This window comes from Silurus aristotelis (genome assembly GCF_946808225.1).
Source record: "Silurus aristotelis genome assembly, chromosome: 1".
NCBI lineage: Eukaryota > Metazoa > Chordata > Actinopteri > Siluriformes > Siluridae > Silurus > Silurus aristotelis.
Window position 1 is genome coordinate 24,426,117 of NC_139574.1, and position 72,089 is coordinate 24,498,205.

Sequence of the window (72,089 nt, forward strand, 5' to 3'; positions counted from 1 at the left end):
TTACTTGCCAATACTGGGGCTTGAACCCACAACCTTGTGGGGACCTGTTAGGCAGTTAACCACCAGCTTAACCTACTGAGCTACCATTTCTGACTTGTTTAATCAGTCAATAAGCCTAATAAACCAACATTGCTTTTTTTCTATACTTTAACATCATGTAACTCATATTAAAAGTAGGCCAAACACGTTTTTTACAAAAGACAAATAAATAAAGCAATCTTTTGAACAGGTCTCTTAAATTAACAAATAGATTTACAGTTTAATGTCACAAAAGCAAACAAACTATTACATTTAAAAAGAGAATTAAAATTTTTTACTTGCCAATACTGGGGCTTGAACCCACAACCTTGTGCGGACCTGTTAGTCAGTTAACCACCAGCTTAACCTACTGAGCTAACATTTCTGACTTGTTCAAGCAGTCAATAAGCCTAATAAACCAACATGGCTTTTTTTCTTTACTTCAACACCATGTAACTCATATTAAAAGTAGGCCAAACAAGTCTTTCAACAAAGACAAAGAAATAAAGCAATCTTTTGAACAGGTCTCTTTAATTAACAAATTGATTTACAGTTTAATGTCACAAAAGCAAACAAACTATTAGATTTCAAAAGAGAAATAATATGTTTAATTGCCAATACTGGGGCTTGAACCCACAACCTTGTGCGGACCTGTTAGTCAGTTAACCACCAGCTTAACCTACTGAGCTAAGATTTCTGACTTGTTCAAGCAGTCAATAAGCCTAATAAACCAACATGGCTTTTTTTCTTTACTTCAACACCATGTAACTCATATTAAAAGTAAGCCAAACAAGTTTTTCACAAAAGACAAATAAATAAAGCAATCTTTTGAACAGGTCTCTTTAATTAACAAATAGATTTACAGTTTAATGTCACAAAGCAAACAAACTATTACATTTAAAAAGAGAATTGAAATTTTTTACTTGCCAATACTGGGGCTTGAACCCACAACCTTGTGCAGACCTGTTAGTCAGTTAACCACCAGCTTAACCTACTGAGCTACCATTTCTGACTTGTTCAAGCAGTCAATAAGCCTAATAAACCAACATGGCTTTTTTTCTTTACTTCAACACCATGTAACTCATATTAAAAGTAGTCCAAACAAGTCTTTCAACAAAGACAAAGAAATAAAGCAATCTTTTGAACAGGTCTCTTTAATTAACAAATAGATTTACAGTTTAATGTAACAAAAGCAAACAAACTATTACATTTAAAAAGAGAATTTTTTTTTTTATCTTGGCTATACTGCGGCTTGAACCCACAACCTTGTGTGGACCTGTTAGTCAGTTAACCACCAGCTTAACCCACTGAGCTACCATTTCTGACGTTTGTAAGCAGTCAATAAGCCTAATGAACCAACATGGCTTCTTTTTCATACTTCAACACCATGGAACACATATTAAAAGTAGGCCAAACAAGTCTTTCAACAAAGACAAAGAAAAAAATCAATCTTTTTAACAGGTCTCTTTATTGAACAAATTGATTTACAGTTTAATGTCACAAAAGCAAACAAACTATTCCATTTCAAAAGAGAATTAAATTTTTTTACTTGCCAATACTGGGGCTTGAACCCACAACCTTGTGGGGACCTGTTAGGCAGTTAACCACCAGCTTAACCTACTGAGCTACCATTTCTGACTTGTTTAATCAGTCAATAAGCCTAATAAACCAACATTGCTTTTTTTCTATACTTTAACATCATGTAACTCATATTAAAAGTAGGCCAAACACGTTTTTCACAAAAGACAAATAAATAAAGCAATCTTTTGAACAGGTCTCTTTAATTAACAAATAGATTTACAGTTTAATGTCACAAAAGCAAACAAACTATTACTTTTAAAAAGAGAATTAAATTTTTTTACTTGCCAATACTGGGGCTTGAACCCACAACCTTGTGGGGACCTGTTAGTCAGTTAACCACCAGCTTAACCCACTGAGCTACCACTTCTGACTTTTGCAAGCATTCAATAAGCCTAATGAACCAACATAGCTTCTTTTCCATACTTCAACACCATGAAACTCTTTAAAAGTAGGCCAAACAAGTCTTTCAACAAAGACGAAAGAAAAAAAGCAATCTTTTGAACAGGTCTCTTTAATAAACAAATTGATTTACAGTTTAATGTCACAAAAGCAAACAAACTATTAGATTTCAAAAGAGAAATAAAATGTTTAATTGCCAATACTGGGGCTTGAACCCACAACCTTGTGCGGACCTGTTAGTCAGTTAACCACCAGCTTAACCTACTGAGCTACCATTTCTGACTTGTTCAAGCAGTCAATAAGCCTAATAAACCAACATGGCTTTTTTTCTTTACTTCAACACCATGTAACTCATATTAAAAGTAGGCCAAACAAGTTTTTCACAAAAGACAAATAAATAAAGCAATTTTTTGAACAGGTCTCTTTAATTAACAAATAGATTTACAGTTTAATGTCACAAAGCAAACAAACTATTACATTTAAAAAGAGAATTGAAATTTTTTACTTGCCAATACTGGGGCTTGAACCCACAACCTTGTGCAGACCTGTTAGTCAGTTAACCACCAGCTTAACCTACTGAGCTACCATTTCTGACTTGTTCAAGCAGTCAATAAGCCTAATAAACCAACATGGCTTTTTTTCTTTACTTCAACACCATGTAACTCATATTAAAAGTAGGCCAAACAAGTCTTTCAACAAAGACAAAGAAATAAAGAAATCTTTTGAACAGGTCTCTTTAATTAACAAATAGATTTACAGTTTAATGTAACAAAAGCAAACAAACTATTACATTTAAAAAGAGAATTTTTTTTTTTATCTTGGCTATACTGTGGCTTGAACCCACAACCTTGTGTTGACCTGTTAGTCAGTTAACCACCAGCTTAACCCACTGAGCTGCCATTTCTGACGTTTGTAAGCAGTCAATAAGCCTAATGAACCAACATGGCTTCTTTTTCATACTTCAACACCATGGAACACATATTAAAAGTAGGCCAAACAAGTCTTTCAACAAAGACAAAGAAAAAAATCAATCTTTTTAACAGGTCTCTTTATTGAACAAATTGATTTACAGTTTAATGTCACAAAAGCAAACAAACTATTCCATTTCAAAAGAGAATTAAAATTTTTTACTTGCCAATACTGGGGCTTGAACCCACAACCTTGTGGGGACCTGTTAGGCAGTTAACCACCAGCTTAACCTACTGAGCTACCATTTCTGACTTGTTTAATCAGTCAATAAGCCTAATAAACCAACATTGCTTTTTTTCTATACTTTAACATCATGTAACTCATATTAAAAGTAGGCCAAACACGTTTTTTACAAAAGACAAATAAATAAAGCAATCTTTTGAACAGGTCTCTTTAATTAACAAATAGATTTACAGTTTAATGTCACAAAAGAAAACAAACTATTACATTTAAAAAGAGAATTAAAATTTTTTACTTGCCAATCCTGGGGCTTGAACCCACAACCTTGTGGGGACCTGTTAGTCAGTTAACCACCAGCTTAACCCACTGAGCTACCACTTCTGACTTTTGCAAGCATTCAATAAGCCTAATGAACCAACATAGCTTCTTTTCCATACTTCAACACCATGAAACTCTTTAAAAGTAGGCCAAACAAGTCTTTCAACAAAGACGAAAGAAAAAAAGCAATCTTTTGAACAGGTCTCTTTAATAAACAAATTGATTTACAGTTTAATGTCACAAAAGCAAACAAACTATTAGATTTCAAAAGAGAAATAAAATGTTTAATTGCCAATACTGGGGCTTGAACCCACAACCTTGTGCGGACCTGTTAGTCAGTTAACCACCAGCTTAACCTACTGAGCTACCATTTCTGACTTGTTCAAGCAGTCAATAAGCCTAATAAACCAACATGGCTTTTTTTCTTTACTTCAACACCATGTAACTCATATTAAAAGTAGGCCAAACAAGTTTTTCACAAAAGACAAAAAAATAAAGCAATTTTTTGAACAGGTCTCTTTAATTAACAAATAGATTTACAGTTTAATGTCACAAAGCAAACAAACTATTACATTTAAAAAGAGAATTGAAATTTTTTACTTGCCAATACTGGGGCTTGAACCCAAAACCTTCTGGATACCTGTTAGTCAGTTAACCACCAGCTTAACCCACTGAGCTACCACTTCTGACTTTTGCAAGCAGTCAATAAGCCTAATGAACCAACATAGCTTCTTTTCCATACTTCAACACCATGAAACTCATATTAAAAGTAGGCCAAACAAGTCTTTCAACAAAGACGAAAGAAAAAAAGCAATCTTTTGAACAGGTCTCTTTAATAAACAAATTGATTTACAGTTTAATGTCACAAAAGCAAACAAACTATTAGATTTCAAAAGAGAAATAAAATGTTTAATTGCCAATACTGGGGCTTGAACCCACAACCTTGTGCGGACCTGTTAGTCAGTTAACCACCAGCTTAACCTACTGAGCTAAGATTTCTGACTTGTTCAAGCAGTCAATAAGCCTAATAAACCAACATTGCTTTTTTTCTATACTTTAACATCATGTAACTCATATTAAAAGTAGGCCAAACACGTTTTTCACAAAAGACAAATAAATAAAGCAATCTTTTGAACAGGTCTCTTTAATTAACAAATAGATTTACAGTTTAATGTCACAAAAGCAAACAAACTATTACTTTTAAAAAGAGAATTAAATTTTTTTACTTGCCAATACTGGGGCTTGAACCCACAACCTTGTGGGGACCTGTTAGTCAGTTAACCACCAGCTTAACCCACTGAGCTACCACTTCTGACTTTTGCAAGCATTCAATAAGCCTAATGAACCAACATAGCTTCTTTTCCATACTTCAACACCATGAAACTCTTTAAAAGTAGGCCAAACAAGTCTTTCAACAAAGACGAAAGAAAAAAAGCAATCTTTTGAACAGGTCTCTTTAATAAACAAATTGATTTACAGTTTAATGTCACAAAAGCAAACAAACTATTAGATTTCAAAAGAGAAATAAAATGTTTAATTGCCAATACTGGGGCTTGAACCCACAACCTTGTGCGGACCTGTTAGTCAGTTAACCACCAGCTTAACCTACTGAGCTACCATTTCTGACTTGTTCAAGCAGTCAATAAGCCTAATAAACCAACATGGCATTTTTTCTTTACTTCAACACCATGTAACTCATATTAAAAGTAGGCCAAACAAGTTTTTCACAAAAGACAAATAAATAAAGCAATTTTTTGAACAGGTCTCTTTAATTAACAAATAGATTTACAGTTTAATGTCACAAAGCAAACAAACTATTACATTTAAAAAGAGAATTGAAATTTTTTACTTGCCAATACTGGGGCTTGAACCCACAACCTTGTGCAGACCTGTTAGTCAGTTAACCACCAGCTTAACCTACTGAGCTACCATTTCTGACTTGTTCAAGCAGTCAATAAGCCTAATAAACCAACATGGCTTTTTTTCTTTACTTCAACACCATGTAACTCATTAAAAGTAGGCCAAACAAGTCTTTCAACAAAGACAAAGAAATAAAGCAATCTTTTGAACAGGTCTCTTTAATTAACAAATAGATTTACAGTTTAATGTAACAAAAGCAAACAAACTATTACATTTAAAAAGAGAATTTTTTTTTTTATCTTGGCTATACTGTGGCTTGAACCCACAACCTTGTGTTGACCTGTTAGTCAGTTAACCACCAGCTTAACCCACTGAGCTACCATTTCTGACGTTTGTAAGCAGTCAATAAGCCTAATGAACCAACATGGCTTCTTTTTCATACTTCAACACCATGGAACACATATTAAAAGTAGGCCAAACAAGTCTTTCAACAAAGACAAAGAAAAAAATCAATCTTTTTAACAGGTCTCTTTATTGAACAAATTGATTTACAGTTTAATGTCACAAAAGCAAACAAACTATTCCATTTCAAAAGAGAATTAAAATTTTTTACTTGCCAATACTGGGGCTTGAACCCACAACCTTGTGGGGACCTGTTAGGCAGTTAACCACCAGCTTAACCTACTGAGCTACCATTTCTGACTTGTTTAATCAGTCAATAAGCCTAATAAACCAACATTGCTTTTTTTCTATACTTTAACATCATGTAACTCATATTAAAAGTAGGCCAAACACGTTTTTTACAAAAGACAAATAAATAAAGCAATCTTTTGAACAGGTCTCTTTAATTAACAAATAGATTTACAGTTTAATGTCACAAAAGAAAACAAACTATTACATTTAAAAAGAGAATTAAAATGTTTTACTTGCCAATACTGGGGCTTGAACCCACAACCTTGTGGGGACCTGTTAGTCAGTTAACCACCAGCTTAACCCACTGAGCTACCACTTCTGACTTTTGCAAGCATTCAATAAGCCTAATGAACCAACATAGCTTCTTTTCCATACTTCAACACCATGAAACTCTTTAAAAGTAGGCCAAACAAGTCTTTCAACAAAGACGAAAGAAAAAAAGCAATCTTTTGAACAGGTCTCTTTAATAAACAAATTGATTTACAGTTTAATGTCACAAAAGCAAACAAACTATTAGATTTCAAAAGAGAAATAAAATGTTTAATTGCCAATACTGGGGCTTGAACCCACAACCTTGTGCGGACCTGTTAGTCAGTTAACCACCAGCTTAACCTACTGAGCTACCATTTCTGACTTGTTCAAGCAGTCAATAAGCCTAATAAACCAACATGGCTTTTTTTCTTTACTTCAACACCATGTAACTCATATTAAAAGTAGGCCAAACAAGTTTTTCACAAAAGACAAATAAATAAAGCAATTTTTTGAACAGGTCTCTTTAATTAACAAATAGATTTACAGTTTAATGTCACAAAGCAAACAAACTATTACATTTTAAAAGAGAATTGAAATTTTTTACTTGCCAATACTGGGGCTTGAACCCAAAACCTTCTGGATACCTGTTAGTCAGTTAACCACCAGCTTAACCCACTGAGCTACCACTTCTGACTTTTGCAAGCAGTCAATAAGCCTAATGAACCAACATAGCTTCTTTTCCATACTTCAACACCATGAAACTCATATTAAAAGTAGGCCAAACAAGTCTTTCAACAAAGACGAAAGAAAAAAAGCAATCTTTTGAACAGGTCTCTTTAATAAACAAATTGATTTACAGTTTAATGTCACAAAAGCAAACAAACTATTAGATTTCAAAAGAGAAATAAAATGTTTAATTGCCAATACTGGGGCTTGAACCCACAACCTTGTGCGGACCTGTTAGTCAGTTAACCACCAGCTTAACCTACTGAGCTAAGATTTCTGACTTGTTCAAGCAGTCAATAAGCCTAATAAACCAACATGGCTTTTTTTCTTTACTTCAACACCATGTAACTCATATTAAAAGTAGGCCAAACAAGTTTTTCACAAAAGACAAATAAATAAAGCAGTCTTTTGAACAGGTCTCTTTAATTAACAAATAGATTTACAGTTTAATGTCACAAAGCAAACAAACTATTACATTTAAAAAGAGAATTGAAATTTTTTACTTGCCAATACTGGGGCTTGAACCCACAACCTTGTGCAGACCTGTTAGTCAGTTAACCACCAGCTTAACCTACTGAACTACCATTTCTGACTTGTTCAAGCAGTCAATAAGCCTAATAATCCAACATGGCTTTTTTTCTTTACTTCAACACCATGTAACTCATATTAAAAGTAGGCCAAACAAGTCTTTCAACAAAGACAAAGAAATAAAGCAATCTTTTGAACAGGTCTCTTTAATTAACAAATAGATTTACAGTTTAATGTAACAAAAGCAAACAAACTATTACATTTAAAAAGAGAATTTTTTTTTTATCTTGGCTATACTGCAGATTGAACCCACAACCTTGTGTGGACCTGTTAGTCAGTTAACCACCAGCTTAACCCACTGAGCTACCATTTCTGACGTTTGTAAGCAGTCAATAAGCCTAATGAACCAACATGGCTTCTTTTTCATACTTCAACACCATGGAACACATATTAAAAGTAGGCCAAACAAGTCTTTCAACAAAGACAAAGAAAAAAATCTATCTTTTTAACAGGTCTCTTTATTGAACAAATTGATTTACAGTTTAATGTCACAAAAGCAAACAAACTATTCCATTTCAAAAGAGAATTAAAATTTTTTACTTGCCAATACTGGGGCTTGAACCCACAACCTTGTGGGGACCTGTTAGGCAGTTAACCACCAGCTTAACCTACTGAGCTACCATTTCTGACTTGTTTAATCAGTCAATAAGCCTAATAAACCAACATTGCTTTTTTTCTATACTTTAACATCATGTAACTCATATTAAAAGTAGGCCAAACACGTTTTTTACAAAAGACAAATAAATAAAGCAATCTTTTGAACAGGTCTCTTAAATTAACAAATAGATTTACAGTTTAATGTCACAAAAGCAAACAAACTATTACATTTAAAAAGAGAATTAAAATTTTTTACTTGCCAATACTGGGGCTTGAACCCACAACCTTGTGGGGACCTGTTAGTCAGTTAACCACCAGCTTAACCCACTGAGCTACCACTTCTGACTTTTGCAAGCATTCAATAAGCCTAATGAACCAACATAGCTTCTTTTCCATACTTCAACACCATGAAACTCTTTAAAAGTAGGCCAAACAAGTCTTTCAACAAAGACGAAAGAAAAAAAGCAATCTTTTGAACAGGTCTCTTTAATAAACAAATTGATTTACAGTTTAATGTCACAAAAGCAAACAAACTATTAGATTTCAAAAGAGAAATAAAATGTTTAATTGCCAATACTGGGGCTTGAACCCACAACCTTGTGCGGACCTGTTAGTCAGTTAACCACCAGCTTAACCTACTGAGCTAAGATTTCTGACTTGTTCAAGCAGTCAATAAGCCTAATAAACCAACATGGCTTTTTTTCTTTACTTCAACACCATGTAACTCATATTAAAAGTAGGCCAAACAAGTTTTTTACAAAAGACAAATAAATAAAGCAATCTTTTGAACAGGTCTCTTTAATTAACAAATAGATTTACAGTTTAATGTCACAAAGCAAACAAACTATTACATTTAAAAAGAGAATTGAAATTTTTTACTTGCCAATACTGGGGCTTGAACCCACAACCTTGTGCAGACCTGTTAGTCAGTTAACCACCAGCTTAACCTACTGAGCTACCATTTCTGACTTGTTCAAGCAGTCAATAAGCCTAATAAACCAACATGGCTTTTTTTCTTTACTTCAACACCATGTAACTCATATTAAAAGTAGGCCAAACAAGTCTTTCAACAAAGACAAAGAAATAAAGCAATCTTTTGAACAGGTCTCTTTAATTAACAAATAGATTTACAGTTTAATGTAACAAAAGCAAACAAACTATTACATTTAAAAAGAGAATTTTTTATTTTATCTTGGCTATACTGTGGCTTGAACCCACAACCTTGTGTTGACCTGTTAGTCAGTTAACCACCAGCTTAACCCACTGAGCTACCATTTCTGACGTTTGTAAGCAGTCAATAAGCCTAATGAACCAACATGGCTTCTTTTTCATACTTCAACACCATGGAACACATATTAAAAGTAGGCCAAACAAGTCTTTCAACAAAGACAAAGAAAAAAATCAATCTTTTTAACAGGTCTCTTTATTGAACAAATTGATTTACAGTTTAATGTCACAAAAGCAAACAAACTATTCCATTTCAAAAGAGAATTAAAATTTTTTACTTGCCAATACTGGGGCTTGAACCCACAACCTTGTGGGGACCTGTTAGGCAGTTAACCACCAGCTTAACCTACTGAGCTACCATTTCTGACTTGTTTAATCAGTCAATAAGCCTAATAAACCAACATTGCTTTTTTTCTATACTTTAACATCATGTAACTCATATTAAAAGTAGGCCAAACACGTTTTTTACAAAAGACAAATAAATAAAGCAATCTTTTGAACAGGTCTCTTTAATTAACAAATAGATTTACAGTTTAATGTCACAAAAGCAAACAAACTATTACATTTAAAAAGAGAATTAAAATGTTTTACTTGCCAATACTGGGGCTTGAACCCACAACCTTGTGGGGACCTGTTAGTCAGTTAACCACCAGCTTAACCCACTGAGCTACCACTTCTGACTTTTGCAAGCATTCAATAAGCCTAATGAACCAACATAGCTTCTTTTCCATACTTCAACACCATGAAACTCTTTAAAAGTAGGCCAAACAAGTCTTTCAACAAAGACAAAGAAAAAAATCAATCTTTTTAACAGGTCTCTTTATTGAACAAATTGATTTACAGTTTAATGTCACAAAAGCAAACAAACTATTCCATTTCAAAAGAGAATTAAAATTTTTTACTTGCCAATACTGGGGCTTGAACCCACAACCTTGTGGGGACCTGTTAGGCAGTTAACCACCAGCTTAACCTACTGAGCTACCATTTCTGACTTGTTTAATCAGTCAATAAGCCTAATAAACCAACATTGCTTTTTTTCTATACTTTAACATCATGTAACTCATATTAAAAGTAGGCCAAACACGTTTTTTACAAAAGACAAATAAATAAAGCAATCTTTTGAACAGGTCTCTTTAATTAACAAATAGATTTACAGTTTAATGTCACAAAAGCAAACAAACTATTACATTTAAAAAGAGAATTAAAATGTTTTACTTGCCAATACTGGGGCTTGAACCCACAACCTTGTGGGGACCTGTTAGTCAGTTAACCACCAGCTTAACCCACTGAGCTACCACTTCTGACTTTTGCAAGCATTCAATAAGCCTAATGAACCAACATAGCTTCTTTTCCATACTTCAACACCATGAAACTCTTTAAAAGTAGGCCAAACAAGTCTTTCAACAAAGACGAAAGAAAAAAAGCAATCTTTTGAACAGGTCTCTTTAATAAACAAATTGATTTACAGTTTAATGTCACAAAAGCAAACAAACTATTAGATTTCAAAAGAGAAATAAAATGTTTAATTGCCAATACTGGGGCTTGAACCCACAACCTTGTGCGGACCTGTTAGTCAGTTAACCACCAGCTTAACCTACTGAGCTACCATTTCTGACTTGTTCAAGCAGTCAATAAGCCTAATAAACCAACATGGCTTTTTTTCTTTACTTCAACACCATGTAACTCATATTAAAAGTAGGCCAAACAAGTTTTTCACAAAAGACAAATAAATAAAGCAATTTTTTGAACAGGTCTCTTTAATTAACAAATAGATTTACAGTTTAATGTCACAAAGCAAACAAACTATTACATTTAAAAAGAGAATTGAAATTTTTTACTTGCCAATACTGGGGCTTGAACCCAAAACCTTCTGGATACCTGTTAGTCAGTTAACCACCAGCTTAACCCACTGAGCTACCACTTCTGACTTTTGCAAGCAGTCAATAAGCCTAATGAACCAACATAGCTTCTTTTCCATACTTCAACACCATGAAACTCATATTAAAAGTAGGCCAAACAAGTCTTTCAACAAAGACGAAAGAAAAAAAGCAATCTTTTGAACAGGTCTCTTTAATAAACAAATTGATTTACAGTTTAATGTCACAAAAGCAAACAAACTATTAGATTTCAAAAGAGAAATAAAATGTTTAATTGCCAATACTGGGGCTTGAACCCACAACCTTGTGCGGACCTGTTAGTCAGTTAACCACCAGCTTAACCTACTGAGCTAAGATTTCTGACTTGTTCAAGCAGTCAATAAGCCTAATAAACCAACATGGCTTTTTTTCTTTACTTCAACACCATGTAACTCATATTAAAAGTAGGCCAAACAAGTTTTTCACAAAAGACAAATAAATAAAGCAGTCTTTTGAACAGGTCTCTTTAATTAACAAATAGATTTACAGTTTAATGTCACAAAGCAAACAAACTATTACATTTAAAAAGAGAATTGAAATTTTTTACTTGCCAATACTGGGGCTTGAACCCACAACCTTGTGCAGACCTGTTAGTCAGTTAACCACCAGCTTAACCTACTGAACTACCATTTCTGACTTGTTCAAGCAGTCAATAAGCCTAATAATCCAACATGGCTTTTTTTCTTTACTTCAACACCATGTAACTCATATTAAAAGTAGGCCAAACAAGTCTTTCAACAAAGACAAAGAAATAAAGCAATCTTTTGAACAGGTCTCTTTAATTAACAAATAGATTTACAGTTTAATGTAACAAAAGCAAACAAACTATTACATTTAAAAAGAGAATTTTTTTTTTATCTTGGCTATACTGCAGATTGAACCCACAACCTTGTGTGGACCTGTTAGTCAGTTAACCACCAGCTTAACCCACTGAGCTACCATTTCTGACGTTTGTAAGCAGTCAATAAGCCTAATGAACCAACATGGCTTCTTTTTCATACTTCAACACCATGGAACACATATTAAAAGTAGGCCAAACAAGTCTTTCAACAAAGACAAAGAAAAAAATCAATCTTTTTAACAGGTCTCTTTATTGAACAAATTGATTTACAGTTTAATGTCACAAAAGCAAACAAACTATTCCATTTCAAAAGAGAATTAAAATTTTTTACTTGCCAATACTGGGGCTTGAACCCACAACCTTGTGGGGACCTGTTAGGCAGTTAACCACCAGCTTAACCTACTGAGCTACCATTTCTGACTTGTTTAATCAGTCAATAAGCCTAATAAACCAACATTGCTTTTTTTCTATACTTTAACATCATGTAACTCATATTAAAAGTAGGCCAAACACGTTTTTTACAAAAGACAAATAAATAAAGCAATCTTTTGAACAGGTCTCTTTAATTAACAAATAGATTTACAGTTTAATGTCACAAAAGCAAACAAACTATTACATTTAAAAAGAGAATTAAAATGTTTTACTTGCCAATACTGGGGCTTGAACCCACAACCTTGTGGGGACCTGTTAGTCAGTTAACCACCAGCTTAACCCACTGAGCTACCACTTCTGACTTTTGCAAGCATTCAATAAGCCTAATGAACCAACATAGCTTCTTTTCCATACTTCAACACCATGAAACTCTTTAAAAGTAGGCCAAACAAGTCTTTCAACAAAGACGAAAGAAAAAAAGCAATCTTTTGAACAGGTCTCTTTAATAAACAAATTGATTTACAGTTTAATGTCACAAAAGCAAACAAACTATTAGATTTCAAAAGAGAAATAAAATGTTTAATTGCCAATACTGGGGCTTGAACCCACAACCTTGTGCGGACCTGTTAGTCAGTTAACCACCAGCTTAACCTACTGAGCTACCATTTCTGACTTGTTCAAGCAGTCAATAAGCCTAATAAACCAACATGGCTTTTTTTCTTTACTTCAACACCATGTAACTCATATTAAAAGTAGGCCAAACAAGTTTTTCACAAAAGACAAATAAATAAAGCAATTTTTTGAACAGGTCTCTTTAATTAACAAATAGATTTACAGTTTAATGTCACAAAGCAAACAAACTATTACATTTAAAAAGAGAATTGAAATTTTTTACTTGCCAATACTGGGGCTTGAACCCAAAACCTTCTGGATACCTGTTAGTCAGTTAACCACCAGCTTAACCCACTGAGCTACCACTTCTGACTTTTGCAAGCAGTCAATAAGCCTAATGAACCAACATAGCTTCTTTTCCATACTTCAACACCATGAAACTCATATTAAAAGTAGGCCAAACAAGTCTTTCAACAAAGACGAAAGAAAAAAAGCAATCTTTTGAACAGGTCTCTTTAATAAACAAATTGATTTACAGTTTAATGTCACAAAAGCAAACAAACTATTAGATTTCAAAAGAGAAATAAAATGTTTAATTGCCAATACTGGGGCTTGAACCCACAACCTTGTGCGGACCTGTTAGTCAGTTAACCACCAGCTTAACCTACTGAGCTAAGATTTCTGACTTGTTCAAGCAGTCAATAAGCCTAATAAACCAACATGGCTTTTTTTCTTTACTTCAACACCATGTAACTCATATTAAAAGTAGGCCAAACAAGTTTTTCACAAAAGACAAATAAATAAAGCAGTCTTTTGAACAGGTCTCTTTAATTAACAAATAGATTTACAGTTTAATGTCACAAAGCAAACAAACTATTACATTTAAAAAGAGAATTGAAATTTTTTACTTGCCAATACTGGGGCTTGAACCCACAACCTTGTGCAGACCTGTTAGTCAGTTAACCACCAGCTTAACCTACTGAACTACCATTTCTGACTTGTTCAAGCAGTCAATAAGCCTAATAATCCAACATGGCTTTTTTTCTTTACTTCAACACCATGTAACTCATATTAAAAGTAGGCCAAACAAGTCTTTCAACAAAGACAAAGAAATAAAGCAATCTTTTGAACAGGTCTCTTTAATTAACAAATAGATTTACAGTTTAATGTAACAAAAGCAAACAAACTATTACATTTAAAAAGAGAATTTTTTTTTTATCTTGGCTATACTGCAGATTGAACCCACAACCTTGTGTGGACCTGTTAGTCAGTTAACCACCAGCTTAACCCACTGAGCTACCATTTCTGACGTTTGTAAGCAGTCAATAAGCCTAATGAACCAACATGGCTTCTTTTTCATACTTCAACACCATGGAACACATATTAAAAGTAGGCCAAACAAGTCTTTCAACAAAGACAAAGAAAAAAATCAATCTTTTTAACAGGTCTCTTTATTGAACAAATTGATTTACAGTTTAATGTCACAAAAGCAAACAAACTATTCCATTTCAAAAGAGAATTAAAATTTTTTACTTGCCAATACTGGGGCTTGAACCCACAACCTTGTGGGGACCTGTTAGGCAGTTAACCACCAGCTTAACCTACTGAGCTACCATTTCTGACTTGTTTAATCAGTCAATAAGCCTAATAAACCAACATTGCTTTTTTTCTATACTTTAACATCATGTAACTCATATTAAAAGTAGGCCAAACACGTTTTTTACAAAAGACAAATAAATAAAGCAATCTTTTGAACAGGTCTCTTAAATTAACAAATAGATTTACAGTTTAATGTCACAAAAGCAAACAAACTATTACATTTAAAAAGAGAATTAAAATTTTTTACTTGCCAATACTGGGGCTTGAACCCACAACCTTGTGGGGACCTGTTAGTCAGTTAACCACCAGCTTAACCCACTGAGCTACCACTTCTGACTTTTGCAAGCATTCAATAAGCCTAATGAACCAACATAGCTTCTTTTCCATACTTCAACACCATGAAACTCTTTAAAAGTAGGCCAAACAAGTCTTTCAACAAAGACGAAAGAAAAAAAGCAATCTTTTGAACAGGTCTCTTTAATAAACAAATTGATTTACAGTTTAATGTCACAAAAGCAAACAAACTATTAGATTTCAAAAGAGAAATAAAATGTTTAATTGCCAATACTGGGGCTTGAACCCACAACCTTGTGCGGACCTGTTAGTCAGTTAACCACCAGCTTAACCTACTGAGCTAAGATTTCTGACTTGTTCAAGCAGTCAATAAGCCTAATAAACCAACATGGCTTTTTTTCTTTACTTCAACACCATGTAACTCATATTAAAAGTAGGCCAAACAAGTTTTTTACAAAAGACAAATAAATAAAGCAATCTTTTGAACAGGTCTCTTTAATTAACAAATAGATTTACAGTTTAATGTCACAAAGCAAACAAACTATTACATTTAAAAAGAGAATTGAAATTTTTTACTTGCCAATACTGGGGCTTGAACCCACAACCTTGTGCAGACCTGTTAGTCAGTTAACCACCAGCTTAACCTACTGAGCTACCATTTCTGACTTGTTCAAGCAGTCAATAAGCCTAATAAACCAACATGGCTTTTTTTCTTTACTTCAACACCATGTAACTCATATTAAAAGTAGGCCAAACAAGTCTTTCAACAAAGACAAAGAAATAAAGCAATCTTTTGAACAGGTCTCTTTAATTAACAAATAGATTTACAGTTTAATGTAACAAAAGCAAACAAACTATTACATTTAAAAAGAGAATTTTTTATTTTATCTTGGCTATACTGTGGCTTGAACCCACAACCTTGTGTTGACCTGTTAGTCAGTTAACCACCAGCTTAACCCACTGAGCTACCATTTCTGACGTTTGTAAGCAGTCAATAAGCCTAATGAACCAACATGGCTTCTTTTTCATACTTCAACACCATGGAACACATATTAAAAGTAGGCCAAACAAGTCTTTCAACAAAGACAAAGAAAAAAATCAATCTTTTTAACAGGTCTCTTTATTGAACAAATTGATTTACAGTTTAATGTCACAAAAGCAAACAAACTATTCCATTTCAAAAGAGAATTAAAATTTTTTACTTGCCAATACTGGGGCTTGAACCCACAACCTTGTGGGGACCTGTTAGGCAGTTAACCACCAGCTTAACCTACTGAGCTACCATTTCTGACTTGTTTAATCAGTCAATAAGCCTAATAAACCAACATTGCTTTTTTTCTATACTTTAACATCATGTAACTCATATTAAAAGTAGGCCAAACACGTTTTTTACAAAAGACAAATAAATAAAGCAATCTTTTGAACAGGTCTCTTTAATTAACAAATAGATTTACAGTTTAATGTCACAAAAGCAAACAAACTATTACATTTAAAAAGAGAATTAAAATGTTTTACTTGCCAATACTGGGGCTTGAACCCACAACCTTGTGGGGACCTGTTAGTCAGTTAACCACCAGCTTAACCCACTGAGCTACCACTTCTGACTTTTGCAAGCATTCAATAAGCCTAATGAACCAACATAGCTTCTTTTCCATACTTCAACACCATGAAACTCTTTAAAAGTAGGCCAAACAAGTCTTTCAACAAAGACAAAGAAAAAAATCAATCTTTTTAACAGGTCTCTTTATTGAACAAATTGATTTACAGTTTAATGTCACAAAAGCAAACAAACTATTCCATTTCAAAAGAGAATTAAAATTTTTTACTTGCCAATACTGGGGCTTGAACCCACAACCTTGTGGGGACCTGTTAGGCAGTTAACCACCAGCTTAACCTACTGAGCTACCATTTCTGACTTGTTTAATCAGTCAATAAGCCTAATAAACCAACATTGCTTTTTTTCTATACTTTAACATCATGTAACTCATATTAAAAGTAGGCCAAACACGTTTTTTACAAAAGACAAATAAATAAAGCAATCTTTTGAACAGGTCTCTTTAATTAACAAATAGATTTACAGTTTAATGTCACAAAAGCAAACAAACTATTACATTTAAAAAGAGAATTAAAATGTTTTACTTGCCAATACTGGGGCTTGAACCCACAACCTTGTGGGGACCTGTTAGTCAGTTAACCACCAGCTTAACCCACTGAGCTACCACTTCTGACTTTTGCAAGCATTCAATAAGCCTAATGAACCAACATAGCTTCTTTTCCATACTTCAACACCATGAAACTCTTTAAAAGTAGGCCAAACAAGTCTTTCAACAAAGACGAAAGAAAAAAAGCAATCTTTTGAACAGGTCTCTTTAATAAACAAATTGATTTACAGTTTAATGTCACAAAAGCAAACAAACTATTAGATTTCAAAAGAGAAATAAAATGTTTAATTGCCAATACTGGGGCTTGAACCCACAACCTTGTGCGGACCTGTTAGTCAGTTAACCACCAGCTTAACCTACTGAGCTACCATTTCTGACTTGTTCAAGCAGTCAATAAGCCTAATAAACCAACATGGCTTTTTTTCTTTACTTCAACACCATGTAACTCATATTAAAAGTAGGCCAAACAAGTTTTTCACAAAAGACAAATAAATAAAGCAATTTTTTGAACAGGTCTCTTTAATTAACAAATAGATTTACAGTTTAATGTCACAAAGCAAACAAACTATTACATTTAAAAAGAGAATTGAAATTTTTTACTTGCCAATACTGGGGCTTGAACCCAAAACCTTCTGGATACCTGTTAGTCAGTTAACCACCAGCTTAACCCACTGAGCTACCACTTCTGACTTTTGCAAGCAGTCAATAAGCCTAATGAACCAACATAGCTTCTTTTCCATACTTCAACACCATGAAACTCATATTAAAAGTAGGCCAAACAAGTCTTTCAACAAAGACGAAAGAAAAAAAGCAATCTTTTGAACAGGTCTCTTTAATAAACAAATTGATTTACAGTTTAATGTCACAAAAGCAAACAAACTATTAGATTTCAAAAGAGAAATAAAATGTTTAATTGCCAATACTGGGGCTTGAACCCACAACCTTGTGCGGACCTGTTAGTCAGTTAACCACCAGCTTAACCTACTGAGCTAAGATTTCTGACTTGTTCAAGCAGTCAATAAGCCTAATAAACCAACATGGCTTTTTTTCTTTACTTCAACACCATGTAACTCATATTAAAAGTAGGCCAAACAAGTTTTTCACAAAAGACAAATAAATAAAGCAGTCTTTTGAACAGGTCTCTTTAATTAACAAATAGATTTACAGTTTAATGTCACAAAGCAAACAAACTATTACATTTAAAAAGAGAATTGAAATTTTTTACTTGCCAATACTGGGGCTTGAACCCACAACCTTGTGCAGACCTGTTAGTCAGTTAACCACCAGCTTAACCTACTGAACTACCATTTCTGACTTGTTCAAGCAGTCAATAAGCCTAATAATCCAACATGGCTTTTTTTCTTTACTTCAACACCATGTAACTCATATTAAAAGTAGGCCAAACAAGTCTTTCAACAAAGACAAAGAAATAAAGCAATCTTTTGAACAGGTCTCTTTAATTAACAAATAGATTTACAGTTTAATGTAACAAAAGCAAACAAACTATTACATTTAAAAAGAGAATTTTTTTTTTATCTTGGCTATACTGCAGATTGAACCCACAACCTTGTGTGGACCTGTTAGTCAGTTAACCACCAGCTTAACCCACTGAGCTACCATTTCTGACGTTTGTAAGCAGTCAATAAGCCTAATGAACCAACATGGCTTCTTTTTCATACTTCAACACCATGGAACACATATTAAAAGTAGGCCAAACAAGTCTTTCAACAAAGACAAAGAAAAAAATCAATCTTTTTAACAGGTCTCTTTATTGAACAAATTGATTTACAGTTTAATGTCACAAAAGCAAACAAACTATTCCATTTCAAAAGAGAATTAAAATTTTTTACTTGCCAATACTGGGGCTTGAACCCACAACCTTGTGGGGACCTGTTAGGCAGTTAACCACCAGCTTAACCTACTGAGCTACCATTTCTGACTTGTTTAATCAGTCAATAAGCCTAATAAACCAACATTGCTTTTTTTCTATACTTTAACATCATGTAACTCATATTAAAAGTAGGCCAAACACGTTTTTTACAAAAGACAAATAAATAAAGCAATCTTTTGAACAGGTCTCTTTAATTAACAAATAGATTTACAGTTTAATGTCACAAAAGCAAACAAACTATTACATTTAAAAAGAGAATTAAAATGTTTTACTTGCCAATACTGGGGCTTGAACCCACAACCTTGTGGGGACCTGTTAGTCAGTTAACCACCAGCTTAACCCACTGAGCTACCACTTCTGACTTTTGCAAGCATTCAATAAGCCTAATGAACCAACATAGCTTCTTTTCCATACTTCAACACCATGAAACTCTTTAAAAGTAGGCCAAACAAGTCTTTCAACAAAGACGAAAGAAAAAAAGCAATCTTTTGAACAGGTCTCTTTAATAAACAAATTGATTTACAGTTTAATGTCACAAAAGCAAACAAACTATTAGATTTCAAAAGAGAAATAAAATGTTTAATTGCCAATACTGGGGCTTGAACCCACAACCTTGTGCGGACCTGTTAGTCAGTTAACCACCAGCTTAACCTACTGAGCTACCATTTCTGACTTGTTCAAGCAGTCAATAAGCCTAATAAACCAACATGGCTTTTTTTCTTTACTTCAACACCATGTAACTCATATTAAAAGTAGGCCAAACAAGTTTTTCACAAAAGACAAATAAATAAAGCAATTTTTTGAACAGGTCTCTTTAATTAACAAATAGATTTACAGTTTAATGTCACAAAGCAAACAAACTATTACATTTAAAAAGAGAATTGAAATTTTTTACTTGCCAATACTGGGGCTTGAACCCAAAACCTTCTGGATACCTGTTAGTCAGTTAACCACCAGCTTAACCCACTGAGCTACCACTTCTGACTTTTGCAAGCAGTCAATAAGCCTAATGAACCAACATAGCTTCTTTTCCATACTTCAACACCATGAAACTCATATTAAAAGTAGGCCAAACAAGTCTTTCAACAAAGACGAAAGAAAAAAAGCAATCTTTTGAACAGGTCTCTTTAATAAACAAATTGATTTACAGTTTAATGTCACAAAAGCAAACAAACTATTAGATTTCAAAAGAGAAATAAAATGTTTAATTGCCAATACTGGGGCTTGAACCCACAACCTTGTGCGGACCTGTTAGTCAGTTAACCACCAGCTTAACCTACTGAGCTAAGATTTCTGACTTGTTCAAGCAGTCAATAAGCCTAATAAACCAACATGGCTTTTTTTCTTTACTTCAACACCATGTAACTCATATTAAAAGTAGGCCAAACAAGTTTTTCACAAAAGACAAATAAATAAAGCAGTCTTTTGAACAGGTCTCTTTAATTAACAAATAGATTTACAGTTTAATGTCACAAAGCAAACAAACTATTACATTTAAAAAGAGAATTGAAATTTTTTACTTGCCAATACTGGGGCTTGAACCCACAACCTTGTGCAGACCTGTTAGTCAGTTAACCACCAGCTTAACCTACTGAACTACCATTTCTGACTTGTTCAAGCAGTCAATAAGCCTAATAATCCAACATGGCTTTTTTTCTTTACTTCAACACCATGTAACTCATATTAAAAGTAGGCCAAACAAGTCTTTCAACAAAGACAAAGAAATAAAGCAATCTTTTGAACAGGTCTCTTTAATTAACAAATAGATTTACAGTTTAATGTAACAAAAGCAAACAAACTATTACATTTAAAAAGAGAATTTTTTTTTTATCTTGGCTATACTGCAGATTGAACCCACAACCTTGTGTGGACCTGTTAGTCAGTTAACCACCAGCTTAACCCACTGAGCTACCATTTCTGACGTTTGTAAGCAGTCAATAAGCCTAATGAACCAACATGGCTTCTTTTTCATACTTCAACACCATGGAACACATATTAAAAGTAGGCCAAACAAGTCTTTCAACAAAGACAAAGAAAAAAATCAATCTTTTTAACAGGTCTCTTTATTGAACAAATTGATTTACAGTTTAATGTCACAAAAGCAAACAAACTATTCCATTTCAAAAGAGAATTAAAATTTTTTACTTGCCAATACTGGGGCTTGAACCCACAACCTTGTGGGGACCTGTTAGGCAGTTAACCACCAGCTTAACCTACTGAGCTACCATTTCTGACTTGTTTAATCAGTCAATAAGCCTAATAAACCAACATTGCTTTTTTTCTATACTTTAACATCATGTAACTCATATTAAAAGTAGGCCAAACACGTTTTTTACAAAAGACAAATAAATAAAGCAATCTTTTGAACAGGTCTCTTAAATTAACAAATAGATTTACAGTTTAATGTCACAAAAGCAAACAAACTATTACATTTAAAAAGAGAATTAAAATTTTTTACTTGCCAATACTGGGGCTTGAACCCACAACCTTGTGGGGACCTGTTAGTCAGTTAACCACCAGCTTAACCCACTGAGCTACCACTTCTGACTTTTGCAAGCATTCAATAAGCCTAATGAACCAACATAGCTTCTTTTCCATACTTCAACACCATGAAACTCTTTAAAAGTAGGCCAAACAAGTCTTTCAACAAAGACGAAAGAAAAAAAGCAATCTTTTGAACAGGTCTCTTTAATAAACAAATTGATTTACAGTTTAATGTCACAAAAGCAAACAAACTATTAGATTTCAAAAGAGAAATAAAATGTTTAATTGCCAATACTGGGGCTTGAACCCACAACCTTGTGCGGACCTGTTAGTCAGTTAACCACCAGCTTAACCTACTGAGCTAAGATTTCTGACTTGTTCAAGCAGTCAATAAGCCTAATAAACCAACATGGCTTTTTTTCTTTACTTCAACACCATGTAACTCATATTAAAAGTAGGCCAAACAAGTTTTTTACAAAAGACAAATAAATAAAGCAATCTTTTGAACAGGTCTCTTTAATTAACAAATAGATTTACAGTTTAATGTCACAAAGCAAACAAACTATTACATTTAAAAAGAGAATTGAAATTTTTTACTTGCCAATACTGGGGCTTGAACCCACAACCTTGTGCAGACCTGTTAGTCAGTTAACCACCAGCTTAACCTACTGAGCTACCATTTCTGACTTGTTCAAGCAGTCAATAAGCCTAATAAACCAACATGGCTTTTTTTCTTTACTTCAACACCATGTAACTCATATTAAAAGTAGGCCAAACAAGTCTTTCAACAAAGACAAAGAAATAAAGCAATCTTTTGAACAGGTCTCTTTAATTAACAAATAGATTTACAGTTTAATGTAACAAAAGCAAACAAACTATTACATTTAAAAAGAGAATTTTTTTTTTTATCTTGGCTATACTGCAGATTGAACCCACAACCTTGTGTGGACCTGTTAGTCAGTTAACCACCAGCTTAACCCACTGAGCTACCATTTCTGACGTTTGTAAGCAGTCAATAAGCCTAATGAACCAACATGGCTTCTTTTTCATACTTCAACACCATGGAACACATATTAAAAGTAGGCCAAACAAGTCTTTCAACAAAGACAAAGAAAAAAATCAATCTTTTTAACAGGTCTCTTTATTGAACAAATTGATTTACAGTTTAATGTCACAAAAGCAAACAAACTATTCCATTTCAAAAGAGAATTAAAATTTTTTACTTGCCAATACTGGGGCTTGAACCCACAACCTTGTGGGGACCTGTTAGGCAGTTAACCACCAGCTTAACCTACTGAGCTACCATTTCTGACTTGTTTAATCAGTCAATAAGCCTAATAAACCAACATTGCTTTTTTTCTATACTTTAACATCATGTAACTCATATTAAAAGTAGGCCAAACACGTTTTTTACAAAAGACAAATAAATAAAGCAATCTTTTGAACAGGTCTCTTTAATTAACAAATAGATTTACAGTTTAATGTCACAAAAGCAAACAAACTATTACATTTAAAAAGAGAATTAAAATTTTTTACTTGCCAATACTGGGGCTTGAACCCACAACCTTGTGGGGACCTGTTAGTCAGTTAACCACCAGCTTAACCCACTGAGCTACCACTTCTGACTTTTGCAAGCATTCAATAAGCCTAATGAACCAACATAGCTTCTTTTCCATACTTCAACACCATGAAACTCTTTAAAAGTAGGCCAAACAAGTCTTTCAACAAAGACGAAAGAAAAAAAGCAATCTTTTGAACAGGTCTCTTTAATAAACAAATTGATTTACAGTTTAATGTCACAAAAGCAAACAAACTATTAGATTTCAAAAGAGAAATAAAATGTTTAATTGCCAATACTGGGGCTTGAACCCACAACCTTGTGCGGACCTGTTAGTCAGTTAACCACCAGCTTAACCTACTGAGCTAAGATTTCTGACTTGTTCAAGCAGTCAATAAGCCTAATAAACCAACATGGCTTTTTTTCTTTACTTCAACACCATGTAACTCATATTAAAAGTAGGCCAAACAAGTTTTTTACAAAAGACAAATAAATAAAGCAATCTTTTGAACAGGTCTCTTTAATTAACAAATAGATTTACAGTTTAATGTCACAAAGCAAACAAACTATTACATTTAAAAAGAGAATTGAAATTTTTTACTTGCCAATACTGGGGCTTGAACCCACAACCTTGTGCAGACCTGTTAGTCAGTTAACCACCAGCTTAACCTACTGAGCTACCATTTCTGACTTGTTCAAGCAGTCAATAAGCCTAATAAACCAACATGGCTTTTTTTCTTTACTTCAACACCATGTAACTCATATTAAAAGTAGGCCAAACAAGTCTTTCAACAAAGACAAAGAAATAAAGCAATCTTTTGAACAGGTCTCTTTAATTAACAAATAGATTTACAGTTTAATGTAACAAAAGCAAACAAACTATTACATTTAAAAAGAGAATTTTTTATTTTATCTTGGCTATACTGTGGCTTGAACCCACAACCTTGTGTTGACCTGTTAGTCAGTTAACCACCAGCTTAACCCACTGAGCTACCATTTCTGACGTTTGTAAGCAGTCAATAAGCCTAATGAACCAACATGGCTTCTTTTTCATACTTCAACACCATGGAACACATATTAAAAGTAGGCCAAACAAGTCTTTCAACAAAGACAAAGAAAAAAATCAATCTTTTTAACAGGTCTCTTTATTGAACAAATTGATTTACAGTTTAATGTCACAAAAGCAAACAAACTATTCCATTTCAAAAGAGAATTAAAATTTTTTACTTGCCAATACTGGGGCTTGAACCCACAACCTTGTGGGGACCTGTTAGGCAGTTAACCACCAGCTTAACCTACTGAGCTACCATTTCTGACTTGTTTAATCAGTCAATAAGCCTAATAAACCAACATTGCTTTTTTTCTATACTTTAACATCATGTAACTCATATTAAAAGTAGGCCAAACACGTTTTTTACAAAAGACAAATAAATAAAGCAATCTTTTGAACAGGTCTCTTTAATTAACAAATAGATTTACAGTTTAATGTCACAAAAGCAAACAAACTATTACATTTAAAAAGAGAATTAAAATGTTTTACTTGCCAATACTGGGGCTTGAACCCACAACCTTGTGGGGACCTGTTAGTCAGTTAACCACCAGCTTAACCCACTGAGCTACCACTTCTGACTTTTGCAAGCATTCAATAAGCCTAATGAACCAACATAGCTTCTTTTCCATACTTCAACACCATGAAACTCTTTAAAAGTAGGCCAAACAAGTCTTTCAACAAAGACGAAAGAAAAAAAGCAATCTTTTGAACAGGTCTCTTTAATAAACAAATTGATTTACAGTTTAATGTCACAAAAGCAAACAAACTATTAGATTTCAAAAGAGAAATAAAATGTTTAATTGCCAATACTGGGGCTTGAACCCACAACCTTGTGCGGACCTGTTAGTCAGTTAACCACCAGCTTAACCTACTGAGCTACCATTTCTGACTTGTTCAAGCAGTCAATAAGCCTAATAAACCAACATGGCTTTTTTTCTTTACTTCAACACCATGTAACTCATATTAAAAGTAGGCCAAACAAGTTTTTCACAAAAGACAAATAAATAAAGCAATTTTTTGAACAGGTCTCTTTAATTAACAAATAGATTTACAGTTTAATGTCACAAAGCAAACAAACTATTACATTTAAAAAGAGAATTGAAATTTTTTACTTGCCAATACTGGGGCTTGAACCCAAAACCTTCTGGACACCTGTTAGTCAGTTAACCACCAGCTTAACCCACTGAGCTACCACTTCTGACTTTTGCAAGCAGTCAATAAGCCTAATGAACCAACATAGCTTCTTTTCCATACTTCAACACCATGAAACTCATATTAAAAGTAGGCCAAACAAGTCTTTCAACAAAGACGAAAGAAAAAAAGCAATCTTTTGAACAGGTCTCTTTAATAAACAAATTGATTTACAGTTTAATGTCACAAAAGCAAACAAACTATTAGATTTCAAAAGAGAAATAAAATGTTTAATTGCCAATACTGGGGCTTGAACCCACAACCTTGTGCGGACCTGTTAGTCAGTTAACCACCAGCTTAACCTACTGAGCTAAGATTTCTGACTTGTTCAAGCAGTCAATAAGCCTAATAAACCAACATGGCTTTTTTTCTTTACTTCAACACCATGTAACTCATATTAAAAGTAGGCCAAACAAGTTTTTCACAAAAGACAAATAAATAAAGCAGTCTTTTGAACAGGTCTCTTTAATTAACAAATAGATTTACAGTTTAATGTCACAAAGCAAACAAACTATTACATTTAAAAAGAGAATTGAAATTTTTTACTTGCCAATACTGGGGCTTGAACCCACAACCTTGTGCAGACCTGTTAGTCAGTTAACCACCAGCTTAACCTACTGAACTACCATTTCTGACTTGTTCAAGCAGTCAATAAGCCTAATAATCCAACATGGCTTTTTTTCTTTACTTCAACACCATGTAACTCATATTAAAAGTAGGCCAAACAAGTCTTTCAACAAAGACAAAGAAATAAAGCAATCTTTTGAACAGGTCTCTTTAATTAACAAATAGATTTACAGTTTAATGTAACAAAAGCAAACAAACTATTACATTTAAAAAGAGAATTTTTTTTTTATCTTGGCTATACTGCAGATTGAACCCACAACCTTGTGTGGACCTGTTAGTCAGTTAACCACCAGCTTAACCCACTGAGCTACCATTTCTGACGTTTGTAAGCAGTCAATAAGCCTAATGAACCAACATGGCTTCTTTTTCATACTTCAACACCATGGAACACATATTAAAAGTAGGCCAAACAAGTCTTTCAACAAAGACAAAGAAAAAAATCAATCTTTTTAACAGGTCTCTTTATTGAACAAATTGATTTACAGTTTAATGTCACAAAAGCAAACAAACTATTCCATTTCAAAAGAGAATTAAAATTTTTTACTTGCCAATACTGGGGCTTGAACCCACAACCTTGTGGGGACCTGTTAGGCAGTTAACCACCAGCTTAACCTACTGAGCTACCATTTCTGACTTGTTTAATCAGTCAATAAGCCTAATAAACCAACATTGCTTTTTTTCTATACTTTAACATCATGTAACTCATATTAAAAGTAGGCCAAACACGTTTTTTACAAAAGACAAATAAATAAAGCAATCTTTTGAACAGGTCTCTTAAATTAACAAATAGATTTACAGTTTAATGTCACAAAAGCAAACAAACTATTACATTTAAAAAGAGAATTAAAATTTTTTACTTGCCAATACTGGGGCTTGAACCCACAACCTTGTGGGGACCTGTTAGTCAGTTAACCACCAGCTTAACCCACTGAGCTACCACTTCTGACTTTTGCAAGCATTCAATAAGCCTAATGAACCAACATAGCTTCTTTTCCATACTTCAACACCATGAAACTCTTTAAAAGTAGGCCAAACAAGTCTTTCAACAAAGACGAAAGAAAAAAAGCAATCTTTTGAACAGGTCTCTTTAATAAACAAATTGATTTACAGTTTAATGTCACAAAAGCAAACAAACTATTAGATTTCAAAAGAGAAATAAAATGTTTAATTGCCAATACTGGGGCTTGAACCCACAACCTTGTGCGGACCTGTTAGTCAGTTAACCACCAGCTTAACCTACTGAGCTAAGATTTCTGACTTGTTCAAGCAGTCAATAAGCCTAATAAACCAACATGGCTTTTTTTCTTTACTTCAACACCATGTAACTCATATTAAAAGTAGGCCAAACAAGTTTTTTACAAAAGACAAATAAATAAAGCAATCTTTTGAACAGGTCTCTTTAATTAACAAATAGATTTACAGTTTAATGTCACAAAGCAAACAAACTATTACATTTAAAAAGAGAATTGAAATTTTTTACTTGCCAATACTGGGGCTTGAACCCACAACCTTGTGCAGACCTGTTAGTCAGTTAACCACCAGCTTAACCTACTGAGCTACCATTTCTGACTTGTTCAAGCAGTCAATAAGCCTAATAAACCAACATGGCTTTTTTTCTTTACTTCAACACCATGTAACTCATATTAAAAGTAGGCCAAACAAGTCTTTCAACAAAGACAAAGAAATAAAGCAATCTTTTGAACAGGTCTCTTTAATTAACAAATAGATTTACAGTTTAATGTAACAAAAGCAAACAAACTATTACATTTAAAAAGAGAATTTTTTTTTTTATCTTGGCTATACTGCAGATTGAACCCACAACCTTGTGTGGACCTGTTAGTCAGTTAACCACCAGCTTAACCCACTGAGCTACCATTTCTGACGTTTGTAAGCAGTCAATAAGCCTAATGAACCAACATGGCTTCTTTTTCATACTTCAACACCATGGAACACATATTAAAAGTAGGCCAAACAAGTCTTTCAACAAAGACAAAGAAAAAAATCAATCTTTTTAACAGGTCTCTTTATTGAACAAATTGATTTACAGTTTAATGTCACAAAAGCAAACAAACTATTCCATTTCAAAAGAGAATTAAAATTTTTTACTTGCCAATACTGGGGCTTGAACCCACAACCTTGTGGGGACCTGTTAGGCAGTTAACCACCAGCTTAACCTACTGAGCTACCATTTCTGACTTGTTTAATCAGTCAATAAGCCTAATAAACCAACATTGCTTTTTTTCTATACTTTAACATCATGTAACTCATATTAAAAGTAGGCCAAACACGTTTTTTACAAAAGACAAATAAATAAAGCAATCTTTTGAACAGGTCTCTTAAATTAACAAATAGATTTACAGTTTAATGTCACAAAAGCAAACAAACTATTACATTTAAAAAGAGAATTAAAATTTTTTACTTGCCAATACTGGGGCTTGAACCCACAACCTTGTGGGGACCTGTTAGTCAGTTAACCACCAGCTTAACCCACTGAGCTACCACTTCTGACTTTTGCAAGCATTCAATAAGCCTAATGAACCAACATAGCTTCTTTTCCATACTTCAACACCATGAAACTCTTTAAAAGTAGGCCAAACAAGTCTTTCAACAAAGACGAAAGAAAAAAAGCAATCTTTTGAACAGGTCTCTTTAATAAACAAATTGATTTACAGTTTAATGTCACAAAAGCAAACAAACTATTAGATTTCAAAAGAGAAATAAAATGTTTAATTGCCAATACTGGGGCTTGAACCCACAACCTTGTGCGGACCTGTTAGTCAGTTAACCACCAGCTTAACCTACTGAGCTACCATTTCTGACTTGTTCAAGCAGTCAATAAGCCTAATAAACCAACATGGCTTTTTTTCTTTACTTCAACACCATGTAACTCATATTAAAAGTAGGCCAAACAAGTTTTTCACAAAAGACAAATAAATAAAGCAATTTTTTGAACAGGTCTCTTTAATTAACAAATAGATTTACAGTTTAATGTCACAAAGCAAACAAACTATTACATTTAAAAAGAGAATTGAAATTTTTTACTTGCCAATACTGGGGCTTGAACCCAAAACCTTCTGGATACCTGTTAGTCAGTTAACCACCAGCTTAACCCACTGAGCTACCACTTCTGACTTTTGCAAGCAGTCAATAAGCCTAATGAACCAACATAGCTTCTTTTCCATACTTCAACACCATGAAACTCATATTAAAAGTAGGCCAAACAAGTCTTTCAACAAAGACGAAAGAAAAAAAGCAATCTTTTGAACAGGTCTCTTTAATAAACAAATTGATTTACAGTTTAATGTCACAAAAGCAAACAAACTATTAGATTTCAAAAGAGAAATAAAATGTTTAATTGCCAATACTGGGGCTTGAACCCACAACCTTGTGCGGACCTGTTAGTCAGTTAACCACCAGCTTAACCTACTGAGCTAAGATTTCTGACTTGTTCAAGCAGTCAATAAGCCTAATAAACCAACATGGCTTTTTTTCTTTACTTCAACACCATGTAACTCATATTAAAAGTAGGCCAAACAAGTTTTTCACAAAAGACAAATAAATAAAGCAGTCTTTTGAACAGGTCTCTTTAATTAACAAATAGATTTACAGTTTAATGTCACAAAGCAAACAAACTATTACATTTAAAAAGAGAATTGAAATTTTTTACTTGCCAATACTGGGGCTTGAACCCACAACCTTGTGCAGACCTGTTAGTCAGTTAACCACCAGCTTAACCTACTGAACTACCATTTCTGACTTGTTCAAGCAGTCAATAAGCCTAATAATCCAACATGGCTTTTTTTCTTTACTTCAACACCATGTAACTCATATTAAAAGTAGGCCAAACAAGTCTTTCAACAAAGACAAAGAAATAAAGCAATCTTTTGAACAGGTCTCTTTAATTAACAAATAGATTTACAGTTTAATGTAACAAAAGCAAACAAACTATTACATTTAAAAAGAGAATTTTTTTTTTATCTTGGCTATACTGCAGATTGAACCCACAACCTTGTGTGGACCTGTTAGTCAGTTAACCACCAGCTTAACCCACTGAGCTACCATTTCTGACGTTTGTAAGCAGTCAATAAGCCTAATGAACCAACATGGCTTCTTTTTCATACTTCAACACCATGGAACACATATTAAAAGTAGGCCAAACAAGTCTTTCAACAAAGACAAAGAAAAAAATCAATCTTTTTAACAGGTCTCTTTATTGAACAAATTGATTTACAGTTTAATGTCACAAAAGCAAACAAACTATTCCATTTCAAAAGAGAATTAAAATTTTTTACTTGCCAATACTGGGGCTTGAACCCACAACCTTGTGGGGACCTGTTAGGCAGTTAACCACCAGCTTAACCTACTGAGCTACCATTTCTGACTTGTTTAATCAGTCAATAAGCCTAATAAACCAACATTGCTTTTTTTCTATACTTTAACATCATGTAACTCATATTAAAAGTAGGCCAAACACGTTTTTTACAAAAGACAAATAAATAAAGCAATCTTTTGAACAGGTCTCTTAAATTAACAAATAGATTTACAGTTTAATGTCACAAAAGCAAACAAACTATTACATTTAAAAAGAGAATTAAAATTTTTTACTTGCCAATACTGGGGCTTGAACCCACAACCTTGTGGGGACCTGTTAGTCAGTTAACCACCAGCTTAACCCACTGAGCTACCACTTCTGACTTTTGCAAGCATTCAATAAGCCTAATGAACCAACATAGCTTCTTTTCCATACTTCAACACCATGAAACTCTTTAAAAGTAGGCCAAACAAGTCTTTCAACAAAGACGAAAGAAAAAAAGCAATCTTTTGAACAGGTCTCTTTAATAAACAAATTGATTTACAGTTTAATGTCACAAAAGCAAACAAACTATTAGATTTCAAAAGAGAAATAAAATGTTTAATTGCCAATACTGGGGCTTGAACCCACAACCTTGTGCGGACCTGTTAGTCAGTTAACCACCAGCTTAACCTACTGAGCTAAGATTTCTGACTTGTTCAAGCAGTCAATAAGCCTAATAAACCAACATGGCTTTTTTTCTTTACTTCAACACCATGTAACTCATATTAAAAGTAGGCCAAACAAGTTTTTTACAAAAGACAAATAAATAAAGCAATCTTTTGAACAGGTCTCTTTAATTAACAAATAGATTTACAGTTTAATGTCACAAAGCAAACAAACTATTACATTTAAAAAGAGAATTGAAATTTTTTACTTGCCAATACTGGGGCTTGAACCCACAACCTTGTGCAGACCTGTTAGTCAGTTAACCACCAGCTTAACCTACTGAGCTACCATTTCTGACTTGTTCAAGCAGTCAATAAGCCTAATAAACCAACATGGCTTTTTTTCTTTACTTCAACACCATGTAACTCATATTAAAAGTAGGCCAAACAAGTCTTTCAACAAAGACAAAGAAATAAAGCAATCTTTTGAACAGGTCTCTTTAATTAACAAATAGATTTACAGTTTAATGTAACAAAAGCAAACAAACTATTACATTTAAAAAGAGAATTTTTTTTTTTATCTTGGCTATACTGCAGATTGAACCCACAACCTTGTGTGGACCTGTTAGTCAGTTAACCACCAGCTTAACCCACTGAGCTACCATTTCTGACGTTTGTAAGCAGTCAATAAGCCTAATGAACCAACATGGCTTCTTTTTCATACTTCAACACCATGGAACACATATTAAAAGTAGGCCAAACAAGTCTTTCAACAAAGACAAAGAAAAAAATCAATCTTTTTAACAGGTCTCTTTATTGAACAAATTGATTTACAGTTTAATGTCACAAAAGCAAACAAACTATTCCATTTCAAAAGAGAATTAAAATTTTTTACTTGCCAATACTGGGGCTTGAACCCACAACCTTGTGGGGACCTGTTAGGCAGTTAACCACCAGCTTAACCTACTGAGCTACCATTTCTGACTTGTTTAATCAGTCAATAAGCCTAATAAACCAACATTGCTTTTTTTCTATACTTTAACATCATGTAACTCATATTAAAAGTAGGCCAAACACGTTTTTTACAAAAGACAAATAAATAAAGCAATCTTTTGAACAGGTCTCTTAAATTAACAAATAGATTTACAGTTTAATGTCACAAAAGCAAACAAACTATTACATTTAAAAAGAGAATTAAAATTTTTTACTTGCCAATACTGGGGCTTGAACCCACAACCTTGTGGGGACCTGTTAGTCAGTTAACCACCAGCTTAACCCACTGAGCTACCACTTCTGACTTTTGCAAGCATTCAATAAGCCTAATGAACCAACATAGCTTCTTTTCCATACTTCAACACCATGAAACTCTTTAAAAGTAGGCCAAACAAGTCTTTCAACAAAGACGAAAGAAAAAAAGCAATCTTTTGAACAGGTCTCTTTAATAAACAAATTGATTTACAGTTTAATGTCACAAAAGCAAACAAACTATTAGATTTCAAAAGAGAAATAAAATGTTTAATTGCCAATACTGGGGCTTGAACCCACAACTTTGTGCGGACCTGTTAGTCAGTTAACCACCAGCTTAACCTACTGAGCTACCATTTCTGACTTGTTCAAGCAGTCAATAAGCCTAATAAACCAACATGGCTTTTTTTCTTTACTTCAACACCATGTAACTCATATTAAAAGTAGGCCAAACAAGTTTTTCACAAAAGACAAATAAATAAAGCAATTTTTTGAACAGGTCTCTTTAATTAACAAATAGATTTACAGTTTAATGTCACAAAGCAAACAAACTATTACATTTAAAAAGAGAATTGAAATTTTTTACTTGCCAATACTGGGGCTTGAACCCAAAACCTTCTGGATACCTGTTAGTCAGTTAACCACCAGCTTAACCCACTGAGCTACCACTTCTGACTTTTGCAAGCAGTCAATAAGCCTAATGAACCAACATAGCTTCTTTTCCATACTTCAACACCATGAAACTCATATTAAAAGTAGGCCAAACAAGTCTTTCAACAAAGACGAAAGAAAAAATGCAATCTTTTGAACAGGTCTCTTTAATAAACAAATTGATTTACAGTTTAATGTCACAAAAGCAAACAAACTATTAGATTTCAAAAGAGAAATAAAATGTTTAATTGCCAATACTGGGGCTTGAACCCACAACCTTGTGCGGACCTGTTAGTCAGTTAACCACCAGCTTAACCTACTGAGCTAAGATTTCTGACTTGTTCAAGCAGTCAATAAGCCTAATAAACCAACATGGCTTTTTTTCTTTACTTCAACACCATGTAACTCATATTAAAAGTAGGCCAAACAAGTTTTTCACAAAAGACAAATAAATAAAGCAGTCTTTTGAACAGGTCTCTTTAATTAACAAATAGATTTACAGTTTAATGTCACAAAGCAAACAAACTATTACATTTAAAAAGAGAATTGAAATTTTTTACTTGCCAATACTGGGGCTTGAACCCACAACCTTGTGCAGACCTGTTAGTCAGTTAACCACCAGCTTAACCTACTGAGCTACCATTTCTGACTTGTTCAAGCAGTCAATAAGCCTAATAAACCAACATGGCTTTTTTTCTTTACTTCAACACCATGTAACTCATATTAAAAGTAGGCCAAACAAGTCTTTCAACAAAGACAAAGAAATAAAGCAATCTTTTGAACAGGTCTCTTTAATTAACAAATAGATTTACAGTTTAATGTAACAAAAGCAAACAAACTATTACATTTAAAAAGAGAATTTTTTTTTTATCTTGGCTATACTGCGGCTTGAACCCACAACCTTGTGTGGACCTGTTAGTCAGTTAACCACCAGCTTAACCCACTGAGCTACCATTTCTGACGTTTGTAAGCAGTCAATAAGCCTAATGAACCAACATGGCTTCTTTTTCATACTTCAACACCATGGAACACATATTAAAAGTAGGCCAAACAAGTCTTTCAACAAAGACAAAGAAAAAAATCAATCTTTTTAACAGGTCTCTTTATTGAACAAATTGATTTACAGTTTACTGTCACAAAAGCAAACAAACTATTCCATTTCAAAAGAGAATTAAAATTTTTTACTTGCCAATACTGGGGCTTGAACCCACAACCTTGTGGGGACCTGTTAGGCAGTTAACCACAAGCTTAACCTACTGAGCTACCATTTCTGACTTGTTTAATCAGTCAATAAGCCTAATAAACCAACATTGCTTTTTTTCTATACTTTAACATCATGTAACTCATATTAAAAGTAGGCCAAACACGTTTTTTACAAAAGACAAATAAATAAAGCAATCTTTTGAACAGGTCTCTTAAATTAACAAATAGATTTACAGTTTAATGTCACAAAAGCAAACAAACTATTACATTTAAAAAGAGAATTGAAATTTTTTACTTGCCAATACTGGGGCTTGAACCCACAACCTTGTGGGGACCTGTTAGTCAGTTAACCACCAGCTTAACCTACTGAGCTAAGATTTCTGACTTGTTCAAGCAGTCAATAAGCCTAATAAACCAACATGGCTTTTTTTCTTTACTTCAACACCATGTAACTCATATTAAAAGTAGGCCAAACAAGTTTTTCACAAAAGACAAATAAATAAAGCAATCTTTTGAACAGGTCTCTTTAATTAACAAATAGATTTACAGTTTAATGTCACAAAGCAAACAAACTATTACATTTAAAAAGAGAATTGAAATTTTTTACTTGCCAATACTGGGGCTTGAACCCACAACCTTGTGCAGACCTGTTAGTCAGTTAACCACCAGCTTAACCTACTGAGCTACCATTTCTGACTTGTTCAAGCAGTCAATAAGCCTAATAAACCAACATGGCTTTTTTTCTTTACTTCAACACCATGTAACTCATATTAAAAGTAGGCCAAACAAGTCTTTCAACAAAGACAAAGAAATAAAGCAATCTTTTGAACAGGTCTCTTTAATTAACAAATAGATTTACAGTTTAATGTAACAAAAGCAAACAAACTATTACATTTAAAAAGAGAATTTTTTATTTTATCTTGGCTATACTGTGGCTTGAACCCACAACCTTGTGTTGACCTGTTAGTCAGTTAACCACCAGCTTAACCCACTGAGCTACCATTTCTGACGTTTGTAAGCAGTCAATAAGCCTAATGAACCAACATGGCTTCTTTTTCATACTTCAACACCATGGAACACATATTAAAAGTAGGCCAAACAAGTCTTTCAACAAAGACAAAGAAAAAAATCAATCTTTTTAACAGGTCTCTTTATTGAACAAATTGATTTACAGTTTAATGTCACAAAAGCAAACAAACTATTCCATTTCAAAAGAGAATTAAAATTTTTTACTTGCCAATACTGGGGCTTGAACCCACAACCTTGTGGGGACCTGTTAGGCAGTTAACCACCAGCTTAACCTACTGAGCTACCATTTCTGACTTGTTTAATCAGTCAATAAGCCTAATAAACCAACATTGCTTTTTTTCTATACTTTAACATCATGTAACTCATATTAAAAGTAGGCCAAACACGTTTTTTACAAAAGACAAATAAATAAAGCAATCTTTTGAACAGGTCTCTTTAATTAACAAATAGATTTACAGTTTAATGTCACAAAAGCAAACAAACTATTACATTTAAAAAGAGAATTAAAATTTTTTACTTGCCAATACTGGGGCTTGAACCCACAACCTTGTGGGGACCTGTTAGTCAGTTAACCACCAGCTTAACCCACTGAGCTACCACTTCTGACTTTTGCAAGCATTCAATAAGCCTAATGAACCAACATAGCTTCTTTTCCATACTTCAACACCATGAAACTCTTTAAAAGTAGGCCAAACAAGTCTTTCAACAAAGACGAAAGAAAAAAAGCAATCTTTTGAACAGGTCTCTTTAATAAACAAATTGATTTACAGTTTAATGTCACAAAAGCAAACAAACTATTAGATTTCAAAAGAGAAATAAAATGTTTAATTGCCAATACTGGGGCTTGAACCCACAACTTTGTGCGGACCTGTTAGTCAGTTAACCACCAGCTTAACCTACTGAGCTACCATTTCTGACTTGTTCAAGCAGTCAATAAGCCTAATAAACCAACATGGCTTTTTTTCTTTACTTCAACACCATGTAACTCATATTAAAAGTAGGCCAAACAAGTTTTTCACAAAAGACAAATAAATAAAGCAATTTTTTGAACAGGTCTCTTTAATTAACAAATAGATTTACAGTTTAATGTCACAAAGCAAACAAACTATTACATTTAAAAAGAGAATTGAAATTTTTTACTTGCCAATACTGGGGCTTGAACCCAAAACCTTCTGGATACCTGTTAGTCAGTTAACCACCAGCTTAACCCACTGAGCTACCACTTCTGACTTTTGCAAGCAGTCAATAAGCCTAATGAACCAACATAGCTTCTTTTCCATACTTCAACACCATGAAACTCATATTAAAAGTAGGCCAAACAAGTCTTTCAACAAAGACGAAAGAAAAAATGCAATCTTTTGAACAGGTCTCTTTAATTAACAAATAGATTTACAGTTTAATGTCACAAAAGCAAACAAACTATTACATTTAAAAAGAGAATTGAAATTTTTTACTTGCCAATACTGGGGCTTGAACCCACAACCTTGTGCAGACCTGTTAGTCAGTTAACCACCAGCTTAACCTACTGAGCTACCATTTCTGACTTGTTCAAGCAGTCAATAAGCCTAATAAACCAACATGGCTTTTTTTCTCTACTTCAACACCATGTAACTCATATTAAAAGTAGGCCAAACAAGTCTTTCAACAAAGACAAAGAAATAAAGCAATCTTTTGAACAGGTCTCTTTAATTAACAAATAGATTTACAGTTTAATGTAACAAAAGCAAACAAACTATTACATTTAAAAAGAGAATTTTTTTTTTATCTTGGCTATACTGCGGCTTGAACCCACAACCTTGTGTGGACCTGTTAGTCAGTTAACCACCAGCTTAACCCACTGAGCTACCATTTCTGACGTTTGTAAGCAGTCAATAAGCCTAATGAACCAACATGGCTTCTTTTTCATACTTCAACACCATGGAACACATATTAAAAGTAGGCCAAACAAGTCTTTCAACAAAGACAAAGAAAAAAATCAATCTTTTTAACAGGTCTCTTTATTGAACAAATTGATTTACAGTTTAATGTCACAAAAGCAAACAAACTATTCCATTTCAAAAGAGAATTAAAATTTTTTACTTGCCAATACTGGGGCTTGAACCCACAACCTTGTGGGGACCTGTTAGGCAGTTAACCACAAGCTTAACCTACTGAGCTACCATTTCTGACTTGTTTAATCAGTCAATAAGCCTAATAAACCAACATTGCTTTTTTTCTATACTTTAACATCATGTAACTCATATTAAAAGTAGGCCAAACACGTTTTTTACAAAAGACAAATAAATAAAGCAATCTTTTGAACAGGTCTCTTAAATTAACAAATAGATTTACAGTTTAATGTCACAAAAGCAAACAAACTATTACATTTAAAAAGAGAATTAAAATTTTTTACTTGCCAATACTGGGGCTTGAACCCACAACCTTGTGGGGACCTGTTAGTCAGTTAACCACCAGCTTAACCCACTGAGCTACCACTTCTGACTTTTGCAAGCATTCAATAAGCCTAATGAACCAACATAGCTTCTTTTCCATACTTCAACACCATGAAACTCTTTAAAAGTAGGCCAAACAAGTCTTTCAACAAAGACGAAAGAAAAAAAGCAATCTTTTGAACAGGTCTCTTTAATAAACAAATTGATTTACAGTTTAATGTCACAAAAGCAAACAAACTATTAGATTTCAAAAGAGAAATAAAATGTTTAATTGCCAATACTGGGGCTTGAACCCACAACCTTGTGCGGACCTGTTAGTCAGTTAACCACCAGCTTAACCTACTGAGCTAAGATTTCTGACTTGTTCAAGCAGTCAATAAGCCTAATAAACCAACATGGCTTTTTTTCTTCACTTCAACACCATGTAACTCATATTAAAAGTAGGCCAAACAAGTTTTTTACAAAAGACAAATAAATAAAGCAATCTTTTGAACAGGTCTCTTTAATTAACAAATAGATTTACAGTTTAATGTCACAAAGCAAACAAACTATTACATTTAAAAAGAGAATTGAAATTTTTTACTTGCCAATACTGGGGCTTGAACCCACAACCTTGTGCAGACCTGTTAGTCAGTTAACCACCAGCTTAACCTACTGAGCTACCATTTCTGACTTATTCAAGCAGTCAATAAGCCTAATAAACCAACATGGCTTTTTTTCTTTACTTCAACACCATGTAACTCATATTAAAAGTAGGCCAAACAAGTCTTTCAACAAAGACAAAGAAATAAAGCAATCTTTTGAACAGGTCTCTTTAATTAACAAATAGATTTACAGTTTAATGTAACAAAAGCAAACAAACTATTACATTTAAAAAGAGATTTTTTTTTTTTATCTTGGCTATACTGCGGCTTGAACCCACAACCTTGTGTGGACCTGTTAGTCAGTTAACCACCAGCTTAACCCACTGAGCTACCATTTCTGACGTTTGTAAGCAGTCAATAAGCCTAATGAACCAACATGGCTTCTTTTTCATACTTCAACACCATGGAACACATATTAAAAGTAGGCCAAACAAGTCTTTCAACAAAGACAAAGAAAAAAATCAATCTTTTTAACAGGTCTCTTTATTGAACAAATTGATTTACAGTTTAATGTCACAAAAGCAAACAAACTATTCCATTTCAAAAGAGAATTAAATTTTTTTACTTGCCAATACTGGGGCTTGAACCCACAACCTTGTGGGGACCTGTTAGGCAGTTAACCACCAGCTTAACCTACTGAGCTACCATTTCTGACTTGTTTAATCAGTCAATAAGCCTAATAAACCAACATTGCTTTTTTTCTATACTTTAACATCATGTAACTCATATTAAAAGTAGGCCAAACACGTTTTTTACAAAAGACAAATAAATAAAGCAATCTTTTGAACAGGTCTCTTTAATTAACAAATAGATTTACAGTTTAATGTCACAAAAGCAAACAAACTATTACATTTAAAAAGAGAATTAAAATTTTTTACTTGCCAATACTGGGGCTTGAACCCACAACCTTGTGGGGACCTGTTAGTCAGTTAACCACCAGCTTAACCCACTGAGCTACCACTTCTGACTTTTGCAAGCATTCAATAAGCCTAATGAACCAACATAGCTTCTTTTCCATACTTCAACACCATGAAACTCTTTAAAAGTAGGCCAAACAAGTCTTTCAACAAAGACGAAAGAAAAAAAGCAATCTTTTGAACAGGTCTCTTTAATAAACAAATTGATTTACAGTTTAATGTCACAAAAGCAAACAAACTATTAGATTTCAAAAGAGAAATAAAATGTTTAATTGCCAATACTGGGGCTTGAACCCACAACTTTGTGCGGACCTGTTAGTCAGTTAACCACCAGCTTAACCTACTGAGCTACCATTTCTGACTTGTTCAAGCAGTCAATAAGCATAATAAACCAACATGGCTTTTTTTCTTTACTTCAACACCATGTAACTCATATTAAAAGTAGGCCAAACAAGTTTTTCACAAAAGACAAATAAATAAAGCAATTTTTTGAACAGGTCTCTTTAATTAACAAATAGATTTACAGTTTAATGTCACAAAGCAAACAAACTATTACATTTAAAAAGAGAATTGAAATTTTTTACTTGCCAATACTGGGGCTTGAACCCAAAACCTTCTGGATACCTGTTAGTCAGTTAACCACCAGCTTAACCCACTGAGCTACCACTTCTGACTTTTGCAAGCAGTCAATAAGCCTAATGAACCAACATAGCTTCTTTTCCATACTTCAACACCATGAAACTCATATTAAAAGTAGGCCAAACAAGTCTTTCAACAAAGACGAAAGAAAAAATGCAATCTTTTGAACAGGTCTCTTTAATAAACAAATTGATTTACAGTTTAATGTCACAAAAGCAAACAAACTATTAGATTTCAAAAGAGAAATAAAATGTTTAATTGCCAATACTGGGGCTTGAACCCACAACCTTGTGCGGACCTGTTAGTCAGTTAACCACCAGCTTAACCTACTGAGCTAAGATTTCTGACTTGTTCAAGCAGTCAATAAGCCTAATAAACCAACATGGCTTTTTTTCTTTACTTCAACACCATGTAACTCATATTAAAAGTAGGCCAAACAAGTTTTTCACAAAAGACAAATAAATAAAGCAATCTTTTGAACAGGTCTCTTTAATTAACAAATAGATTTACAGTTTAATGTCACAAAGCAAACAAACTATTACATTTAAAAAGAGAATTGAAATTTTTTACTTGCCAATACTGGGGCTTGAACCCACAACCTTGTGCAGACCTGTTAGTCAGTTAACCACCAGCTTAACCTACTGAGCTACCATTTCTGACTTGTTCAAGCAGTCAATAAGCCTAATAAACCAACATGGCTTTTTTTCTTTACTTCAACACCATGTAACTCATATTAAAAGTAGGCCAAACAAGTCTTTCAACAAAGACAAAGAAATAAAGCAATCTTTTGAACAGGTCTCTTTAATTAACAAATAGATTTACAGTTTAATGTAACAAAAGCAAACAAACTATTACATTTAAAAAGAGAACTTTTTTTTTTATCTTGGCTATACTGCGGCTTGAACCCACAACCTTGTGTGGACCTGTTAGTCAGTTAACCACCAGCTTAACCCACTGAGCTACCATTTCTGACGTTTGTAAGCAGTCAATAAGCCTAATGAACCAACATGGCTTCTTTTTCATACTTCAACACCATGGAACACATATTAAAAGTAGGCCAAACAAGTCTTTCAACAAAGACAAAGAAAAAAATCAATCTTTTTAACAGGTCTCTTTATTGAACAAATTGATTTACAGTTTAATGTCACAAAAGCAAACAAACTATTCCATTTCAAAAGAGAATTAAATTTTTTTACTTGCCAATACTGGGGCTTGAACCCACAACCTTGTGGGGACCTGTTAGGCAGTTAACCACCAGCTTAACCTACTGAGCTACCATTTCTGACTTGTTTAATCAGTCAATAAGCCTAATAAACCAACATTGCTTTTTTTCTATACTTTAACATCATGTAACTCATATTAAAAGTAGGCCAAACACGTTTTTCACAAAAGACAAATAAATAAAGCAATCTTTTGAACAGGTCTCTTTAATTAACAAATAGATTTACAGTTTAATGTCACAAAAGCAAACAAACTATTACTTTTAAAAAGAGAATTAAAATTTTTTACTTCCCAATACTGGGGCTTGAACCCACAACCTTGTGGGGACCTGTTAGTCAGTTAACCACCAGCTTAACCCACTGAGCTACCACTTCTGACTTTTGCAAGCATTCAATAAGCCTAATGAACCAACATAGCTTCTTTTCCATACTTCAACACCATGAAACTCTTTAAAAGTAGGCCAAACAAGTCTTTCAACAAAGACGAAAGAAAAAAAGCAATCTTTTGAACAGGTCTCTTTAATAAACAAATTGATTTACAGTTTAATGTCACAAAAGCAAACAAACTATTAGATTTCAAAAGAGAAATAAAATGTTTAATTGCCAATACTGGGGCTTGAACCCACAACCTTGTGCGGACCTGTTAGTCAGTTAACCACCAGCTTAACCTACTGAGCTAAGATTTCTGACTTGTTCAAGCAGTCAGTAAGCCTAATAAACCAACATGGCTTTTTTTCTTCACTTCAACACCATGTAACTCATATTAAAAGTAGGCCAAACAAGTTTTTTACAAAAGACAAATAAATAAAGCAATCTTTTGAACAGGTCTCTTTAATTAACAAATAGATTTACAGTTTAATGTCACAAAGCAAACAAACTATTACATTTAAAAAGAGAATTGAAATTTTTTACTTGCCAATACTGGGGCTTGAACCCACAACCTTGTGCAGACCTGTTAGTCAGTTAACCACCAGCTTAACCTACTGAGCTACCATTTCTGACTTGTTCAAGCAGTCAATAAGCCTAATAAACCAACATGGCTTTTTTTCTTTACTTCAACACCATGTAACTCATATTAAAAGTAGGCCAAACAAGTCTTTCAACAAAGACAAAGAAATAAAGCAATCTTTTGAACAGGTCTCTTTAATTAACAAATAGATTTACAGTTTAATGTAACAAAAGCAAACAAACTATTACATTTAAAAAGAGAATTTTTTTTTTTATCTTGGCTATACTGCGGCTTGAACCCACAACCTTGTGTGGACCTGTTAGTCAGTTAACCACCAGCTTAACCCACTGAGCTACCATTTCTGACGTTTGTAAGCAGTCAATAAGCCTAATGAACCAACATGGCTTCTTTTTCATACTTCAACACCATGGAACACATATTAAAAGTAGGCCAAACAAGTCTTTCAACAAAGACAAAGAAAAAAATCAATCTTTTTAACAGGTCTCTTTATTGAACAAATTGATTTACAGTTTAATGTCACAAAAGCAAACAAACTATTCCATTTCAAAAGAGAATTAAATTTTTTTACTTGCCAATACTGGGGCTTGAACCCACAACCTTGTGCGGACCTGTTAGGCAGTTAACCACCAGCTTAACCTACTGAGCTAAGATTTCTGACTTGTTCAAGCAGTCAATAAGCCTAATAAACCAACATGGCTTTTTTTCTTTACTTCAACACCATGTAACTCATATTAAAAGTAGGCCAAACAAGTTTTTTACAAAAGACAAAGAAATAAAGCAATCTTTTGAACAGGTCTCCTTAAGTAACAAATAGATTTACAGTTTAATGTCACAAAATCAAACAAACTATTACATTTAAAAAGAGAATTAAATTTCTCTATTGCAAATACTGGGGCTTGAACCGACAACCTTGTGGGGACCTGTTAGTTAGTTAACCACCAGCTTAACCCATTGAGCTAACACTTCTGACTTGTTCACGCAGTCAATAAGCCTAATGAACCAACATGGCTTCTTTTCCATACTTCAACACCATGAAACTCATATTAAAAGCAGGCCAAACAAGTCTTTCAACAAAGACAAAGAAATAAAGCAATCATTTGAACAGGTCTCTTTAATTAACAAATAGATTTACAGTTTAATGTCACAAAAGCAAACAAACTATTACATTTAAAAAGAGAATTAAAATTTTTTACTTGCCAATACTGGGGCTTGAACCCACAACCTTGTGGGGACCTGTTAGTCAGTTAACCACCAGCTTAACCCACTGAGCTACCACTTCTGACTTTTGCAAGCATTCAATAAGCCTAATGAACCAACATAGCTTCTTTTCCATACTTCAACACCATGAAACTCTTTAAAAGTAGGCCAAACAAGTCTTTCAACAAAGACGAAAGAAAAAAAGCAATCTTTTGAACAGGTCTCTTTAATAAACAAATTGATTTACAGTTTAATGTCACAAAAGCAAACAAACTATTAGATTTCAAAAGAGAAATAAAATGTTTAATTGCCAATACTGGGGCTTGAACCCACAACTTTGTGCGGACCTGTTAGTCAGTTAACCACCAGCTTAACCTACTGAGCTACCATTTCTGACTTGTTCAAGCAGTCAATAAGCATAATAAACCAACATGGCTTTTTTTCTTTACTTCAACACCATGTAACTCATATTAAAAGTAGGCCAAACAAGTTTTTCACAAAAGACAAATAAATAAAGCAATTTTTTGAACAGGTCTCTTTAATTAACAAATAGATTTACAGTTTAATGTCACAAAGCAAACAAACTATTACATTTAAAAAGAGAATTGAAATTTTTTACTTGCCAATACTGGGGCTTGAACCCAAAACCTTCTGGATACCTGTTAGTCAGTTAACCACCAGCTTAACCCACTGAGCTACCACTTCTGACTTTTGCAAGCAGTCAATAAGCCTAATGAACCAACATAGCTTCTTTTCCATACTTCAACACCATGAAACTCATATTAAAAGTAGGCCAAACAAGTCTTTCAACAAAGACGAAAGAAAAAATGCAATCTTTTGAACAGGTCTCTTTAATAAACAAATTGATTTACAGTTTAATGTCACAAAAGCAAACAAACTATTAGATTTCAAAAGAGAAATAAAATGTTTAATTGCCAATACTGGGGCTTGAACCCACAACCTTGTGCAGACCTGTTAGTCAGTTAACCACCAGCTTAACCTACTGAGCTAAGATTTCTGACTTGTTCAAGCAGTCAATAAGCCTAATAAACCAACATGGCTTTTTTTCTTTACTTCAACACCATGTAACTCATATTAAAAGTAGGCCAAACAAGTTTTTCACAAAAGACAAATAAATAAAGCAATCTTTTGAACAGGTCTCTTTAATTAACAAATAGATTTACAGTTTAATGTCACAAAGCAAACAAACTATTACATTTAAAAAGAGAATTGAAATTTTTTACTTGCCAATACTGGGGCTTGAACCCACAACCTTGTGCAGACCTGTTAGTCAGTTAACCACCAGCTTAACCTACTGAGCTACCATTTCTGACTTGTTTAATCAGTCAATAAGCCTAATAAACCAACATTGCTTTTTTTCTATACTTTAACATCATGTAACTCATATTAAAAGTAGGCCAAACACGTTTTTCACAAAAGACAAATAAATAAAGCAATCTTTTGAACAGGTCTCTTTAATTAACAAATAGATTTACAGTTTAATGTCACAAAAGCAAACAAACTATTACTTTTAAAAAGAGAATTAAAATTTTTTACTTCCCAATACTGGGGCTTGAACCCACAACCTTGTGGGGACCTGTTAGTCAGTTAACCACCAGCTTAACCCACTGAGCTACCACTTCTGACTTTTGCAAGCATTCAATAAGCCTAATGAACCAACATAGCTTCTTTTCCATACTTCAACACCATGAAACTCTTTAAAAGTAGGCCAAACAAGTCTTTCAACAAAGACGAAAGAAAAAAAGCAATCTTTTGAACAGGTCTCTTTAATAAACAAATTGATTTACAGTTTAATGTCACAAAAGCAAACAAACTATTAGATTTCAAAAGAGAAATAAAATGTTTAATTGCCAATACTGGGGCTTGAACCCACAACCTTGTGCGGACCTGTTAGTCAGTTAACCACCAGCTTAACCTACTGAGCTAAGATTTCTGACTTGTTCAAGCAGTCAATAAGCCTAATAAACCAACATGGCTTTTTTTCTTCACTTCAACACCATGTAACTCATATTAAAAGTAGGCCAAACAAGTTTTTTACAAAAGACAAATAAATAAAGCAATCTTTTGAACAGGTCTCTTTAATTAACAAATAGATTTACAGTTTAATGTCACAAAGCAAACAAACTATTACATTTAAAAAGAGAATTGAAATTTTTTACTTGCCAATACTGGGGCTTGAACCCACAACCTTGTGCAGACCTGTTAGTCAGTTAACCACCAGCTTAACCTACTGAGCTACCATTTCTGACTTGTTCAAGCAGTCAATAAGCCTAATAAACCAACATGGCTTTTTTTCTTTACTTCAACACCATGTAACTCATATTAAAAGTAGGCCAAACAAGTCTTTCAACAAAGACAAAGAAATAAAGCAATCTTTTGAACAGGTCTCTTTAATTAACAAATAGATTTACAGTTTAATGTAACAAAAGCAAACAAACTATTACATTTAAAAAGAGAATTTTTTTTTTTATCTTGGCTATACTGCGGCTTGAACCCACAACCTTGTGTGGACCTGTTAGTCAGTTAACCACCAGCTTAACCCACTGAGCTACCATTTCTGACGTTTGTAAGCAGTCAATAAGCCTAATGAACCAACATGGCTTCTTTTTCATACTTCAACACCATGGAACACATATTAAAAGTAGGCCAAACAAGTCTTTCAACAAAGACAAAGAAAAAAATCAATCTTTTTAACAGGTCTCTTTATTGAACAAATTGATTTACAGTTTAATGTCACAAAAGCAAACAAACTATTCCATTTCAAAAGAGAATTAAATTTTTTTACTTGCCAATACTGGGGCTTGAACCCACAACCTTGTGGGGACCTGTTAGGCAGTTAACCACCAGCTTAACCTACTGAGCTACCATTTCTGACTTGTTTAATCAGTCAATAAGCCTAATAAACCAACATTGCTTTTTTTCTATACTTTAACATCATGTAACTCATATTAAAAGTAGGCCAAACACGTTTTTCACAAAAGACAAATAAATAAAGCAATCTTTTGAACAGGTCTCTTTAATTAACAAATAGATTTACAGTTTAATGTCACAAAAGCAAACAAACTATTACTTTTAAAAAGAGAATTAAAATTTTTGACTTGCCAATACTGGGGCTTGAACCCACAACCTTGTGGGGACCTGTTAGTCAGTTAACCACCAGCTTAACCCACTGAGCTACCACTTCTGACTTTTGCAAGCATTCAATAAGCCTAATGAACCAACATAGCTTCTTTTCCATACTTCAACACCATTAAACTCTTTAGAAGTAGGCCAAACAAGTCTTTCAACAAAGACGAAAGAAAAAAAGCAATCTTTTGAACAGGTCTCTTTAATAAACAAATTGATTTACAGTTTAATGTCACAAAAGCAAACAAACTATTAGATTTCAAAAGAGAAATAAAATGTTTAATTGCCAATACTGGGGCTTGAACCCTCAACCTTGTGCGGACCTGTTAGTCAGTTAACCACCAGCTTAACCTACTGAGCTACCATTTCTGACTTGTTCAAGCAGTCAATAAGCCTAATAAACCAACATGGCTTTTTTTCTTTACTTCAACACCATGTAACTCATATTAAAAGTAGGCCAAACAAGTTTTTCACAAAAGACAAATAAATAAAGCAATTTTTTGAACAGGTCTCTTTAATTAACAAATAGATTTACAGTTTAATGTCACAAAGCAAACAAACTATTACATTTAAAAAGAGAATTGAAATTTTTTACTTGCCAATACTGGGGCTTGAACCCAAAACCTTCTGGATACCTGTTAGTCAGTTAACCACCAGCTTAACCCACTGAGCTACCACTTCTGACTTTTGCAAGCAGTCAATAAGCCTAATGAACCAACATAGCTTCTTTTCCATACTTCAACACCATGAAACTCATATTAAAAGTAGGCCAAACAAGTCTTTCAACAAAGACGAAAGAAAAAAAGCAATCTTTTGAACAGGTCTCTTTAATAAACAAATTGATTTACAGTTTAATGTCACAAAAGCAAACAAACTATTAGATTTCAAAAGAGAAATAAAATGTTTAATTGCCAATACTGGGGCTTGAACCCACAACCTTGTGCGGACCTGTTAGTCAGTTAACCACCAGCTTAACCTACTGAGCTAAGATTTCTGACTTGTTCAAGCAGTCAATAAGCCTAATAAACCAACATGGCTTTTTTTCTTTACTTCAACACCATGTAACTCATATTAAAAGTAGGCCAAACAAGTTTTTCACAAAAGACAAATAAATAAAGCAGTCTTTTTAACAGGTCTCTTTAATTAACAAATAGATTTACAGTTTAATGTCACAAAGCAAACAAACTATTACATTTAAAAAGAGAATTGAAATTTTTTACTTGCCAATACTGGGGCTTGAACCCACAACCTTGTGCAGACCTGTTAGTCAGTTAACCACCAGCTTAACCTACTGAGCTACCATTTCTGACTTGTTCAAGCAGTCAATAAGCCTAATAAACCAACATGGCTTTTTTTCTTTACTTCAACACCATGTAACTCATATTAAAAGTAGGCCAAACAAGTCTTTCAACAAAGACAAAGAAATAAAGCAATCTTTTGAACAGGTCTCTTTAATTAACAAATAGATTTACAGTTTAATGTAACAAAAGCAAACAAACTATTACATTTAAAAAGAGAATTTTTTTTTTATCTTGGCTATACTGCGGCTTGAACCCACAACCTTGTGTGGACCTGTTAGTCAGTTAACCACCAGCTTAACCCACTGAGCTACCATTTCTGACTTTTGTAAGCAGTCAATAAGCCTAATGAACCAACATGGCTTCTTTTTCATACTTCAACACCATGGAACACATATTAAAAGTAGGCCAAACAAGTCTTTCAACAAAGACAAAGAAAAAAATCAATCTTTTTAACAGGTCTCTTTATTGAACAAATTGATTTACAGTTTAATGTCACAAAAGCAAACAAACTATTCCATTTCAAAAGAGAATTCAATTTTTTTACTTGCCAATACTGGGGCTTGAACCCACAACCTTGTGGGGACCTGTTAGGCAGTTAACCACCAGCTTAACCCACTGAGCTACCATTTCTGACTTGTTTAATCAGTCAATAAGCCTAATAAACCAACATTGCTTTTTTTCTATACTTTAACATCATGTAACTCATATTAAAAGTAGGCCAAACACGTTTTTCACAAAAGACAAATAAATAAAGCAATCTTTTGAACAGGTCTCTTTAATTAACAAATAGATTTACAGTTTAATGTCACAAAAGCAAACAAACTATTACTTTTAAAAAGAGAATTAAAATTTTTTACTTGCCAAAACTGGGGCTTGAACCCACAACCTTGTGGGGACCTGTTAGTCAGTTAACCACCAGCTTAACCCACTGAGCTACCACTTCTGACTTTTGCAAGCATTCAATAAGCCTAATGAACCAACATAGCTTCTTTTCCATACTTCAACACCATTAAACTCTTTAAAAGTAGGCCAAACAAGTCTTTCAACAAAGACGAAAGAAAAAAAGCAATCTTTTGAACAGGTCTCTTTAATAAACAAATTGATTTACAGTTTAATGTCACAAAAGCAAACAAACTATTAGATTTCAAAAGAGAAATAAAATGTTTAATTGCCAATACTGGGGCTTGAACCCACAACCTTGTGCGGACCTGTTAGTCAGTTAACCACCAGCTTAACCTACTGAGCTACCATTTCTGACTTGTTCAAGCAGTCAATAAGCCTAATAAACCAACATGGCTTTTTTTCTTTACTTCAACACCATGTAACTCATATTAAAAGTAGGCCAAACAAGTTTTTCACAAGAGACAAATAAATAAAGCAATCTTTTGAACAGGTCTCTTTAATTAACAAATAGATTTACAGTTTAATGTAACAAAAGCAAACAAACTATTACATTTAAAAAGAGAATTTTTTTTTTTATCTTGGCTATACTGTGGCTTGAACCCACAACCTTGTGTTGACCTGTTAGTCAGTTAACCACCAGCTTAACCCACTGAGCTACCATTTCTGACGTTTGTAAGCAGTCAATAAGCCTAATGAACCAACATGGCTTCTTTTTCATACTTCAACACCATGGAACACATATTAAAAGTAGGCCAAACAAGTCTTTCAACAAAGACAAAGAAAAAAATCAATCTTTTTAACAGGTCTCTTTATTGAACAAATTGATTTACAGTTTAATGTCACAAAAGCAAACAAACTATTCCATTTCAAAAGAGAATTAAAATTTTTTACTTGCCAATACTGGGGCTTGAACCCACAACCTTGTGGGGACCTGTTAGGCAGTTAACCACCAGCTTAACCTACTGAGCTACCATTTCTGACTTGTTTAATCAGTCAATAAGCCTAATAAACCAACATTGCTTTTTTTCTATACTTTAACATCATGTAACTCATATTAAAAGTAGGCCAAACACGTTTTTTACAAAAGACAAATAAATAAAGCAATCTTTTGAACAGGTCTCTTTAATTAACAAATAGATTTACAGTTTAATGTCACAAAAGCAAACAAACTATTAGATTTCAAAAGAGAATTAAAATTTTTTACTTGCCAATACTGGGGCTTGAACCCACAACCTTGTGGGGACCTGTTAGGCAGTTAACCACCAGCTTAACCTACTGAGCTACCATTTCTGACTTGTTCAAGCAGTCAATAAGCATAATAAACCAACATGGCTTTTTTTCTTTACTTCAACACCATGTAACTCATATTAAAAGTAGGCCAAACAAGTTTTTCACAAAAGACAAATAAATAAAGCAATTTTTTGAACAGGTCTCTTTAATTAACAAATAGATTTACAGTTTAATGTCACAAAGCAAACAAACTATTACATTTAAAAAGAGAATTGAAATTTTTTACTTGCCAATACTGGGGCTTGAACCCAAAACCTTCTGGATACCTGTTAGTCAGTTAACCACCAGCTTAACCCACTGAGCTACCACTTCTGACTTTTGCAAGCAGTCAATAAGCCTAATGAACCAACATAGCTTCTTTTCCATACTTCAACACCATGAAACTCATATTAAAAGTAGGCCAAACAAGTCTTTCAACAAAGACGAAAGAAAAAAAGCAATCTTTTGAACAGGTCTCTTTAATAAACAAATTGATTTACAGTTTAATGTCACAAAAGCAAACAAACTATTAGATTTCAAAAGAGAAATAAAATGTTTAATTGCCAATACTGGGGCTTGAACCCACAACCTTGTGCAGACCTGTTAGTCAGTTAACCACCAGCTTAACCTACTGAGCTAAGATTTCTGACTTGTTCAAGCAGTCAATAAGCCTAATAAACCAACATGGCTTTTTTTCTTTACTTCAACACCATGTAACTCATATTAAAAGTAGGCCAAACAAGTTTTTCACAAAAGACAAATAAATAAAGCAATCTTTTGAACAGGTCTCTTTAATTAACAAATAGATTTACAGTTTAATGTCACAAAGCAAACAAACTATTACATTTAAAAAGAGAATTGAAATTTTTTACTTGCCAATACTGGGGCTTGAACCCACAACCTTGTGCAGACCTGTTAGTCAGTTAACCACCAGCTTAACCTCCTGAGCTACCATTTCTGACTTGTTCAAGCAGTCAATAAGCCTAATAAACCAACATGGCTTTTTTTCTTTACTTCAACACCATGTAACTCATATTAAAAGTAGGCCAAACAAGTCTTTCAACAAAGACAAAGAAATAAAGCAATCTTTTGAACAGGTCTCTTTAATTAACAAATAGATTTACAGTTTAATGTAACAAAAGCAAACAAACTATTACATTTAAAAATAGAATTTTTTTTTTTATCTTGGCTATACTGCGGCTTGAACCCACAACCTTGTGTGGACCTGTTAGTCAGTTAACAACCAGCTTAACCCACTGAGCTACCATTTCTGACTTTTGTAAGCAGTCAATAAGCCTAATGAACCAACATGGCTTCTTTTTCATACTTCAACACCATGGAACACATATTAAAAGTAGGCCAAACATGTCTTTCAACAAAGACAAAGAAAAAAATCAATCTTTTTAACAGGTCTCTTTATTGAACAAATTGATTTACAGTTTAATGTCACAAAAGCAAACAAACTATTCCATTTCAAAAGAGAATTAATTTTTTTTACTTGCCAATACTGGGGCTTGAACCCACAACCTTGTGGGGACCTGTTAGGCAGTTAACCACCAGCTTAACCTACTGAGCTACCATTTCTGACTTCTTTAATCAGTCAATAAGCCTAATAAACCAACATTGCTTTTTTTCTATACTTTAACATCATGTAACTCATATTAAAAGTAGGCCAAACAAGTTTTTCACAAAAGACAAATAAATAAAGCAATTTTTTGAACAGGTCTCTTTAATTAACAAATAGATTTACAGTTTAATGTCACAAAAGCAAACAAACTATTACATTTAAAAAGAGAATTAAAATTTTTTACTTGCCAATACTGGGGCTTGAACCCACAACCTTGTGGGGACCTGTTAGTCAGTTAACCACCAGCTTAACCCACTGAGCTACCACTTCTGACTTTTGCAAGCATTCAATAAGCCTAATGAACCAACATAGCTTCTTTTCCATACTTCAACACCATGAAACTCATATTAAAAGTAGGCCAAACAAGTCTTTCAACAAAGACGAAAGAAAAAAAGCAATCTTTTGAACAGGTCTCTTTAATAAACAAATTGATTTACAGTTTAATGTCACAAAAGCAAACAAACTATTAGATTTCAAAAGAGAAATAAAATGTTTACCTTGTCTATACTGGGGCTTGAACCCACAACCTTGTGGGGACCTTTTAGTCAGTTAACCACCAGCTTAACCTACTGAGCTACCACTTCTGACTTGTTCAAGCAGTCAATAAGCCTAATAAACCAACATGGCTTTTTTTCTATACTTTAACACTATGTAACTCATATGAAAAATAGGCCAAACAAGTCTTTCAACAAAGACAAAGAAATAAAGCAATCTTTTGAACAGGTCTCCTTAAGTAACAAATAGATTTACAGTTTAATGTCACAAAAGCAAACAAACTATTACATTTAAAAAGAGAATTAAATTTCTCTATTGCAAATACTGGGGCTTGAACCGACAACCTTGTGGGGACCTGTTAGTTAGTTAACCACCAGCTTAACCCACTGAGCTAACACTTCTGACTTGTTCAAGCAGTCAATAAGCCTAATGAACCAACATGGCTTCTTTTCCATACTTCAACACCATGAAACTCATATTAAAAGCAGGCCAAACAAGTCTTTCAACAAAGACAAAGAAAAAAAGCAATCTTTTGAACAGTTCTCTTTAATATACAAATTGATTTACAGTTTAATGTCACAAAAGCAAACAAACTATTCCATTTCAAAAGAGAATTAAAATATTTTACTTGCCAATACTGGGGCTTGAACCCACAACCTTGTGGGGACCTGTTAGTCAGTTAACCACCAGCTTAACCTACTGAGCTACCATTTCTGACTTGTTCAAGCAGTCAATAAGCCTAATAAACCAAAATGGCTTTTTTTCTTTACTTCAACACCATGTAACTCATATTAAAAGTAGGCCAAACAAGTCTTTCAACAAAGACAAAGAAATAAAGCAATCTTTTGAACAGGTCTCTTTAATTAACAAATAGATTTACAGTTTAATGTCACAAAAGCAAACAAACTATTACATTTAAAAAGAGAATTTTTTTTTTTATCTTGGCTATACTGCGGCTTGAACCCACATCCTTGTGTGGACCTGTTAGTCAGTTAACCACCAGCTTAACCCACTGAGCTACCATTTCTGACTTTTGTAAGCAGTCAATAAGCCTAATGAACCAACATGGCTTCTTTTTCATACTTCAACACCATGGAACACATATTAAAAGTAGGCCAAACAAGTCTTTCAACAAAGACAAAGAAAAAAAGCAATCTTTTTAACAGGTCTCTATATTGAACAAATTGATTTACAGTTTAATGTCACAAAAGCAAACAAACTATTCCATTTCAAAAGAGAATTAAATTTTTTTACTTGCCAATACTGGGGCTTGAACCCACAACCTTGTGGGGACCTGTTAGTCAGTTAACCACCAGCTTAACCTACTGAGCTACCATTTCTGACTTGTTTAATCAGTCAATAAGCCTAATAAACCAACATTGCTTTTTTTCTATACTTTAACATCATGTAACTCATATTAAAAGTAGGCCAAACAAGTTTTTCACAAGAGACAAATAAATAAAGCAATCTTTTGAACAGGTCTCTTTAATTAACAAATAGATTTACAGTTTAATGTCACAAAAGCAAACAAACTATTACATTTAAAAAGAGAATTAAAATTTTTTACTTGCCAATACTGGGGCTTGAACCCACAACCTTGTGGGGACCTGTTAGTCAGTTAACCACCAGCTTAACCCAATGAGCTACCACTTCTGACTTTTGTAAGCATTCAATAAGCCTAATGAACCAAAATAGCTTCTTTTCCATACTTCAACACCATGAAACTCTTTAAAAGTAGGCCAAACAAGTCTTTCAACAAAGACGAAAGAAAAAAAGCAATCTTTTGAACAGGTCTCTTTAATAAACAAATTGATTTACAGTTTAATGTCACAAAAGCAAACAAACTATTAGATTTCAAAAGAGAAATAAAATGTTTAATTGCCAATACTGGTGCTTGAACCCACAACCTTGTGCGGACCTGTTAGTCAGTTAACCACCGGCTTAACCTACTGAGCTACCATTTCTGACTTGTTCAAGCAGTCAATAAGCCTAATAAACCAACATGGCTTTTATTCTTTACTTCAACACCATGTAACTCATATTAAAAGTAGGCCAAACAAGTTTTTCACAAAAGACAAATAAATAAAGCAATTTTTTGAACAGGTCTCTTTAATTAACAAATAGATTTACAGTTTAATGTCACAAAGCAAACAAACTATTACATTTAAAAAGAGAATTGAAATTTTTTACTTGCCAATACTGGGGCTTGAACCCAAAACCTTCTGGATACCTGTTAGTCAGTTAACCACCAGCTTAACCCACTGAGCTACCACTTCTGAATTTTGCAAGCAGTCAATAAGCCTAATGAACCAACATAGCTTCTTTTCCATACTTCAACACCATGAAACTCATATTAAAAGTAGGCCAAACAAGTCTTTCAACAAAGACAAATAAATAAAGCAATCTTTTGAACAGGTCTCTTTAATTAACAAATAGATTTACAGTTTAATGTAACAAAAGCAAACAAACTATTACATTTAAAAAGAGAATTTTTTTTTTTATCTTGGCTATACTGCGGCTTGAACCCACAACCTTGTGTGGACCTGTTAGTCAGTTAACCACCAGCTTAACCCACTGAGCTACCATTTCTGACGATTGTAAGCAGTCAATAAGCCTAATGAACCAACATGGCTTCTTTTTCATACTTCAACACCATGGAACACATATTAAAAGTAGGCCAAACAAGACTTTCAACAAAGACAAAGAAAAAAATCAATCTTTTTAACAGGTCTCTTTATTGAACAAATTGATTTACATTTTATTGTCACAAAAGCAAACAAACTATTCCATTTCAAAAGAGAATTAAAATTTTTTACTTGCCAATACTGGGGCTTGAACCCACAACCTTGTGGGGACCTGTTAGGCAGTTAACCACCAGCTTAACCTACTGAGCTACCATTTCTGACTTGTTTAATCAGTCAATAAGCCTAATAAACCAACATTGCTTTTTTTCTATACTTTAACATCATGTAACTCATATTAAAAGTAGGCCAAACACGTTTTTCACAAAAGACAAATAAATAAAGCAATCTTTTGAACAGGTCTCTTTAATTAACAAATAGATTTACAGTTTAATGTCACAAAAGCAAACAAACTATTACATTTAAAAAGAGAATTAAAATGTTTTACTTGCCAATACTGGGGCTTGAACCCACAACCTTGTGGGGACCTGTTAGTCAGTTAACCACCAGCTTAACCCACTGAGCTACCACTTCTGACTTTTGCAAGCATTCAATAAGCCTAATGAACCAACATAGCTTCTTTTCCATACTTCAACACCATGAAACTCTTTAAAAGTAGGCCAAACAAGTCTTTCAACAAAGACGAAAGAAAAAAAGCAATCTTTTGAACAGGTCTCTTTAATAAACAAATTGATTTACAGTTTAATGTCACAAAAGCAAACAAACTATTAGATTTCAAAAGAGAAATAAAATGTTTAATTGCCAATACTGGGGCTTGAACCCACAACCTTGTGCGGACCTGTTAGTCAGTTAACCACCAGCTTAACCTACTGAGCTACCATTTCTGACTTGTTCAAACAGTCAATAAGCCTAATAAACCAACATGGCTTTTTTTCTTTACTTCAACACCATGTAACTCATATTAAAAGTAGGCCAAACAAGTTTTTCACAAAAGACAAATAAATAAAGCAATTTTTTGAACAGGTCTCTTTAATTAACAAATAGATTTACAGTTTAATGTCACAAAGCAAACAAACTATTACATTTAAAAAGAGAATTGAAATTTTTTACTTGAACCCAAAACCTTCTGGATACCTGTTAGTCAGTTAACCACCAGCTTAACCCACTGAGCTACCACTTCTGACTTTTGCAAGCAGTCAATAAGCCTAATGAACCAACATAGCTTCTTTTCCATACTTCAACACCATGAAACTCTTTAAAAGTAGGCCAAACAAGTCTTTCAACAAAGACGAAAGAAAAAAAGCAATCTTTTGAACAGGTCTCTTTAATAAACAAATTGATTTACAGTTTAATGTCACAAAAGCAAACAAACTATTAGATTTCAAAAGAGAAATAAAATGTTTAATTGCCAATACTGGGGCTTGAACCCACAACCTTGTGCGGACCTGTTAGTCAGTTAACCACCAGCTTAACCTACTGAGCTACCATTTCTGACTTGTTCAAACTGTCAATAAGCCTAATAAACCAACATGGATTTTTTTCTTTACTTCAACACCATGTAACTCATATTAAAAGTAGGCCAAACAAGTTTTTCACAAAAGACAAATAAATAAAGCAATTTTTTGAACAGGTCTCTTTAATTAACAAATAGATTTACAGTTTAATGTCACAAAGCAAACAAACTATTACATTTAAAAAGAGAATTGAAATTTTTTACTTGCCAATACTGGGGCTTGAACCCAAAACCTTCTGGATACCTGTTAGTCAGTTAACCACCAGCTTAACCCACTGAGCTACCACTTCTGACTTTTGCAAGCAGTCAATAAGCCTAATGAACCAACATAGCTTCTTTTCCATACTTCAACACCATGAAACTCATATTAAAAGTAGGCCAAACAAGTCTTTCAACAAAGACGAAAGAAAAAAAGCAATCTTTTGAACAGGTCTCTTTATTAAACAAATTGATTTACAGTTTAATGTCACAAAAGCAAACAAACTATTAGATTTCAAAAGAGAATTAAAATATTTTACTTGCCAATACTGGGGCTTGAACCCACAACCTTGTGGGGACCTGTTAGTCAGTTAACCACCAGCTTAACCTACTGAGCTACCATTTCTGACTTGGTCAAGCAGTCAATAAGCCTAATAAACCAAAATGGCTTTTTTTCTTTACTTCAACACCATGTAACTCATATTGAAAGTAGGCCAAACAAGTCTTTCAACAAAGACAAAGAAATAAAGCAATCTTTTGAACAGGTCTCTTTAATTAACAAATAGATTTACAGTTTAATGTCACAAAAGCAAACAAACTATTACATTTAAAAAGATAAAAAAAAAATTTATCTTGGCTATACTGCGGCTTGAACCCACAACTTTGTGTGGACCTGTTAGTCAGTTAACCACCAGCTTAACCCACTGAGCTACCATTTCTGACTTTTGTAAGCAGTCAATAAGCCTAATGAACCAACATGGCTTCTTTTTCATACTTCAACACCATGGAACACATATTAAAAGTAGGCCAAACAAGTCTTTCAACAAAGATAAAGAAAAAAAGCAATCTTTTTAACAGGTCTCTTTATTGAACAAATTGATTTACAGTTTAATGTCACAAAAGCAAACAAACTATTACATTTAAAAAGAGAATTAAATTTTTTTACTTGCCAATACTGGGGCTTGAACCCACAACCTTGTGCGGACCTGTTAGTCAGTTAACCACCAGCTTAACCTACTGAGCTACCATTTCTGACTTGTTTAATCAGTCAATAAGCCTAATAAACCAACATTGCTTTTTTTCTATACTTTAACATCATGTAACTCATATTAAAAGTAGGCCAAACAAGTTTTTCACAAAAGACAAATAAATAAAGCAATCTTTTGAACAGGTCTCTTTAATTAACAAATAGATTTACAGTTTAATGTCACAAAGCAAACAAACTATTACATTTAAAAATAGAATTTAAATTTTTTGCTTGCCAATACTGGGGCTTGAACCCACAACCTTGTGTGGACCTGTTAGTCAGTTAACCACCAGCTTAACCCACTGAGCTACCACTTCTGACTTTTGCAAGCAGTCAATAAGCCTAATGAACCAACATAGGTTCTTTTCCATACTTCAACACCATGAAACTCATATTAAAAGTAGGCCAAACAAGTCTTTCAACAAAGACGAAAGACAAAAAGCAATCTTTTGAACAGGTCTCTTTAATAAACAAATTGATTTACAGTTTAATGTCACAAAAGCAAACAAACTATTATATTTCAAAAGAGAAATAAAATGTTTGATTGCCAATACTGGGGCTTGAACCCACAACCTTGTGGGGACCTGTTAGGCAGTTAACCACCAGCTTAACCTACTGAGCTACCATTTCTGACTTGTTTAATCAGTCAATAAGCCTAATAAACCAACATTGCTTTTTTTCTATACTTTAACATCATGTAACTCATATTAAAAGTAGGCCAAACACGTTTTTCACAAAAGACAAATAAATAAAGCAATCTTTTGAACAGGTCTCTTTAATTAACAAATAGATTTACAGTTTAATGTCACAAAAGCAAACAAACTATTACATTTAAAAAGAGAATTAAAATGTTTTACTTGCCAATACTGGGGCTTGAACCCACAACCTTGTGGGGACCTGTTAGTCAGTTAACCACCAGCTTAACCCACTGAGCTACCACTTCTGACTTTTGCAAGCATTCAATAAGCCTAATGAACCAACATAGCTTCTTTTCCATACTTCAACACCATGAAACTCATATTAAAAGTAGGCCAAACAAGTCTTTCAACAAAGACGAAAGAAAAAAAGCAATCTTTTGAACAGGTCTCTTTAATAAACAAATTGATTTACAGTTTAATGTCACAAAAGCAAACAAACTATTAGATTTCAAAAGAGAAATAAAATGTTTAATTGCCAATACTGGGGCTTGAACCCACAACCTTGTGCGGACCTGTTAGTCAGTTAACCACCAGCTTAACCTACTGAGCTACCATTTCTGACTTGTTCAAACAGTCAATAAGCCTAATAAACCAACATGGCTTTTTTTCTTTACTTCAACACCATGTAACTCATATTAAAAGTAGGCCAAACAAGTTTTTCACAAAAGACAAATAAATAAAGCAATTTTTTGAACAGGTCTCTTTAATTAACAAATAGATTTACAGTTTAATGTCACAAAGCAAACAAACTATTACATTTAAAAAGAGAATTGAATTTTTTTACTTGCCAATACTGGGGCTTGAACCCAAAACCTTCTGGATACCTGTTAGTCAGTTAACCACCAGCTTAACCCACTGAGCTACCACTTCTGACTTTTGCAAGCAGTCAATAAGCCTAATGAACCAACATAGCTTCTTTTCCATACTTCAACACCATGAAACTCATATTAAAAGTAGGCCAAACAAGTCTTTCAACAAAGACGAAAGAAAAAAAGCAATCTTTTGAACAGGTCTCTTTAATAAACAAATTGATTTACAGTTTAATGTCACAAAAGCAAACAAACTATTAGATTTCAAAAGAGAAATAAAATGTTTACCTTGTCTATACTGGGGCTTGAACCCACAACCTTGTGGGGACCTTTTAGTCAGTTAACCACCAGCTTAACCTACTGAGCTACCACTTCTGACTTGTTCAAGCAGTCAATAAGCCTAATAAACCAACATGGCTTTTTTTCTATACTTTAACACTATGTAACTCATATGAAAAGTAGGCCAAACAAGTCTTTCAACAAAGACAAAGAAATAAAGCAATCTTTTGAACAGGTCTTCTTAAGTAACAAATAGATTTACAGTTTAATGTCACAAAAGCAAACAAACTATTACATTTAAAAAGAGAATTAAATTTCTCTATTGCAAATACTGGGGCTTGAACCGACAACCTTGTGGGGACCTGTTAGTTAGTTAACCACCAGCTTAACCCACTGAGCTAACACTTCTGACTTGTTCAAGCAGTCAATAAGCCTAATGAACCAACATGGCTTCTTTTCCATACTTCAACACCATGAAACTCATATTAAAAGCAGGCCAAACAAGTCTTTCAACAAAGACAAAGAAAAAAAGCAATCTTTTGAACAGTCCTCTTTAATATACAAATTGATTTACAGTTTAATGTCACAAAAGCAAACAAACTATTCCATTTCAAAAGAGAATTAAAATATTTTACTTGCCAATACTGGGGCTTGAAGCCACAACCTTGTGGGGACCTGTTAGTCAGTTAACCACCAGCTTAACCTACTGAGCTACCATTTCTGACTTGGTCAAGCAGTCAATAAGCCTAATAAACCAAAATGGCTTTTTTTCTTTACTTCAACACCATGTAACTCATATTAAAAGTAGGCCAAACAAGTCTTTCAACAAAGACAAAGAAATAAAGCAATCTTTTGAACAGGTCTCTTTAATTAACAAATAGATATACAGTTTAATGTCACAAAAGCAAACAAACTATTACATTTAAAAAGAGATTTTTTTTTTTTATCTTGGCTATACTGCGGCTTGAACCCACAACCTTGTGTGGACCTGTTAGTCAGTTAACCCCCAGCTTAACCCACTGAGCTACCATTTCTGACTTTTGTAAGCAGTCAATAAGCCTAATGAACCAACATGGCTTCTTTTTCATACTTCAACACCATGGAACACATATTAAAAGTAGGCCAAACAAGTCTTTCAACAAAGACAAAGAAAAAAAGCAATCTTTTTAACAGGTCTCTTTATTGAACAAATTGATTTACAGTTTAATGTCACAAAAGCAAACAAACTATTCCATTTCAAAAGAGAATAAAATTTTTTTACTTGCCAATACTGGGGCTTGAACCCACAACCTTGTGGGGACCTGTTAGTCAGTTAACCACCAGCTTAACCTACTGAGCTACCATTTCTGACTTGTTTAATCAGTCAATAAGCCTAATAAACCAACATTGCTTTTTTTCTATACTTTAACATCATGTAACTCATATTAAAAGTAGGCCAAACAAGTTTTTCACAAGAGACAAATAAATAAAGCAATCTTTTGAACAGGTCTCTTTAATTAACAAATAGATTTACAGTTTAATGTCACAAAAGCAAACAAACTATTACATTTAAAAAGAGAATTAAAATTTTTTACTTGCCAATACTGGGGCTTGAACCCACAACCTTGTGGGGACCTGTTAGTCAGTTAACCACCAGCTTAAACCACTGAGCTACCACTTCTGACTTTTGCAAGCATTCAATAAGCCTAATGAACCAACATAGCTTCTTTTCCATACTTCAACACCATGAAACTCTTTAAAAGTAGGCCAAACAAGTCTTTCAACAAAGACGAAAGAAAAAAAGCAATCTTTTGAACAGGTCTCTTTAATAAACAAATTGATTTACAGTTTAATGTCACAAAAGCAAACAAACTATTAGATTTCAAAAGAGAAATAAAATGTTTAATTGCCAATACTGGGGCTTGAACCCACAACCTTGTGCGGACCTGTTAGTCAGTTAACCACCAGCTTAACCTACTGAGCTACCATTTCTGACTTGTTCAAACAGTCAATAAGCCTAATAAACCAACATGGCTTTTTTTCTTTACTTCAACACCATGTAACTCATATTAAAAGTAGGCCAAACAAGTTTTTCACAAAAGACAAATAAATAAAGCAATTTTTTGAACAGGTCTCTTTAATTAACAAATAGATTTACAGTTTAATGTCACAAAGCAAACAAACTATTACATTTAAAAAGAGAATTGAAATTTTTTACTTGAACCCAAAACCTTCTGGATACCTGTTAGTCAGTTAACCACCAGCTTAACCCACTGAGCTACCACTTCTGACTTTTGCAAGCAGTCAATAAGCCTAATGAACCAACATAGCTTCTTTTCCATACTTCAACACCATGAAACTCTTTAAAAGTAGGCCAAACAAGTCTTTCAACAAAGACGAAAGAAAAAAAGCAATCTTTTGAACAGGTCTCTTTAATAAACAAATTGATTTACAGTTTAATGTCACAAAAGCAAACAAACTATTAGATTTCAAAAGAGAAATAAAATGTTTAATTGCCAATACTGGGGCTTAAACCCACAACCTTGTGCGGACCTGTTAGTCAGTTAACCACCAGATTAACCCACTGAGCTACCATTTCTGACTTGTTCAAGCAGTCAATAAGCCTAATAAACCAACATGGCTTTTTTTCTTTACTTCAACACCATGTAACTCATATTAAAAGTAGGCCAAACAAGTTTTTCACAAAAGACAAATAAATAAAGCAATCTTTTGAACAGGTCTCTTTAATTAACAAATAGATTTACAGTTTAATGTCACAAAGCAAACAAACTATTACATTTAAAAGAGAATTAAAATTTTTTACTTGCCAATACTGGGGCTTGAACCCACAACCTTGTGGGGACCTGTTAGTCAGTTAACCACCAGCTTAACCCACTGAGCTACCTCTTCTGACTTTTGCAAGCATTCAATAAGCCTAATGAACCAACATAGCTACTTTTCCATACTTCAACACCATGAAACTCATATTAAAAGTAGGCCAAACAAGTCTTTCAACAAAGACGAAAGAAAAAAAGCAATCTTTTGAACAGGTCTCTTTAATAAACAAATTGATTTACAGTTTAATGTCCCAAAAAACAAACAAACTATTACATTTCAAAAGAGAAATAAAATGTTTAATTGCCAATACTGGGGCTTAAACCCACAACCTTGTGCGGACCTGTTAGTCAGTTAACCACCAGATTAACCCACTGAGCTACCATTTCTGACTTGTTCAAGCAGTCAATAAGCCTAATAAACCAACATGGCTTTTTTTCTTTACTTCAACACCATGTAACTCATATTAAAAGTAGGCCAAACAAGTTTTTCACAAAAGACAAATAAATAAAGCAATCTTTTGAACAGGTCTCTTTAATTAACAAATAGATTTACAGTTTAATGTCACAAAGCAAACAAACTATTACATTTAAAAGAGAATTAAAATTTTTTACTTGCCAATACTGGGGCTTGAACCCACAACCTTGTGGGGACCTGTTAGTCAGTTAACCACCAGCTTAACCCACTGAGCTACCACTTCTGACTTTTGCAAGCATTCAAAAAGCCTAATGAACCAACATAGCTACTTTTCCATACTTCAACACCATGAAACTCATATTAAAAGTAGGCCAAACAAGTCTTTCAACAAAGACAAAGAAAAAAAGCAATCTTTTGAACAGGTCTCTTTAATAAACAAATTGATTTACAGTTTAATGTCACAAAAGCAAACAAACTATTAGATTTCAAAAGAGAAATAAAATGTTTAATTGCCAATACTGGGGCTTGAACCCACAACCTTGTGCGGACCTGTTAGTCAGTTAACTACCAGCTTAACCTACTGAGCTACCATTTCTGACTTGTTCAAGCAGTCAATAAGTCTAATAAACCAACATGGCTTTTTTTCTGTACTTCAAAACCATGTAACTCATATTAAAAGTAGGCCAAACAAGTTTTTCACAAAAGACAAATAAATAAAGCAATCTTTTGAACAGGTCTCTTTAACAAATAGATTTACAGTTTAATGTAACAAAAGCAAACAAACTATTACATTTAAAAAGAGAATTTTTTTTTTTATCTTGACTATACTGCAGCTTGAACCCACAACCTTGTGTGGACCTGTTAGTCAGTTAACCACCAGCTTAACCCACTGAGCTACCATTTCTGACGTTTGTAAGCAGTCAATAAGCCTAATGAACCAACATGGCTTCTTTTTCATACTTCAACACCATGGAACACATATTAAAAGTAGGCCAAACAAGACTTTCAACAAAGACAAAGAAAAAAATCAATCTTTTTAACAGGTCTCTTTATTGAACAAATTGATTTACAGTTTAATGTCACAAAAGCAAACAAACTATTCCATTTCAAAAGAGAATTAAAATTTTTTACTTGCCAATACTGGGGCTTGAACCCACAACCTTGTGGGGACCTGTTAGGCAGTTAACCACCAGCTTAACCTACTGAGCTACCATTTCTGACTTGTTTAATCAGTCAATAAGCCTAATAAACCAACATTGCTTTTTTTCTATACTTTAACATCATGTAACTCATATTAAAAGTAGGCCAAACACGTTTTTCACAAAAGACAAATAAATAAAGCAATCTTTTGAACAGGTCTCTTTAATTAACAAATAGATTTACAGTTTAATGTCACAAAAGCAAACAAACTATTACATTTAAAAAGAGAATTAAAATGTTTTACTTGCCAATACTGGGGCTTGAACCCACAACCTTGTGGGGACCTGTTAGTCAGTTAACCACCAGCTTAACCCACTGAGCTACCATTTCTGACTTTTGTAAGCAGTCAATAAGCCTAATGAACCAACATGGCTTCTTTTTCATACTTCAACACCATGGAACACATATTAAAAGTAGGCCAAACAAGTCTTTCAACAAAGACAAAGAAAAAAAGCAATCTTTTTAACAGGTCTCTTTATTGAACAAATTGATTTACAGTTTAATGTCACAAAAGCAAACAAACTATTCCATTTCAAAAGAGAATAAAATTTTTTTACTTGCCAATACTGGGGCTTGAACCCACAACCTTGTGGGGACCTGTTAGTCAGTTAACCACCAGCTTAAACCACTGAGCTACCACTTCTGACTTGTTCAAGCAGTCAATAAGCCTAATGAACCAACATGGCTTTTTTTCCATACTTCAACACCATGAAACTCATATTAAAAGCAGGCCAAACAAGTCTTTCAACAAAGACAAAGAAATAAAGCAATCTTTTGAACAGGTCTCTTTAATAAACAAATTGATTTACAGTTTAATGTCACAAAAGTAAACAAACTATTACATTTCAAAAGAGAAATAAAATTTTTAATTGCCAATACTGGGGCTTGAACCCACAACCTTGTGGGGACCTGTTAGTCAGTTAACCACCAGCTTAACCCACTGAGCTACCACTTCTGACTTGTTCAAGCAGTCAATAACCCTAATGAACCAACATGGCTTCTTTTCCATACTTCAACACCATGAAACTCATATTAAAAGTAGGCCAAACAAGTCTTTCAACAAAGACAAAGAAATAAAGCAATCTTTTGAACAGGTCTCTTTAATTAATAAATTGATTTACAGTTTAATGTCACAAAAGCAAACAAACTATTACATTTCAAAAGAGAATTTTTTTTTTTATCTTGGCTATTATGCGGCTTGAACCCACAACCTTGTGTGGACCTGTTAGTCAGTTAACCACCAGCTTAACCCACTGAGCTACCATTTCTGACTTTTGCAAGCAGTCAATAAGTCTAATGAACCAACATGGCTTCTTTTTCATACTTCAACACCATGGAACACATATTAAAAGTAGGCCAAACAAGTTTTTCAACAAAGACAAAGAAATAAAGCAATCTTTTGAACAGGTCTCTTTAATTATCAAATAGATTTACAGTTTGATGTCACAAAGCAGACAAACAATTAAATTTCAAAAGAGAAAGAAAAATTTTAATTTGGCTATACTGGGGCTTGAACCCACAACTTTGTGTGGACCTGTTAGTCAGTTAACCACCAGCTTAACCCACTGAGCTACCACTTCTGACTTTTGCAAGCAGTTAATAAGCCTAATGAACCAACATGGCTTCTTTTCCATACTTCAACACCATGTAACTCATATTAAAAGTAGGCCAAACAAGTTTTTCACAAAAGACAAATAAATAAAGCAATCTTTTGAACAGGTCTCTTTAATTAACAAATAGATTTACAGTTTAATGTCACAAAAGCAAACAAACTATTACATTTCAAAAGAGAATAAATTTTTTTTACTTGCCAAAACTGGGGCTTGAACCCACAACCTTGTGGGGCCCTGTTAGTCAGTTAACCACCAGCTTAACCCACTGAGCTACCACTTCTGACTTTTGCAAGCATTCAATAAGCCTAATGAACCAAATGGCTTCTTTTCCATACTTCAACACCATGAAACTCATATTAAAAGTAGGCCAAACAAGTCTTTCAACAAAGACAAAGAAATAAAGCAATCTTTTGAACAGGTCTCTTTAATTAACAAATTGATTTACAGTTTAATGTCACAAAAGCAAACAAACTATTACATTTCAAAAGAGAATTTTTTTTTTTATCTTGGCTATGATGCGGCTTGAACCCACAACCTTGTGTGGACCTGTTAGTCAGTTAACCACCAGCTTAACCCACTGAGCTACCATTTCTGACTTTTGCAAGCAGTCAATAAGTCTAATGAACCAACATGGCTTCTTTTTCATACTTCAACACCATGGAACACATATTAAAAGTAGGCCAAACAAGTTTTTCAACAAAGACAAAGAAATAAAGCAATCTTTTGAACAGGTCTCTTTAATTATCAAATAGATTTACAGTTTGATGTCACAAAGCAGACAAACAATTAGATTTCAAAAGAGAAAGAAAAATTTTAATTTGGCTATACTGGGGATTGAACCCACAACTTTGTGTGGACCTGTTAGTCAGTTAACCACCAGCTTAACCCACTGAGCTACCACTTCTGACTTTTGCAAGCAGTCAATAAGCCTAATGAACCAACATGGCTTCTTTTCCATACTTCAACACCATGTAACTCATATTAAAAGTAGGCCAAACAAGTTTTTCACAAAAGACAAATAAATAAAGCAATCTTTTGAACAGGTCTCTTTAATTAACAAATAGATTTACAGTTTAATGTCACAAAAGCAAACAAACTATTCCATTTCAAAAGAGAATACATTTTTTTTACTTGCCAATACTGGGGCTTGAACCCACAACCTTGTGGGGACCTGTTAGTCAGATAACCACCAGCTTAACCTACTGAGCTACCATTTCTGACTTGTTTAAGCAGTCAATAAGCCCAATAAACCAACATGGCTTTTTTTCTTCACTTCAACACCATGTAACTCATATTAAAAGTAGGCCAAACAAGTTTGTCACAAAAGACAAATAAATAAAGCAATCTTTTGAACAGGTCTCTTTAATTAACAAATAGATTTACAGTTTAATGTCACAAAAGCAAACAAACTATTACATTTCAAAAGAGAATTTTTTTTTTTTATCTTGGCTATACTGCGGCTTGAGCCCAACACCTTGTGTGGACCTGTTAGTCCGGTAACCACCAGCTTAACCCACTGAGCTACCACTTCTGACTTTAGCAAACAGTCAATAAGCCTAATGAACCAACATGGCTTCTTTTCCATACTTGAACACCATGTAACTTATATTAAAAGTAGGCCAAACAAGTCTTTCAGCAAAGACAAAGACAAAAGCAATCTTTTGAACAGGTCTCTTTAATAAACAAATTGATTTACAGTTTAATGTCAGAAAAGTAAACAAACTATTACATTTCAAAAGAGAAATACAATTTTTAATTGCCAATACTGGGGCTTGAACCCACAACCTTGTGGGTACCTGTTAGTTAACCAGGAGCTTAACCCACTGAGCTACCACTTCTGACTTGTTCAAGCAGTTAATAACCCTAATGAACCAACATGGCTTCTTTTCCATACTTCAACACCATGAAACTCATATTAAAAGTAGGCCAAACAAGTCTTTCAACAAAGACGAAAGAAAAAAAGCAATCTTTTGAACAGGTCTCTTTAATAAACAAACTGATTTACAGTTTAATGTCACAAAAGCAAACAAACTATTAGATTTCAAAAGAGAAATAAAATGTTTAATTGCCAATACTGGGGCTTGAACCCACAACCTTGTGGGGACCTGTTAGTCAGTTAACCACCAGCTTAACCCACTGAGCTACCACTTCTGACTTGTTCAAGCAGTCAATAACCCTAATGAACCAACATGGCTTCTTTTCCATACTTCAACACCATGAAACTCATATTAAAAGTAGGCCAAACAAGTCTTTCAACAAAGACAAAGAAATAAAGCAATCTTTTGAACAGGTCTCTTTAATTAACAAATTGATTTACAGTTTAATGTCACAAAAGCAAACAAACTATTACATTTCAAAAGAGAATTTTTTTTTTTATCTTGGCTATAATGCGGCTTGAACCCACAACCTTGTGTGGACCTGTTAGTCAGTTAACCACCAGCTTAACCGACTGAGCTACCATTTCTGACTTTTGCAAGCAGTCAATAAGTCTAATGAACCAACATGGCTTCTTTTTCATACTTCAACACCATGGAACACATATTAAAAGTAGGCCAAACAAGTTTTTCAACAAAGACAAAGAAATAAAGCAATCTTTTGAACAGGTCTCTTTAATTATCAAATAGATTTACAGTTTGATGTCACAAAGCAGACAAACAATTAGATTTCAAAAGAGAAAGAAAAATTTTAATTTGGCTATACTGGGCCTTGAACCCACAACTTTGTGTGGACCTGTTAGTCAGTTAACCACCAGCTTAACCCACTGAGCTACCACTTCTGACTTTTGCAAGCAGTCAATAAGCCTAATGAACCAACATGGCTTCTTTTCCATACTTCAACACCATGTAACTCATATTAAAAGTAGGCTAAACAAGTTTTTCACAAAAGACACATAAATAAAGCAATCTTTTGAACAGGTCTCTTTAATTAACAAATAGATTTACAGTTTAATGTCACAAAAGCAAACAAAATATTACATTTCAAAAGAGAATAAATTTTTTTTACTTGCCAATACTGGTGCTTGAACCCACAACCTTGTGGGGCCCTGTTAGTCAGTTAACCACCAGCTTAACCCACTGAGCTACCACTTCTGACTGTTTCAAGCATTCAATAAGCCTAATGAACCAACATAGCTTCTTTTCCATACTTCAACTCCATGAAACTCATATTAAAAGTAGGCCAAACAAGTCTTTCAACAAAGACGAAAGAAAAAAGCAATCTTTTGAACAGGTCTCTTTAATAAACAAATTGATTTACAGTTTAATGTCACAAAAGCAAACAAACTATTACATTTAAAAAGAGAATTAAAATTTTTTACCTGCCAATACTGGGGCTTAAACCCACAACCTTGTGGGGACCTGTTAGTCAGTTAACCACCAGCTTAACCTACTGAGCTACCATTTCTGACTTGCTTAAGCAGTCAATAAGCCTAATAAACCAACATGGCTTTTTTTCTTCACTTCAACACCATGTAACTCATATTAAAAGTAGGCCAAACAAGTTTTTTACAAAAGACAAATAAATAAAGCAATCTTTTGAACAGGTCTCTTTAATTAACAAATAGATTTACAGTTTAATGTCACAGAAGCAAACAAACTATTACATTTAAAAGAGAATTCAAATTTTTTACTTGCCAATACTGGGGCTAGAACCCACAACCTTGTGGGGACCTGTTAGTCAGTTAACCAACAGCTTAAACCACTGAGCTACCACTTCTGACTTGTTCAAACAGTCAATAAGCCTAATGAACCAACATGGCTTCTTTTCCATACTTCAACACCATGAAACTCATATTAAAAGCAGGCCAAACAAGTCTTTTAACAAAGACAAAGAAATAAAGCAATCTTTTGAACAGGTCTCTTTAATAAACAAATTGATTTACAGTTTAATGTCACAAAAGTAAACAAACTATTACATTTCAAAAGAGAAATAAAATTTTTAATTGCCAATACTGGGGCTTGAACCCACAACCTTGTGGGGACCTGTTAGTCAGTTAACCACCAGCTTAACCCACTGAGCTACCACTTCTGACTTGCTCAAGCAGTCAATAACCCTAATGAACCAACATGGCTTCTTTTCCATACTTCAACACCATGAAACTCATATTAAAAGTAGGCCAAACAAGTCTTTCAACAAAGACAAAGAAATAAAGCAATCTTTTGAACAGGTCTCTTTAATTAACAAATTGATTTACAGTTTAATGTCACAAAAGCAAACAAACTATTACATTTAAAAAGAGAATTAAAATTTTTTACCTGCCAATACTGGGGCTTAAACCCACAACCTTGTGGGGACCTGTTAGTCAGTTAACCACCAGCTTAACCTACTGAGCTACCATTTCTGACTTGCTTAAGCAGTCAATAAGCCTAATAAACCAACATGGCTTTTTTTCTTCACTTCAACACCATGTAACTCATATTAAAAGTAGGCCAAACAAGTTTTTTACAAAAGACAAATAAATAAAGCAATCTTTTGAACAGGTCTCTTTAATTAACAAATAGATTTACAGTTTAATGTCACAAAAGCAAACAAACTATTAGATTTAAAAAGAGAATTAACATTTTTTACTTGCCAATACTGGGGCTTGAACCCACAACCTTGTGGGGACCTGTTAGTCAGTTAACCACCAGCTTAACCTACTGACCTACCATTTCTGACTTGCTTAAGCAGTCAATAAGCCTAATAAACCAACATGGCTTTTTTTCTATACTTTAACACCATGTTACTCATATTAAAAGTAGGCCAAACAAGTTTTTCACAAAAGACAAATAAATAAAGCAATCTTTGAACAGGTCTCTTTAATTAACAAATAGATTTACAGTTTAATGTCACAAAAGCAAACAAACTATTACATTTAAAAGAGAATTCAAATTTTTTACTTGCCAATACTGGGGCTTGAACTCACAACCTTGTGGGGACCTGTTACTCAGTTAACCACCAGCTTAACCCACTGAGCTACCACTTCTGACTTTAGCAAGCAGTCAATAAGCCTAATGAACCAACATATCTTCTTTTCCATACTTCAACACCATGAAACTCATAATAAAAGTAGGCCAAACAAGTCTTTAAACAAAGACGAAAGAAAAAAAGCAATCTTTTGAACAGGTCTCTTTAATAAACAAATTGATTTACAGTTTAATGTCACAAAAGCAAACAAACTATTAGATTTCAAAAGAGAAATAAAATGTTTAATTGCCAATACTGGGGCTTAAACATACAACCTTGTGCGGACTTGTTAGTCAGTTAACCACCAGCTTAACCCACTGAGCTACCATTTCTGATTTGCTCAAGCAGTCAATAAGCCTAATAAACCAACATGGCTTTTTTTCTTTACTTCAACACCATGTAACTCATATTAAAAGTAGGCCAAACAAGTTTTTCACAAAAGACAAATAAATAAAGCAATCTTTTGAACAGGTCTCTTTAATTAACAAATAGATTTACAGTTTAATGTCACAAAAGCAAACAAACTATTACATTTAAAAAGAGAATTAAATTTTTTTACTTGCCAATACTGGGGCTTGAACCCAAAACCTTGTGGGGACCTGTTAGTCAGTTAACCACCAGCTTAACCCACTAAGCTACCATTTTTGACATGTTCAAGCAGTCAAAAAGCCTAATAAACCAACACGGCTTTTTTCCTTTACTTCAACACCATGTAATTCATATTAAAAGTAGCCCAAACAAGTTTTTCACAAAAGACAAATAAATAAAGCAATCATTTGAACAGGTCTCTTTATATAACAAATAGATTTACAGTTTAATGTCACAAAAGCAAACAAACTATTACATTTAAAAAGAGAATTAACATTTTTTACTTGCCAATACAGGGGCTTGAATCCACAACCTTGTGGGAAACTGTTAGTCAGTTAACCACCAGCTTAACCCACTGAGCTACCACTTCTGACTTTTGCAACCAGTCAATAAGCCTAATGAACCAACATAGCTTCTTTTCCATACTTCAACACCATGAAACTCATTAAAAGTAGGCCAAACAAGTTTTTCACAAAAGACAAATAAATAAAGCAATCTTTTGAACAGGTCTCTTTAATTAACAAATAGATTTACAGTTTAATGTCACAAAAGCAAACAAACTATTACATTTAAAAGAGAATTCAAATTTTTTACTTGCCAATACTGGGGCTTGAACTCACAACCTTGTGGGGACCTGTTACTCAGTTAACCACCAGCTTAACCCACTGAGCTACCACTTCTGACTTTAGCAAGCAGTCAATAAGCCTAATGAACCAACATATCTTCTTTTCCATACTTCAACACCATGAAACTCATAATAAAAGTAGGCCAATCAAGTCTTTAAACAAAGACGAAAGAAAAAAAGCAATCTTTTGAACAGGTCTCTTTAATAAACAAATTGATTTACAGTTTAATGTCACAAAAGCAAACAAACTATTAGATTTCAAAAGAGAAATAAAATGTTTAATTGCCAATACTGGGGCTTAAACCCACAACCTTGTGCGGACCTGTTAGTCAGTTAACCACCAGCTTAACCCACTGAGCTACCATTTCTGACTTGTTCAAGCAGTCAATAAGCCTAATAAACCAACATGGCTTTTTTTCTTTACTTCAACACCATGTAATTCATATTAAAAGTAGGCCAAACAAGTTTTTCACAAAAGACAAATAAATAAAGCAATCATTTGAACAGGTCTCTTTAATTAACAAATAGATTTACAGTTTAATGTCACAAAAGCAAACAAACTATTACATTTAAAAAGAGAATTAACATTTTTTACTTGCCAATACAGGGGCTTGAACCCACAACCTTGTGGGAAACTGTTAGTCAGTTAACCTCCAGCTTAACCCACTGAGCTACCCCTTCTGACTTTAGCAAGCAGTCAATAAGCCTAATGAACCAACATATCTTCTTTTCCATACTTCAACACCATGAAACTCATAATAAAAGTAGGCCAAACAAGTCTTTAAACAAAGACGAAAGAAAAAAAGCAATCTTTTGAACAGGTCTCTTTAATAAACAAATTGATTTACAGTTTAATGTCACAAAAGCA